At 36.0% G+C, this 72,089-nt stretch overlaps 1 protein-coding gene across 2 annotated transcripts; it reads left to right on the forward strand.

Moving 5' to 3' along the window:
- Positions 1-43,267: 43,267 nt before the first annotated feature.
- Positions 43,268-48,416, forward strand: LOC145623807 (GATA transcription factor 8-like). Of its 2 annotated transcripts, XM_081676675.1 has the most exons (5): positions 43,268-43,479; positions 43,761-43,825; positions 43,952-44,079; positions 44,827-45,129; positions 47,296-48,416. In XM_081676675.1, the coding sequence occupies exons 4-5, from the start codon at positions 44,899-44,901 to the stop codon at positions 48,031-48,033; spliced, it is 969 nt and encodes a 322-aa protein (XP_081532801.1). In that variant the 5' UTR covers positions 43,268-43,479; positions 43,761-43,825; positions 43,952-44,079; positions 44,827-44,898; the 3' UTR covers positions 48,034-48,416. The 2 variants fall into 2 exon arrangements, with proteins under 2 accessions (XP_081532801.1, XP_081532800.1); XM_081676674.1 differs by lacking the exon at positions 43,952-44,079.
- The last annotated feature ends 23,673 nt before the right edge of the window (positions 48,417-72,089 follow it).

A 72,089-nucleotide genomic window follows, 5' to 3' on the forward strand; every position in this document is an offset into this window, starting at 1 on the left:
AGACAGCTGAGGAAGGTTCTGACTTCGAGGAGGAGATCAACCCAGAGGATGAAGAAGAGGATGAAGATGATGATAAATGATCACTTCAGTCTCCCCCTCCCCTTCCATTAACTGCCATAATATTTGCTGTTCCCCCACACTGCTAGACTGTTTTTCATGCAGTGTGGTTTCTATTATGTTTCTACCCTTCTGGTGTGTAATCCTGAACAGTTTTAAGCTTTTTCTGTTTCATGTGATTGAATAACCTGTTTGTGCTAACCTGCAGCATTGAGTTTGATCAGTGGTTGAAACTACTGATTTTTGGCTTACTTGCGATATTTTGGTGTGCAATTCTATTTTTTGAATGCTTTTTAATGATGCCAAAAGGGGGAAAAGCAGGTTGAAGTTTCTGAAAAGGCCTTGTTAGACAATTAGATTGAGTCTTTTATTTCCTTGAGTCAGATAATCACAAAAACAAGTTAAAATAGAGAGAACAGTTAGATTAACTAACTGTTTCAGTGTCTTTTTCCAAAAATCCAAAAACAAGTTGTTTCTTTTAAATAAAGATGGCTATCCTGGTCAGTCATCAGTGTCATAAGTCTTTTATACAAGATATCCCTTGTGTAGAAAGTCTAGTAGAAAGTCTTGTCTTCTTAAGTGTAGATTAGAACTTTCTTTACTTTGCTGTTTCTCACTAACGTGCAGGTGCAGGAAACTTCAAAGTGTTTGTCATCATCAAAAAGGGGGAATTTGTTGAGTCACTTAAGGTTTTGAGTGATGACAAACAGCTGACTAGCTGGTTCTTGTTGGTTTTATATCATATCAACTGACATTTTGAACAGGAACAGCTATCCCAAGTACTTGAAGCAATATGAAGTCCTTTTGAATCAAAGCATTCAAGAAATATGTATCAGAATGTTCTATCAAGGAAGGCCGTCAAGACTTGAAGATTATGAAGTCTCTCAGATTAGGATAGTTAATCTTTGTAGTCTTTATAATGTTAAGTGTGCATGGATGTTTGTACGTAAGCTATCTGTATCCCTTACTTAGAATATTTAGTGTTGTAGAGATCAGGAAAAGTTGACCTGATCTCTAGGACACTAACAGGTTAGGAAACAGCTGCTTCGTAGCTTGTTTCATGAACCTGGACATTAGTTCAGTAAATATTTTCTGGAATATATATTTCCTATCCTTAGAGAATATTTACTAAACTAATTGATTCAGTTTATGCAGAGTTGGAGATGAACTATTTCGCATATAACTTAGAATATATTATTCTACCCATTTATGGAAAGTAGAATAATATCTTAGAATATCTCTTATTTACAAAATAAAAGATATTCTATTTACCTAAGTTATGATCTGAAAAGATCACGAAAGAATTCATCTCCCAACCTTATAAAAGCATAAACTCGATCAGAATTTCGAGTGAGCTTTTCTGAAAAACTTCTCTATCTTTGAAAGCTCGAAATACACTCTAAGGGAAATAGTTAGTTCATCTCTTACAAACTATTTATGCACACAGTAAGGATTGTTTTGTAATTATCTCTTGTAAGCTTTGAGTGGAAGCATTTAAAGGGAAACAAAGGGTTTGTATTGAATCACTAAGAGGTTAGTGATTGGGTAGCATTTACGAGTGTGAGTGCAAGTGCTTGTGAGTTCAAGTGCGAAGTGACACCTAGAGTTAGGTGTGGGGATCACGAGTGTGATCATTTGTAATTGCTTTTGTTTTTCAGAGTTGATTAATAAAAGTAATTAGGGTAGTGGAGGACGTAGGCTCAGAGTTGAGCTGAACCTCGTTAAATCTTTGTGTTGATTATTTATTGAATTTTCTGTTTCCGCTGCAGGACCAGTTCATCACCTGGTCCCCCTACATAAATAGAGAAGAAAATCCAATAATTATTAACACTGCCCTGTACTCAATTCAACCCCCCCCCCTTCTTGAGTACCAGCTGCACTTTCACTTCATTGATTCAAATCTCCTTCATGTTCCTCCGCGCGACAAGAAGGCCAAGATTAGTAACGATAGTAACAGTGGCTGTAAAGGGAAGAAGAACGACTATCCTTCTTCTTCCGAAAACACCTACTCTAGTGACAGTGTTGGTACTTTCGACCTTAATGAGATCTTAGCCATGGATAATCAAGGATTTAGAAAGCAAAAAAAAAGGATTTTACCCCTATTGGAATTACCTACGATGATGCTTTCAATCGACTCCATGCCAAGGGAATCATTACTCCTATTGGACCTCTTCAAGATCCCCCACTTGAGAAGAGAGTGCCTAGTTGGAATCCAAATGTGCGCTGCAAGTACCATCAAAGTAGGGGTCATGCTACTGAGAGCTGTTGGAAGCTAAAGGAGGCTATCCAACATTTGATTGATAATAACAAGCTTCCCATACCTCCAGTTAACAAGAAGAGCGAGTGAGGATAAAGCAAACAACATAAGACAAGAGGCGAGCTTCAACGACGAGATTTCATGACATCTTTTTTCTTTTTCTTTATTTACCCTTTCCCTAATAAGTCAAGCATAGGCACCTTTCTTTTCTCTTAGATTAATTTTGTAGATTCTTTCTTTTCCTTAAATAAAATGAGCATTTATTTTCTTGCATATGATCATTGCATAAAAAATAAAAAATAAAAAAAAAAAAAAATTCATGTCAATTTAAGCACAAGGTATACCCATGATTTGAGGCACCCCTTGTAGCCACATCATATTACCTTTCACCTTTCTAATTTACAATCCTTTCTTCATAAACCACTTTGAGCCTTGTCTAATGATAGACCTTTCATTTTTTCAACCCATATCTACCTAACTTTGGGATGGGATGGTGTGCAACTTATGCAATTCTAAAAAGCTTGAGTGATTTCAAAAGATCAAAATAAATAGAAAGCAATAGCAAAAAATAAATAAATAAAAGTGTACAAAAAGGGCAAGTGTTCCAATGTCTTTGATACGAAAGTATCTTTGATAAGAACACGTCTCAGATAGCGTCTCTTATCGAGTGCTCGGTACCGTGCTTGAGAAACATGAATGCCAAGTGAGTGATAGACCGCATGATCGGGATTGCCCACACTTATAAAAATGAAATAAATGCTAAAGCAAAAGAAAATGCTCAAAAGAGTAGAAACTCAAGCATAAAAATATAAAGATTTCAAAAGCAAGGTTTCACACCTTGGGGGCTTATCTAGGGTCTTGAGCCTTTATCCCCTTCTTCTTCAAGCCTTTATCCTAACCACGTTACAACCCTTAAAAGACCTTTTTGAGTTATACATACACTTGTGCGAGATTCGCCTAGAGCTACGTTCGGCCTGATTCCTAACGGATACGTAGGCAACCTCACATCGAGGTGCGGTCGTAATAAAAATGCATTCATATTCACATTCACACACTTACACTATGAACATATCTAGCTTATAGGAAATGGAGTAAATTTTCTCTCTTTTGTCCATCTTTTTCTAGGATCATCATATCGATTTGTGTTATTGTATTGCGTGGAAGTCGCAAATACGTCAATAAAGGATGATGCATTATCATTCCCCTTCTTGTAGTTATTCTTAGGTTGATGATGATAATGAGGTTTGTTTGCTTTTTCTTTAGCAAGATCATCTTCAATCCTAGTAGCCACATAATAGACCTTTTGAAAAGTGTCTAGACCAAGGTAACTGTAGACACCCATTTGTGTATCCCCAAAACCAAACCCAGTGATGAGTACCTTTCACGTCGAATCATAATCGAATGAAGTGAAAGTATGGAAAGTTTAGTGTTGCGGATAGTTTTAATTTCTTTTCTCTTCTCTCTGTTTTTGAAAACTTATTTTAAGAAAACAGTCAATCCAGTTTGGTTGGTCCATGATATGGATCCAATAGTAGTGTAGTTGGATGGGGCTTGACAAGATCTTTCCAACAATATATTATAAGCCCAATTCCGATGAATATTGAGGAAGTTATGGCCAATTTACTGAACTGGGCCCGGTTTGAGCCTTATATGCGGCCCAATGATCTAGAGGAGGGCATAATATAGATTTATCATCCTAATGCAATTAGGAATGGTTTTAGTCTTCTAGATTCTTCTAGAAGGTTCTTTTCATTCCTAATTCAATTAGCATTGATAAATTGACTTTTGTTGACTTTTCAGAGTTTTAATTAAAATCAAAGAGCATTTTTGAGAAAAAATACGATTTTATCCTCCTGTACGGCAATTTTTATCTGATTTTAAGAAAACGCGTGAATTTCTGAATCAGCGCCAAACGCCAGCTGTAGCGCCTGGCGCTAATGTTGGCGTCTGGCGCCAATAGCCAACGTTGGCGCTAATCCAATTTTATTTGCGTCAGAACTTTTTTTTGATATTTTATCTTTTTGGCTGATTTTCTTTATAAATAACGTCGTAAAAACTCCGTTTTCATCATCAACAATCATCTACAATCAATCAATTCTCATCAATTCTTATTCTTACCAATTTTCACCAACTCTCATCAAGATTTTCTTGATTACTTTCTCTCTCTCTCTTTTCTAAACTAGCCTTCTCTCAAATACAAAATTCCGCATTCATTAGATTTAGATACACCTAGCCATATTCGAAGTTGCCTTCGCCCTAGACGTGAAAGGTTTTAATTTCTGAGGGTTTGGCCCCAAATCTTTATTTCAATTATTTAATTTAATTGTTTTGCTTATTATTTTCCTTGAAGTTATTAACGCGTGTATTTTGTTATTATAAAGAGGTACGAGGCATCAAAGTAAGTAATTTAATGATTTTTATTGATATTATGATATAGATATCATGTTTAGGTTGTTATTATGATATTCCTAGTATCATGTCTAGGATAACTTTAATACTAAGTATGATTGTTAGGATGCTTCTTATGTTCTTCCTAATATTTATGATTGTTAGTATCATGTTAGGGCTATATATTTGATTTTTATTGCTTAGTGACATGCTAGGGTTTGTTATTAATCTTGTTAGTATCCTACCTAGGATCTTGCTATTATGCTTTTACATGATTATTTTAATTATAATGTGTTATTATAATTTTATGATTTGTTATTATTATTATTGTTGCTTGATATTTATTATTTATTGCTTGATCACACCTTTTATGCATGTTTAAAGGGAATTGGTACTTGTAATAACGCTTAATAAGATAATTTATAATCTTGTTTAGGGTTAATTTGATTATAATTCAAGTGATCGCCAATAATAGTTTATTTGTGCATTAATATTCAACCAACATAGATTAAACAGGTTTAGGGTAATCCTATTGATTGCATGTTAGTCAGAAAGCGCACATGAATACGGTCAGAATAAAGTAGAGGCCTATTATTAGGGCAAGTTCAATCTCTTTTAGGTTGGATTTGTACCTTCATCCCCGAACCCTATTTGGTTCAAGACCTTATGGAGTTGACGATCTCTTGGATCGTTAAGGCCGGGGTGTAACCTTCACCTCGTGAACGGTTTACAATTTCCTTAAAAAACTTGTTGGTGACTCTTTTGCTCTATCTTCTTTCCCTTTGGACGCCACCGTACTTTAGTGTATGATCACAGTGGGGTTCAAGCTAGGGGATTAACGCTTGAAATATTCCCTACAGTAACGTAGATGTTTTTTGTACTTTTCATGACGGTAGTCAATGAATTGTTGTATTAACTCGAGTTCAGGAGGCCTTTGGGCAAGGTGGGCCGCCTTTTCTCGCCATCTACCATAGAAAGCAAGGAAACCTTCATCGTCACCTTGCTTAAGAATCTCGAGTTCACGTAAATGACTTGAATTCTACGTTACTCTCGTATTGGGTGATGAAAGCCAAAACTACATCTTTCGATGTTGCTTTAAATTTTGGATCTAGCCCATAGTACCACTCTCTCGCGGTTGGGTCTAATGATAAAGGGAAAGTCAAAGCATAAAGCTTAGGATCAACTCCCTTTAGTGCCAGTAAAACACATTAAATGATTTTGTGGATTATTGGTCACCTTAAATATTGGCAAGTTCGTGACTATGAACTTTTCTGGTAAAGCAAGTCCTAGGGGAGGAGCAAACTTTTCTGCGTCAAAGTACTTGTTCCACATTGTAGAACGAAGAACTAGCTTCTCTAATGACTTTTCTTTGATGGATAATTGCTCCATCTATTCTTTTAAGGCTAACGCTTCAACTTTTTTCTTTTCAGCATTTTCCATCTTCTTAATTCTTCTCTCCTCGGCCTCTTGAGCCTTTTCCTCTCTCAAACGAAGAATCTCTTGTTGAAGTTCTTCGGCGGTTGTCATTGTTGTTGGACTAGGATTAGTTGCCGAAGGAAAGTGGTTTGAAAGGGGTTGATCTTTGGGTGGTAAACGTAGAATGTGAGTGCCCAGGGGTCCTCTTTCCCAAGCTTGAAAACCGGCCCTAAAGGAGTACGAAAGGATAAGTAAATCGATACGCTTGTTTAAAAAGGAAAAAAGAAAGAAAAAGACGCAAAATATATTCAAACGGATAACATCGCCCTTAACAATTCTTCAATGAAGATATTGTTCGGACGAGTCAATTTGTTTTTTGAAAAATCAAAACTGACTCGTCCAGTGGGCACGCGCAAGTGACTTAGTTGCGCGCGGCTGTCGCACGCAACAAAATCACTTGCACTGGGAGGGGTCGCACAACTTCTTGAGTTGCGCGCGCCACCTACCCGTAATATTTCTTTTAAATTCAAGCGTTTTTTTTTTATTCAATTTTTTTTACTTAACCCTTTTTTTATGTTATCCTTTGAATATGGCGCTAAATCACGAAGAGACAACTTCGTAATTGGGAACCTAGACCAAACTAAAAAATAAAAAAGAAAAAGAAGATTATCCTAATACGTTGCACATAGTCACATAATCACATAAGCATGTCATAAGTCAAGATTCACGCAATGCCGTTCTAAGGTCAAAAAAGGCTTGGGTGTCTAAAGGTACCATACCTTAAGAAACGACGCATAAATCAATCACTCAACGTGTTGACCCATGACATCGCCCTCCCAATATTTTGTTGGTGATATGGGTGGGATGATTGTTATTGATTTCAGGATAGACGCCTAGTGTTGGCGACCCCTAGTCAATGAGCCAATCCCCAATGGTTTAAGTGTGCTATGCTTATGCATGATGCAATGTTGCTTGTTTGGTTTTTACTTTTGTGCAAAAGGAAGATGTTATGCGTTCGAGTCTCGCTCTCTAACTAGAGATTATCCAAGTTAATTCTCGTTACAACCCATAGGCAACCTAGTGTTGGATACCTTGGACCATAACTACGAATTAATCATGTAACCTCTAAGTCCCCAGTGGAGTCGCCACTGTAAGGAGGGTGATCCCATCGTAAGGGGTACTCTCCTTAAATGCCCTTGGCCACTTAAAAGCCTAGGACTTTACACTTGTTAGGGTGTATTAAGATTTGAATTCCTGACTGTTTGGGGACCTTGAATTAGAATTGATTCTATCATTATGCTTTTTTGTAAGAAACAAGTAGGATTCGCCAATGAGTTTTAGGAAAAACTCATAAACCTCGTTCGTGCCTTTCTTCCATGTGGAGTTCATGGTATTAGCACGAATCATAAGTTTACCCATGCCCAAATTGGTCTATAAACAAGAAATGAGTTCGGGAGCGAGGGTACTAAGATAACGTTCCTTTTAGAGAGGAATCGTCATCCTAGCCCTAATACGGCGTCTACTAGCTCTTCCTTTTTTACAATTTCATCACCAAACAATATATGCAACGCGATACCTAAAACTATGTTAGTTGATTTTATTTACAAACATTAGTTCACGTAGGAATTACATTGCAAAAGTCGTTATTCTTATTTAATAATATTCGTGAAAGAACAATAAATAAATAAGATTCTCCTTGGCTTAAGTGATCAACCAACAATTATTTAATTCAATTCTAATCTTTATTTAACGCAAGATACTGTGTGGAATTGATTAATTAATTATTTTAAAGGTGATCAAACAACACTAATTAATTAATTAAAGTCCTTTTAAACAAGAAAATAAAGGTGATTTAACTAAGTGCTCGGGAATTTACCACTTCTCTTTGCTAGATCTCCGTTTAGAACAATTATGGACACCTTCTTGCTGGGGAACCTCCACCGTAGTAACAAAGTATCGAAAGGGTGAGTGTTTAGGACAAGAGGGCTAGGTTGCACAAGTTCACAAGTTATTTCGCCAGAGTTTTAGGTTAATTTATGTCTGTTTAAGCCTCGGTTTAAGCTCGTATTTATAGGGAATGATTAGGTTTAGGATTTTGAGCATTCTGCCGCAGCAGGTGTCGCGCGCAACAGATGAAGTAGCGCGCGGCATCCCAGCGCAAGTTATAGAGTTGCGCTGCTATGTGCAGCGCAACTATCTATCTTGCGCGCGGCTTTATGGTAAGATTCGATTTTATATTTTCCGTATAATTCCGAATAATTTTGAATCTTCCACAGCACAACTCTGAAAGTTGTGTTGGGTGTCGCGCGCAACTAAATTAGTTGAGCGCGGCAGCCTAGCGCGACTTTGTGAGATGTGCGCGGCTTTTTTTGCGGCAGCACGAAGTTTTAACCTAGGCGCTCCTAAATCCGTCATTTTTAGGGTTTAAGCACGGGCTTAAGCCTAATTATGATTGGGTTTAGTTAATTGGACCTTTGTTTTGGCTTTTTCTTCAATTTGGGCTAGTCTTTTGTGTTTTGTGGCTTAATCAGTTATCCATAAGCATTCTTCACTTCGATCCAACACGAAGATGGTTTTATTTATCGTCATTGCACTTCCTGTCGGGACAGGAGGCCAAAAGTAGATGTCTACACTCTCATAACCATATTGATGTGAAAGTGAATTCTAGTCAGTATGGTAGATGGAGGTTCTCTGGTATTTATGGGTACCCTGAAGAAGAAAACAAACTAAAAACCGGGCTGCTCTTATAAAGCTTATGGGATCCTTGTGAAGGGCCATGGATGTGTGGTGGTAATCTCATGATGCAATCTAACGAGAAGTTTGGGGGTCAGGATTTTTGTGTTGAGGAAGCTGACATCCTAAGGGAGGCTGCCACCCATTGTAATTTTGAGGACCTTGGATATATTGGGCATGACTACACTTGGTCGAATAATAGAGGGAGAACGGAGAATATCCAAGAACGTCTTGACCGTTTTCTTGCAAATAGGGGGTGGGGAGAGGCTTTCCCGGGCTCTTTTGTTTTGCACCTCTTGAAGAGAAAATCCGATCATCTTCCAATACTCTTATGCATAAAGGAGGCCTTGAATACTCCGAAAAAAAGAAGTAAAAAAAGCTTTATCGGTTTGAAGAAATGTGGCTCCGTGATGAGAATTGCACTTACATTGTTTCGGATGCATGGGAAAGAGGAGGTGATCTGTGTTCCAAAATTGCTTTTACCTCGACCAGGTTGAGTGCATGGAGTAGAGAAAATTTTGGGATTTCATCAAAGAATAATAGGCGTGTAGGGGGAAAATGGAGAGGCTTATGGAAGAATCTCAAACTGAAGAGGTTATAGCCCAAATGAAAGCCATCGATGAAAAAATGGACGAACTTAAGAGAAGGGAGGAGATGTACTGGAAGCAGAGGAGCAGGAAAGATTGGTTTAAACATGGAGATAAAAAAAATCACTTTCTTTCATACAAAGACCAAGCAACGAGCTGAAAGGAATAATATAAAAAAAAAAAATAAAGATGATGCAGGGAACGAATTTACAGATGAAGAGCAAATCACGGAAGTTTTTGTGAACTATTTTAGCAACCTTTTTGCTGGGAATAGTCACATTGAGCCAGAACTTGTTATTAAGAAGGTGGAGAAAATAGTCTCTGATCGACATTACAACAACTTGGCCGCCCCTTTTACTGCCGAGGAAGTGCGAACCGCTCTCTTTCAGATGCATCCGACGAAGGCTCCTGACCCTGGTGGTATGTCTGCAATTTTTTTTTCAGAAATTTTGGGATATTGTAGGCTCTGATGTTGTGGAAAAAGTGTTGCATATTTTGACTAATGACGGTGATATAGGTTCTATTAATCAGACTCATATTGTATTATCTCGAAAAAAAAAAAAGAGTGTGAGTCTCCTATTGATTATAGGCCTATTAGTTTGTGTAATGTGCTGTACAAAATTGTCACCAAAGTACTAGCTAATTGTCTTAATTTATTACTAGCTTTCATTATTCATGAGTCGCAAAGTGGTTTTGTTCCTGGGAGATTGATCACAGACAATGTTTTGGTTGCGTATGAGTGTTTTCACTATCTCGGGAAAAAGAAAAAAGGGAAGAAGGGTTTTCTCGGCCTCAAACTTGATATGAGCAAAGCTTATGACAGAGTAGAATGGGCTTTTCTTGAAAAAATGATGATAAAATTGGGTCTACCAATTTCTCTTGTTTCGTTGATTATGAGATGTGCTGATTTTGATGTACTAGTCAATGGGCAACCGTCGAGGAGTTTTAAGCCAAGTAGAAGGATAAGGCAAGGTGACCCTCTTTCACCTTTCCTTTTTATCATGTGTGCAGAGGGCCTCTCGACACTTCTCAAAGATGCGGAAAGGAGAAATGTTATTCATGGGGTGAAAATAGGAAGACATGTTAATCCTATTTCTCACTTATTTTTTGAAGATGACAGTCTCCTGTTTGTTAGAGAGACAGAGGAAGAGGTTGATAGTGTGTTAGGGATTCTTTCCACTTATGAGGTGGCTTCTGGTCAAAAACTGAATATGGACAAATCGGAAGTGTCCTTTAGCCGAAACATTGAGCAAGAACGGAAGAACCTGCTTCAGATGAAGTTATCTTTTAAGGTTGTCGAACAACATGATAAATACTTGGGGTTACCGACTTACATTGGTAGCTTTAAGAAATAGGTGTTCCATAACATTCAAGATCATATCTAGAAGAAACTAAAGGGGTGGAAAGGTAATTTTCTATCACAAGCTGGTCGGGAGGTGTAACTGAAGTCTATTGCTCAGGAAATTCCTACATAAAAAATGCAATGTTTCTCAATTCCGATGAGTATACTTAATGGGATTGAAAAATTGTGTCGTCGGTTTTTTTGGGGCCAGAAAGGGGAAGAAAAGAAGCTGTGTTGGATCGCTTGGCACAAGCTTTATTTGCCTAAGAAGGAAAGGGGTCTCGGCTTTCGTAACATGAGAAATTTCAATAGAGCTCTACTTGGTAAGCAAGCATGGCGCATCATGACAAACGAGGATTCTCTTGTGGCTCATGTTCTTAAGGGGAAATATTTTCCCAACTCTTCTTTTTTGGAGGCAAAAGTGTACTCGAATTCAAGTTACACTTGGAGGTCGATCATGGGAGCCAGAGATGTTCTCTGGAAGGGGGCTAGGAAGGCAGTGGGAAATGGTTCTACAATGCATATATGGAATGACCCATGGGTTACAACTTTTCCTAATTTTAAGGTGTCTTCAAGCCCGGGGGATAGTGATGGGGTGCCAATCTTTGTTCGTGATTTATGGGTCAATGATGCGTGGGATCTCACAACCCTTAGTACGCACTTCTCCTCTATGGAGGTGAATGAGATTTGCAATATTCTCGTACCCTTATATAATAGAAATGACGCTTGGGTGTGCCATCATACAAAGGATGGCTGTTATTCGATGAAAAGTGCTTATAATTTGTTGACAATTGAGGAAAAAAATGCTACTGCTACTTCTTCAATTGTTGGTTGTAATTTTTGAGTGGCATGTTGTGTGGAACGCTGACATCCCTCCCAAGGTGAAAACTTTTGCTTGGAGAGCCATCAAGGAGTTGTGGCTGCTCGACAAAGCTTAGTTCAAAGAGGTATGACCCTTGACCCTATTTGTCCTATGTGTGGTGCTGAAATGAATCTGTTTTACACATGCTTGTGTCTTGCTCTGATGTAAAAAGAATTTGGTACCTTTCCCCTTTACGGTTGGAGGTGGATAAATTTGAAGGTCCGTCTTTCGGGGATTGGTGTGTTTATGTTCATGTGTATTACAAAGACTCTCATTGGTGGAATATCTTTTTTGCTATGTTATGGGGAATTTGGTTACGTAGAAACACGTGCAGTTTTGAGAAGCGTAGGAATAATATGGTTGTTGTTATCCACAATGCAGTGAGTTTGGTAGGTGATTATGAACAAGCTCAGGTGGCTGTGAGCTCGCCTACCTGTAACCCGCAGCATTTGGAGTCTATTTGGAAGCCTCCTGCCAATAGGGTGATAAAAATTAACTCTGATGCAGCGATCTTTAGTGATAACTCTGCGGGTTTGGGTGGAGTGTTGTGGGATTCAGCAGGGTATGTGGTGGTGCCTACTTGCCTTCATCTTTTAGGCAAGTATGATGTTGATGTGGCTTAGGCTCTCGCGCTGAGACATTTATTGAGTATATCTCTTGAATCAGGTTTGAGGAATGTTTTCTTGGAAACGGATTGACTCAAGGTGTTTAGCCATTTGTCGAAGGGATGTGCTCCCTCTACTGTCTTTGGCATGGTTATTAATGATTTTATTCAACTTGCACTTGGCTGCCAATCGTGCTCTTTCTCCTTTGTCAAGCGAAATGGTAATGGTGTTGCTCATGCTTTAGCCAAACTTAGTTTTTCTTTTTGGGATCTTAGAGTGTGGATGGAGGAAGTACCTTGTGATGTTTTGAGTTTTGTAATGGTTGATTTAGCCTTTGCTTTTGAGTAATAAAATTGGTGTGATCATTTCCTGTCAAAAAAAAAATCAATTCAGTTTAGTTCAGTTCAACTCCTAATTTCCTTCTCTCATAAAATATTCATTTCAACTCAGTTCAATTCAACTCAGTTCAATAAATGTGAACAAACCCTTAATTTTACGAGTCTAGACTTTTAATAGGGGTGTCTATATGGATTTTGGCCAAATCCATTCCGATTTGAAATAAAATTCAGTTTTTAATTTTCAAATTCAATCTGATTCGAATTTCTCATTAATCAAATTCGAATTACAATTTGGTTATTTGGATCCAATCCGAAAATCTGAATTAAAATACATCGTAAATTTTTAAGGGCTAAAGTGATTATAAAAATAAAAATTCAATTATAAAGTTGTACATTATTAATATGAGTATTGAAAACATAGTTTTACATAATTTATATTAGGAAAATTTGTCAGAAAAAATCTTTTAAAAGCATCATTTTACGAAAAGAAAAAAAATCACCACGTTCATTTTTTTTCGAATGGAAACCTATTTACTTAATTACCCTCTAATTTACTTAATTAAAATCTTTTATTTCCTCCCATTTCTTCTAACTAAGCTCTAACCCACCAAATTACTAAATAACTAAATTTAATTTATATATAAAACAAAACACCACCCCAGCCACCTTCTCCTTTTCCTCATCCTTTTCCCACTCCCTTGGTAGAAACCCCTTCCTCCACTGGACCCGCTGCCTAAATCCCCCACCTCCGGCGACCTACCTAAATTGAGCTCGAAACAAGCATAAAACAACGTACTTGATTCATTTGCGTGTTATTGTTTTTAAAGCCGAATTGACGCTATTTTTTTCCTTTTTCGAGCTTACTTTGGAATCTTAAGGGTTAAAATGATCTCCAAAACCTTTACGAGACATTTTTCGACATGCAAATCGAAAAAATTCACCGGCTCCGACAAGAATGATGGCCGGAAGACTCACTAAAGGTGCGCTTTGCACCCAAGTTATTAGTTTGTGATGTTTTGACTAATAAGCAAAGTACAGGCTACTAGGTGCACTCAAGCCATAGTTAAGAGTGTAGAGGCCAATTTTGCCAAATAAATATGGTTTATGACTTAATTTTATGAAGAAGTAACTTAACATTGTTGTAGCTAATTTCGTAAGTGTAAACTCATATTCCTCTATTTTTTCATTGGTAGATTCACCTGACTGTTGTAATTTGCCACTTGTTTTCCTCTATATCTGTTTGCAGACAGTTTTTTTGTTGTTATTTCTTAGGAGGTTGGTGTGTTGTTGGTTAACTTGACTCTCCAACTTGTGTGGACTTAGGTGTCCTTACTCTAGTAGTGAAAGTGTCTTGTAGTGGCAAAGGGCACTTCCTTTTGTTGTGACCAGGTTGTCCACAATTTGTGCATTTGTGCACTTCACCCTTCTTATACACCTTGCACCCTTCAACTAACCTCACCAAGAGAAGGCCTGGATTTCTCTTTGTAATTGGTTCGTTTCATAATTTTTCTAACCACTAGTGGTGTATTTGGGCAAAGGAGATTATGGCCACTCTTAGGGACCATTTAATGGCTCAAGACTCAATAGGATAGTCATATGCCTTTAAGTATGTTTTCTTATTAACCAGGAAGAAATATAATGTTCTGGGTGCTTAACAACCTTCTATGTTCGGGTTTTTAGTTTTTCGCATAATTTTGCACAGCTCTATTGAAAATCAGTATCTTATCCTGTTAATTTTACCTGTATTATTAGTGAATATACACTTAGAGCAAGAACCAAGAGATCTATATGAACAAACAAAAAAAAAAAACATTGAGCCATTACTCTTTATGGAAATAAAGTTAAAGCCCAATAACACTTACCCAATTGATTTAATTACTTTCGTCGTGTTGTATCAAATAAATTCGTGTAATAAAATGTGTCATAAACCTAGAGATATTAATGGGGTAGGGCATGGAGAATATTGGATTTTGTGTAAAAAGGTAAGGGCTCTACCACTAGACTGTTGAACATATACTGATACTTAGTACATTGTTTTATATTTAACCCATGTTTGTTTAAAGTTGTATATCAATCCGAGGTTATGTTTTTTATTCGATCAATGAACACTACAAGAAAATTGTCTTTTCGTAGCGATTATATTGTAGCAATTGTACATTCGCTACAATATGCAAGTATGTTTGTGAAATAATTAAGGAAATCATATCATTCCACAAATCGCCATGGTTTTCCCATATAAAATCGATACGGAAAACATAATAATACATATCCACACTATTTTTGCACATTTATAAAATTATGAGATTTCGTATCATTTACAATCGCCACTAAATCCCAAAAATCAATACGAAAAGCCTTTTCTACACTAGATATAAATATATTGTTTGACAAAGAATACATAAAATATGTCATAGCTTATTGGTGAAACAATTAATATAAGAGTTTGAGGTTGTATGTTTCAAATCTTGTAAAGATCATATGTATGATTTTTTTTTTTTTGAAGAAAATGAGTTCAGCATTTATAACAATTATAATCGCTACAACAATCACCACGATTGGAACATTTATAGCAATTATAATCGCTACAATAATCACCACGATTGGATGTAGTTTTTTGTATCGATTATTGAGATCAACCACAGCGATAATGAAAACCACTACTAAAGGCTAAGGTAACAGCAGATATTGTATCAAATGACCATTAATTGGGAAAGCCTTTTATTGCAATTAAAATCGATACTAAAGATTAAAATAATCGCTATGAAAAGGTTATTTTCTTGTAGTGGAACTAAGGTTATTTCAAAACTTATTCACATTAATGCTCTTGTTTAAAACTTACTCTCTCCATAAAGTATTGTTAGTAGGCTTGTCTCATAGTTTAAGAAAATTATAGAGTAGGCTTATAGGCTTATTAAATACTCCATAAAGTATTGTTAGTAAGATAGGGAAATAATAATAAAAAAAAAAAAAAAATTAAGTAGTGTGAGTGGGGTTGGTAGGAAAGAGAGATAATAAAATATTTGTGAAAGTGGAGTTAGTGGGAGAGAGAAATTATAAAATAAAAGGGGGTCCTTTTCAAATATAGTAGAGTTGCAACTAACATGAAACGACCAAAAATGGAAAGTTTTGCAATTAATGCGAAACAGAAGGAGTATTTATGGTCGTGTTTGGTGAATAGCTTAAGGCTGAAAGCTGATGCTAATTAGATTAGCTGATTTTGACTAGCTGATTGTATTAACTAATTTGACTAACTTATTTTATTAGCTGATTGTATAAAATTGTTTGGTAAAAAACTAATAGCTTAAAGTTGATTGAAGAAATGACCAATAAGCCAATTGTGGGGTAGGTAGTTTAGGTAGGATTTTAAATTAAATGGGGGTATAAATGTCATTTCACCATAAATTAATGAATAACCTAATTGAAAAGGCTCATAAAAGGAGCTTTTTCAAAAAGAGCTTATTTATTAGTAGAATAAGCTCTTCAAATAAGCTTCTCACCAAACACATTGAATTAACTTATTTAATAGTCACTAAGCTAATATTGGTCAAATAAGTTAATTTTGCTCAAATAAGTTGTTTACCTAACACAACCTACATAATCGTTGTCCATGTAGGTTCAGAGGTTTTTTTTTTTTTGGTAAAGTGAAAACGCTATCCTAAGAGTATGTTCACATTTATTGAGCTGAACTGAATTGAATTGTTTATGAGAGAAAGAAATTAGGAACTGAACTGAGCTGAACTGAACTGAGCTGAACTGAACTGAACTGAACTGAAATTAAACTGTACAGATCGAATAGACCCTAAGTTGTCTTCAGCTTATTTTTAGTTTAATGCAATTCAGTTCAATTTTTAATTTCCTTCTCTAATAAAATATTTAGTTCAGTTCAGTTCCAATAAGGCCCTGTTTGGTGATTAGTGGTTAGCTGATTGATAAGAGTTGGTTGCATTAGCTGTTTTACTAGTTGGTTGCATTAGCTGTTTTGACTAGTTGATTTATAACAGGTTTTTATGTAGAGTTGTTTGGTAAAATTAGCTTATTATTTGTAGTTGTTTGTTAGTTGAACATATGAAATGACAATTTAGGACATTGATAATTTTTTTTACTTTACTAGGGTAAGAAATTGGGAGGGCAAGAATGTGAATTAGAGTAACTTTTAGGATAAAATTGTCTTTTCACATTCATTACTCAATAAGATAGTTTAAAAAGCTCTATTTTTTTTAGCTTTTTACATATTAGCTTATTTGCCTCAATAAGCTCATTTAAAAAGCTCTTTTACCAAACAACCAAATTAGATGGGTCGTACGTGTTTGGTGAAAAGATGAAAGCTGAAAGCTGAATCTGATTGTGTTAGCTGATTTTGACTAGCTTATTGTATTAACTGATTTAACTAACTTATCATATTAGTTGATTGTATAAAAGTTTTTGGTAAATAGGTGATTTCCTGAAGCTAATTGAACATGCAAAATGACCAATAAGGACAATGACATATTCAATTTTGAAGGATTAATTATTGCACAAAAGATAGATATATTGTTAGATATATTTACATGCTATGTATATATTATTGGGCATATGATTTTCCTCACAAAATAAATATTAAGATAATTTTTTTTTGTTAACAAAAAACAAAATAATGAAAGAAAACTAAAAGACACAAAATCGAAACAAAGAATATTGAGGCAAAGATAATTGAGAAGACTAACCTTGAGATCCACTATGAAATAATATGGAGTGGCAGTGGCTTAGGAGTGAATAAAGGAAAGTGTGATTAAATTGCGGTAGTTGTAAATTTGTGATAAAGTTAGGTAATAAATAAGGGGCAAATTTATAATTTAACTCATCCTACCAAATCATCTCTTTGCAAAACGCTGCTCATACTAACTTTTTGTAAAAGAGCTTATTTAAGCAAATGATCTCTTCCAATAAGTTTATCACCAAACACTAGCATTAGCTTATTTGACTAGTCAATCAGCTAAAGTGGGTCAACTAAGCTAATTTACTCCCAATAAGTTGTTTGCGAAACACCATTATGATTTATGTAGTCAAACCTCTGATTTGGTCAAATAAGCTCATTTTTGCCAAAACTCTAATTACAAAACATGGCCTAATTCATCAAAACAGGCCCTAAATAGCGGTTTTACCTTACACTTGTACTCCGCATTTATTATCATGGCCTACTACGGCTACTAGCCTACGCTTTCACGGAGTACATACTACGTACTTATTTTACTGCTTCTCTTAAAAACACAAAGAAATAAAGCAAATAAGAAGCGAGCGACGACTGTTCTAGTGCTCTCCAAAGTATAAACCGACCGACCGAAGTAATTGTTGGTCGCCTTCTCGTCTCGTGCTTCTCCCTTCGAAGTCCTTCCGGCCACCCTACAGCTGAAGGTCTAACCACCGTTCAACCCATGTCTTGTAATTTAGTTTGAAATAAGCTTTTAAACTGCAATTTTTTATTTTCTAAATTTTAGTACTGAATGTAATTAATTAACTTGTTGGTTGAAATTGTGTAAATTAGTCTAGTTATAATCAAGCAGATGAATAAAGCTTGAAAAGCATTGCAATTTTGCAGTTAGAGTGCTGGATACTTGTATACAATTTGGTTTGTTTAACTTATTAATGACTATGAAATTATCACAAGTTTGGTGTTGAATTATCACAAATTATATGGTGTTGAATTATCACACATGTTTTATTGGTTGACACAGTGGAATTGCAGGGCTTTTGTGAGAAGTAAACCGAGTAAAACCACTACTCAGGCTCTCCATTGAAGCGCCTTCTGATACTTCTATCCGATTTTAGCAGCTTTTGAGGTAACTTGTTTCTTTTATAATCATCATATCGATTTCACATTCTAGGGTTTATCGTTGATCTAATCTAATTTACTTGTCAATGTATTTAGTTTAGGGTTCGAAAATTTGAATTACTAAGATTGTGAAGTATCCTAACAGAGCGTTGCTAGAAAAGAAAATTATGAGCCTAATTTGATAATTAAATCAAATATGCCTTTCTCCCTGAAATTATGTGATTTTTCAAACCTGAGTTAATAATTGAATCAAATTTGGTAGCTAATGTATTGCAGAACTCGTTAATGTTAGGATTGAACTATAAAATTAGACTTATGTATGTATGTGTGTATGTATGTATGTAGGTATGTTTCTTTATTTCTTTCGCTCCTCCTGCCACGGCTCAGGGACGTCCTGCTCATATATGTATATAGGTGTGTATGTATATGTGTAGGTGTAGACACCTACTTTTGGCCTCTTGTCCCGAAAGGAAGTGCGATGATGTTACAAAAATCCGTTCTTCATGTTAGATCAAAGTTAAAATGTTTATGGACTATAAAAAGAATTATGAAGTAATTTGAAACCCATATTTGAGACTAATTTATCTAAGAGCCTTGTCCGATTAATAATTAGGCCTAAAACGTGTTCATACATGTTTAAACTTGATTAATAACGGACCCAAATGCGGCAAATGTAATGATTGGATCCAATGGAACCTACATTGTTGAAAACCGAGCCAAACAGATAAACCAACCATCAAATTCCCATGCAAGTCCTATAAATAGCCCTTTCAAAGAGCTTTTTAACGGTATATTATAAGCCCAATTCCGAGCCAAAACGAAGAAGTTATGATCAAAACACTAAACCGGGCCCAAAACCAACACCCTTGCACTCCAACGGCCATAACTTTTGATCCATAACATATTTTCACCTAATTCCAACGGAATTGGAAAGTAGAAATTCATATCTTTCCAATTATATCTCACATGCCTTAATCCAATTCCGCAATCAAAAGTTATGGAAGTTTTAAAAACGTGGTTTTCGTATAAGGCAAACCGCAAACCAGCGCACTCGATAAGTAGCGCGCGCTTGGCACGCGCGACTCATTGAGATGCACGTGACACCCAGCGCGACTAAGAGAGTTGCGCACGCCACTTGACGGCGCGGATCTAAAACCCTAAACCTAGATCCATACGCCTATAAATATGGGTCTTCGTTCAGCATTACGGGGACAAAAAAAAAATCAAAATTAAAACCCTAGTAGTCTCAAAACCTTAATCTCTCAACTTCTCTTACTATCATACTACTTTTTCTTCTCTCTTCCCAAATACTTTCCAACCCTAATTGAATCCATTGAAGTCCTTGGAGGTACGAAGAAGAAAGAAAGTCCATAAACACATTAAACGGAGATTTAACATAAAAGAAGAACGATTAGTTTCCTAAGCACTTAGATAAATCACTTTTCCTTTATTGTTTAAATAACTTTAATTGAATAAGTAGTGTTGTTTGATCACTTTAAACAAACTTTTAATTAATTAATTCACATAGTACTCTTTCGTTAATCAAGACTAGAATTTGAATAATTAGTTGTTGCTTTATCACTTAAGACAAGGCGAATATTGTTTATTTATTGTTCTTTCACGAATATTGATTAAACAAAGAATAACAACTTTTGCAATGTAATTCCTACGTGATTAATTCTTGTAAATAAAATCAACTAACTTAGTTTTAGGTTTTGCGTCGTATATATTGTTTGGTGATGAAATTGTGAAAAAAGAAGAGCTCACTGGTAGAAAATATCAAAAAGGCACCCCCTAATTGGCACCGATTCAGTCCAAACCGGTGCCAAAAATGGCCTACAAAATTAGTGGGAAGCTGAACAAGAATAAAAGGTACCGGTTCACTTCAAACCGGTGGAAAAACAGAAAAGCCATCGGTTTGAACCGGTGCCTTTACGGATCGGACCTTTTAATTATTATAAAAAAAAAACCCGGCCCTAGCTTTCTCATATTTCTACTCAGCCCAACCCTAATTCATGCATTTCCTCCACGCCGATTCTTTCTCCTCTCCTCCTCTTTCTCTCTCCTCTTCTCCTCCTTCTCTAGCTCTTCTCTCCTCCTCCTTCCTTCTCCTGCTCCCTGATCTCTTCCTTCTCTTTCTTTTTCTTTCTCGATCTCCTTCTCCCTCCCCTCCTTCTCCCGATCGTCCTCCTTTCTTTCTATTGAAGACCATCACTTGCACCACCACGAAGACCACCACATGCAACACCAATTCGAGGTTATTCATTTTTCTTTTTTTTTTTCTGGGTTTTTGTTTTAATCGATTTTTTTTTCCGGGTTTTTTCCACCAATTCGAGGTTTAATCGAGGTTATTCGGTTTTCGTTTTTTTTTTTTGGGTTTTTGTTTTAATCGGTTTTTTAATCGATTTTTTTTTTTTATGTTAATCCATTTTAATTAGTTTTTTTTATTTTCTGGGTTTTTTTTAATCCAAGGTTTTTTTTTGTATGTTAATCGATTTTATTTTTTTTTTGTTTTTTATTTCTGGTTTTTTGTCTTAATCGATTTTTTAATCGATTTTTTTTTATTTTAATTGATTTTAATTCGTTTTTTTTTTCAAATTTTCTGGGTTTTTTTTAATCAATTTTTTTTTAATTTAAGCGATTTTCTTTCGTTTTTGATTTTTATTTTCTGGGTTTTGTTTTTATCGATTTTTATTTTTTATTTTCTGGGTTTTAATCGGTTTTTTTTTTTATTTTAATCGATTTTTGTTTTTTTTTTGGGTTTATTCGATTTGTTTTTTTTCTGGGTTTATTCAATTTTAATTTTTTTTTTCGTTTTCTGGGTTTATTCGAATACTTGGTTTTTTTCGATTTCAAGTTTTTTTTTCTGGGATTTTTCGATTTCAATTTTTTTCTAGGTTTGAATTTTTGGGATTAAATTTCTGGGTTTTTTTCGAAGCTTAATTATATTAATTGATTTTTTTTTGTTTTAATTGGTGCAGGTATGTTATTTAGATCTGAAATCGAAGAAGCAAGATACAAGAATATTGATTTAGATGTGAATGGGGTTTTTTTTATTTATATTGTAATTTATTTTAATATATATTATAATTTTTTTTTGTATTTATATGTTGTAATCGAACTATTTTATTGATCTATATTGTATTTTTTTTAATTATATATTGTAAATTTTCGATGATATTGATTGATATTTGCTTTATATTTTGATGTTGTTATTTATTTTAGTCTATTTAATTTTTAAGTGGAAAAAACAATATATATATATATATATATACACTTCCTCCGTTGTTTTATTATTGCACCACTTGCCTTTTTAGGAAGTTTCACAAATATTGCACCATTTCCTTTTTAGGAAAAAAATTATTTGTGTTCACACTACAAATACCCAACATACCCTTACTTTTTACACTTACTTTTTAGTTTATCAATATGTCACATGGGCAATTTTGTATTTTTACCTTTCTCTCTCTTTCTTTTTTCCACTATCAAAATATTTGCACCCAACCCCTATGGTGCAATAATAAAAAAAACGGAGGAAGTATATATTTTGGGCACTTTTGTCACCGGTGAACCAGTGCCAAAAACAAAGAAATAATTTTTTTTGGCCATTTTCGGCACCGGTTAACCGGTGCCAATTTTTGAGTTTTGGCACCGGTTTGAACCGGTGCCTTTTTAAACCACTTATTGGCACCCCCCACATTGGCACCGGTTCAAACCGGTGGCATTAAGGGGTTTTGAACCGGTGCCAATTTTGTTTTTTCACCTAGTGGCTAGTAGAGGCCGCACTAGGGCTAGAATAGCGATTCTCCTTTAAAGGGAACGTTATTTTAGTACCCTCGCTCTCGAACTCATTTCTGGTTTATGTAGACCAATTTGGGCATGGGTAAACTTACGATTCGTGCTAATTATCCCATGAACTCCACATGGGAGAAAAGCATGAACGAGGTTTATGAGTTTTCCTAAAACTCATTGGCGACTCTTACTTGTTTCTTACAAAAAAAGCGTGACGATAGAATTAATTTTAATTCAAGGTCCCCCAAACAGTCAGGAATTCAAATCCTAATACACCATAATAAGTGTAAAGTCCTAGGCTTTTAAATGGCCATGGTCATCTAAGGAAGGACCCCCTTACGATGGGATCACCCTCCTTACAGTGGCGACTCCACTGGGGACTTAGAGGTTACAAGATTAGTTCGTAGTTATGGTTCAAGGTTTCCAACACTAGGTTGCCTATGGATTGTAACGAGAGCTAACTTGGATAATCTCTAGTTAGAGAGCGAGACTCGAACACATAATATCTTCCTTTTTCACAAAAGTAAAAATCAAACAAGCAACATTGCATCATGCATAATCATAGCACAGTTTAACCATTGGGGATTGGCTCATTGACTAGGGGTTGCCAACATTAGGCTTCTATCCCAAAATCAATAACAATCATCCCACCCATATCGCCAACAAAATGTTGGGAGGGCTATGTCGTGGGTCAACACGTTGAATGATTGAATCGTGCATTGTCGTCCCTTAAGATATAGTACCTTTGGACACCCAAGCCTTGACCTTAGAATGACATTGTATGCTTTGACGGATCTTTTTATGTGCTTATGTGACTACATGAATATGTTCTTTGTGTCTAAACTAACTAATTCAAACTTGTTACCTAGAGATATAATAATAATAAAAAAAATCGCAAAAATTATGGTTCGCCAAAAAAAAAAAAAAAAAAATATTGTCGAACCTACCAAGTGGCACGCGCAACTGTCAAAGTTGCGCGCGCCCTCCTAGCGCAAGTTCAGAAGTTGCGCGCGGCACCTCCGCGCAACACTGTGTCTTACGCGCGCCCACTGTTCAACGTTGACTTTGACTCGTTATGAGAAATATCATACAGAGAAAACGATACTACCGCTTCAAGGTTAATCATTAAGTAGGTGCTAAAAATATCTCTTTGGTTAACAACGTTGTCTAACTTTTACTATGATCGTCTTTTTTTTGTTTTTTTTTTTTCAAAAAATCCAAAAACATGTTTTTATCGTTCCTTTTGCGTTTTCGCAAAAAAAAATTATTTTTTATCGTTCTTTTTTGCGTTATCGTTAAAAAATAAATAAAATAAAAATGTGGTAGATGCTACTCTTGATGATGCACTTTCCACCTTAGCGCAAGACGGAAAATTGCGCTCGATACTATTTTTTATTATGGTGATTCGTTTACGTACTTCATAATCAAACTAATGACATTACTTCTTATGAGGTTCGACATTAGAAGTTCGCATCCCTTAATAGGACGTCATCAATATGTTTATTCTTAAACGTGCCTATTTTCGTGTTCATCATGTTTTAGTTGTAATTGATCAACCTTGATTTAAGAGTATAATTTATTTACCTCTTCTATGGTTTAAAAAGAAAATCCCGAGAACCTTACTTGGGATGTTTGCCTCACACAACAAAAAGGGAAAAAATGATACAAAAAAAAAAAGAAAAAAAAATATATATTATAATTCTCAAAAAAAAAAAAAAAAAAAGAGAGAGAGAGAGAAGATAATGAATGATAAAACCGAGAAAATGATTTAATTATTTCTTGGATTTTACATTTGGAGGCCATCATTCTTTTTAAGCAAATAGTAAAATATTATCCTTTAAAGATGAGCAATATGAGAATCATAATTGAAAAAAATGATATAGAGCTCTATTGCAATCTAAGTGATCAACAAATACCATATTATATTTGATCATTTTAAGGAGTATGTTCGGGTTGATTAATATTTCTAAAATTTGATGAGCATTTTCAATCCAACTTTCTTGTATTTCTCTTCTACCTTTTTCGAAAACAATTCATTTAAAGTAAAATCCTTAGATGATTACCTTGTTGAAGTCAACACGAATCATGACATTCCATTAATGATTGTTCGTGAATTTTTTGACATTCTTCATCAACAAACTTGCTTAAAGTGAATTCGTATTACAAGGATTAAAAAAATAATAATAATAAAACAATCATTTTGACTTTGGTTCATTGTTTGAATGCTTGGTAGAAAAGGTTTAAGTGAACGCGCTCAATTTCTTGTGATACACATTACTAGATCATCTTCCATATTTGCATACTAGTCCAATCATGGGTGACAAAGCAACATTGGAGAAACTTAGAGAGGAACTCCAAAACCTAAAGGCCCTACGAGAAAAAGAAGCCCAAATGAAGGCTCATAAAAAAGCAGAAAAGGCTAAAATAAAAGCAGAAAAAGAAAAAGAAAACATTCTGGAAGAAAAAGCAAGAGCCGAAAGAGTAGAAGCCTTGGAGAAACTTGTCCTTCGAGCTAACTCAGGGAATAAGTACTTCAATTATGAGCTTGCACCACAACCTAGTGGCAAGACTCTCCCAGAAAAGTTCTTGACTACGGATTTGCCAACCTTTAAGGTCATAGACAATCCTAGGACTCACTTAATGAGCTTTATGGGAATTATGGCATTGAAAGGGGTTGAGTCAAGCTTATATGCATGTACTTTTCCTCTTTCATTGGACCCAACTGCTAGATCATGGTTTTATAACCTCGATGCAAAACAAACTTTCACTTGGAGTGACGTTGTTGTAGACACCCATTTGTGTCTCCCCAAAACCAAACCTAGTGATGAATACCTTTCACGTTGAATCATAATCGAATGAAGTGAAAGTGTGGAAAGTTTAGTGTTGCGGATAGTTTTAATTTCTTTTCTCTTTTCTCTGTTTTTGAAAACCTATTTTAAGAAAACAGCCAATCCAGTTTGTTTGGTCCATGATATGGGTCCAATAATGGTGTAGTTGGATAGGGCTTGAAAAGACCTTTCCAACGATATATTATGAGCCCAATTTCGATGAGTATTGAAGAAGTTATGGTCAATTTACCGAATTGGACCCGGTTTGAGCCTTATATGTGGCCCAATGATCTAGAGGAGGGCCTTATATAGATTTATCATTCCTAATGCAATTAGGAATGGTTTTAGTATTCTAGATTCTTCTAGAAGGTTCTTTTCATTCCTAATTCAATTAGCATTGATAAATTGACTTTTGTTGACTTTTAGAGTTTTAATCAGAATAAAAGAATGTTTTTGAGGAAAATACGATTTTATCCTCCTGTACGGCAATTTCTATCTGGTTTTAAGAAAACGCGTCAAAATCTTAGTCAGCGCCAAACGCTAGCATTAGCGCCTGACGCTAAGCTTGGCGCCTGGCGCTAGCGTTAGCGCCTGGCGCTAATCCCCGTTTTACGCGTCAGATCTCTGTTTTGATTTTTTTTTATCTTTTTGGCTGATTTTCTCTATAAATAGCTTCCTAAAAACCCCGTTTTCATTCACTAATTTTCACCAACTCTCATCAATATTCTCTTGATTACTCTCTCTCTCTCTCTTTTCTAAACTAGCCTTCTCTCAAATACAAAATTCCGCATTCATTAGATTTAGAAACACCTAGCCAAGTTTGAAGTTGCCTTCGCCCTAGGCGTGAAAGGTTTAATTTCTAAGGGTTTGGTCCCAAATCTTTATCTCTATTTTAATTATTTAATTGTTTTGTTTATCATTTTCCTTGAAGTTACTAACGCGTGTATTTTGTTATTAGAAAGAGATACGAGGCATCCAAGTAAGTACTTTAGTGGTTTAATTGATTTTATGATATAGAAATCATGCTTAGATTGTTATTTTAATTCCTAGTATCATTTCTAGGGTAACTTTAATATCAAGTATGATTAAAAGTATGATGCTTCCTATGTTCTTCCTAATATTTATGATTGTTAGTATCATGTTAGGATTAAAGATTTGATTTTTATTGCTTAGTGACATACTAGGGTTTGTTATTAATCTTGTTAGTATCATGCCTAGGATCTTGCTATTATTATGCTTTAACATATTCATGATTATTTTTATAATTGTTTTGATTATGATTATAACTTTATGATTATTATAATTATTATGATTATGTTGCTTGATGCTATTTTTATTGTTATTGCTTGATCACGCCTTTATGCATGTTTAAAGGGAATTGGTATTTGTAATCACGCCTAATAAGATAATTAATAATCTTGTTTAAGGTTAATTTGATTATAATTCAAGTGATCGCCAATAATAGTTTATTTGTGCATTAATATTCAACCAACATAGATAAACAGGTTTAGGGTTAAATCTATTGATTGCATGTTAGTCAAAAAACGCACATGAATACGATCAGAATAAAGTAGAGGCCTATTATTAGGGCAGATTCAATCTCTTTTAGGTTGGATTTGTACCTTCATCCCCGAACCCTATTTGGTTCAAGACCTTACGGAGTTGACGATCTCTTGGATCGTTAAGGGTGTAACCTTCACCTCGCGAACGGTTTACAAGTTCCTAAAACTTGTTGGCGACTCTTTTGCTCTATCTTCTTTCCCTTTGGACGCCACCGTAATTTAGTGTATGATCACAGTGGGGTTCAAGCTAGGGGATTAACGCTTGAAATATTCCCTACTGTTGTAAAAGCGTTTTTAACCCAAATTGAGATAACATTGAGCTCACAACTACCTTGCGCGATCTCGAATTGCTTAAGCAAGGGGAAGAAGGCTTCATTGACTTCTTTTCCAGGTGGCAAGCAAAGGTTTCTCTTATTCCACAAAGACCTCCGGATCATGAATTGTCCCAAAATTGTTAGACAATATGTCTCCACCATACAAGTGTCATTTACAATACCTTGGTTTAGATACATTTCAAAAAGTCTATACTGTGGGAATATAAATTGAAAGGGACTTGATAAACGAAACTATGAATAATATATATGGACTTGATTTTTAGAGAGGATTTCACCTACGTCGGAAACGGACAAAGCTTGAAGACGCAATCTTAAGAAGTTGTCAACAATTCAAAATGTACCACCCTAGGTCTTGTTTTGTTTCTTTCCTTTCCTTTGTTTTATTATGATAAACTAAGAGATTCATGTTGTCGAATCTACTTATTTTGTACTCTCATTAATTAATGAATACAAAAAATATTTTCAAGTACGTCGATCTTGTTCTCTTTTCAATCTCTTTATTGTTATTGAATTGAATTAAACAAAACGTATACATACAAACAGGCAATATCAAAAGGCATACATACTCAACACTTTAAGAATCTTGATGAGCTTTGGCTTACAAGATCGATCTATTGAATGAAAAGAGGCCCATCGTAGGCCCACAAAGAAAGGATATGATGATTTCACCAACACAGGAGGCAACTTGAAACTCCACAAATATAATCCCATGTTCTTAACCTTAGAGAAAATCCATCTTTTTGGCAGCCCTTTTGAGCCTCGTCAATTGAGCCTTAGTTATTCAACCTACACTATTCCATACCTTGGGATGGGAATGGTGCAAAGATACAAATAGGAAATTGGGGGAACAAAACATAAGAGGGGGACACAAAGTTAGTCTAAACCCAAAAAGGAAAGATCATATGCAAAAGAAAAAAAAAATCGTTCTAAACCCAAAACAAAACTAGTCAAAAAAAAGAGAGAGAAAAAGAGGGAAAAAAAAGAGAGAAGGCAAGGAAAAAACACCTATGTAGGAGTTATCACACAAAGAATAAAGGTTTTAATTTGAGAAGCACCAAAAGAAAGGGATTTTGGGAGTATACTCGAGCCTGTCCATTCTTCATAACCCCAAGCTTAGCCACGTTACAACCTTGGAAAGACCCTCCTTGAAGTAGACCCTAACCATTAACCAAAATCATCATACCATGAAAAAATGGCCAACCTTAGGCCTTTGCACATATGGATCTACTATTGAGTAGTCATGCCCATGTATAAAATGCATGAAGTGTTGAGTTATGGTTACAAAATCATATAAAAAAATCAAATTATATTGGATGATTTGATAGCCATTGGCTTGATGACACCAATTTAGTAAAGCAATCGAATCAAACTAAATTCTATGTTTTCCATATCTTTTTCCAAGAAAAATGAGATGACTATCACTTTAAAAAAAACAATCATCTTATTTTCTTTTAATAATAGGGCTATTTATTACCAGTGTAATTCAAGTTCTATATACATTGCCTAGAAAGAAAAAGAGTTAATACAATAAATTGATTTGATATATCGACAGCCTCGACGTCAACTTTAGATGTCTTTTACAACTCTTGAGCATTGGTCTTTTCACTTATCATGAGCAACTAATATGTCCGCCTGCGTGGGATATCTCCATCTTCTCTAAGCGAGGAACATTGATTGAACATGATCGCTACATGAAAAAAATGATCGTTATCGCTATCACACGTATACCTCACTGCCAAGTCATCACGATGATTCAAATATTAAGTCAATAATCCTTGATTTTCGAAAACATGTCTAATTTTCTTTCTTTATTCTTATATGGGAAAGTTGGATTCTCCTTCCTTTTTATACAAATCCGTCCTTTTTGTTCAATTCTTTTTTAGGGGGTAAGTTGGGATGATCCCTCCCATTTGGCAACTAAAATGCTCGAAAATAGTATAATTTTTTAGCTCTTTGCCTCAAATTGGGGGCTTAAAAAAGCCAGGAAATTCCCACTTCTCTTTATTTACAGATTTGAACATGCTATTTATGCTGCGAAATCAATGTCATGCAAAGCTTATTACGAACCATCTTAATAACTTTAAATGACAAAGGGAAGAATACCACTTCCTTTTATTTGAGCAAGATAATTAATTATGTTACTTGATCAAACAATTTATGATAAACATATGCAATATTCCGCAAATTGAAAATACAATTCTTCGGGCCTTAAATAAACATGAGAAAATCAAATGTCACTTGATCTTCTGTCTAATGTAACTTTACTTGTGGGTCGGTGTTTGGTCAGTGGGGTCAATTGGGGCGGATTGGTGCCTTTTTTCCATTTATTTTTTTTAAAACATATTTCACCTCACTGAATAATGTATGCTGCTAATTACTGTAATTATTTATCATCGAATTATCAGAATTCTTTTTGAAAACTAGTATCTTATCCTGTTAATTTTATCCTTACTATTCATGAATATACACTTAGTGCAGGATTCTGTAGATCTGGAGATCTATATGACACAAAAAATAAGTTAGTTATTAGAAGTAGCTAGCTCATTACTCTTCTATGGAAAGAGATAGTAGCTTCAACTATCTCCGTTTTCCGCCATTTAAATGACAAAAAAAATGTTAGGTCTAATTAGAAGAACCGCTAATGGTGTTTGCGGTTTTAATGTAGAGAACTGCTCTCACCGTCAGCGTTCTTTGTTGAACTAGATTTTTTTTAAAAAAAAAAAATAACGAAGCTTCCACCTATTCTGCGTGCACAACATGGCGGGAATAGTTTTTATACCAACACAAATAGGGAGTTAATGTGTATTTAAGCAACTTTTAAGGAAATCGTTCCTTTAATCTCTTCCTTAAATTGTGTGTCAAATGCTATGAGTCAAGTAAAAAAACAAGGAAGTACAAATATTATAGATCTAATCAAAATTGGAATGGTCTAATAAAATATCGGGTTTGTGTAAATTTTTTTGACAAAATTTTGAACCCAACTCGCTCCTCAGAAAAAAAAACCTGCCCTGATCTGATGATAGTGAGTTTGGACACATTTTTGGCCCATTGTCGGGCGTGGCCTGACCTAAGCACTGGCCTTAAATGGGTCATTTTTTTTTTTGAAGAAACGTTAGTCGGGTAATATATTAAATTAAATCAAGTTTTGCCAAAGTGAAAAACCTTGATGGAAATTATAAAGCCATACATAAGTTGATTCACTAACACTATATCTAGCCTCTTAATGTGCTAGAGTATTACCCACCCGATGAACATGACTACAATTAAAGCAACTAAAATTAGCTTTCATCTTCCTGATTTCAGCATAATATAGCATTAACGAAGAGTATCCCGGGAGCTCGTGGTTAATTTTGCACCACTAAATGGGTCTTTTTTTTTTTTTTTTTACCAAAACATTTCTTGTGTATTTATGATCACATCTAAATTCTAAATACTACCTCCGTTACATATTTTTTGCAACAATTTGACATAAAGTAGAGAGAAAAAATGTCTATCATTGCAAATAATATATAACGGAGGTAGTATTTGTTGGAAGTTCTTGATATAAAATAAGAGAATTGGGGAAAAAACAAGAGAGAGAGAGAAAACAAATGAAAGGGGAAAATCCCACATTGGATGGGGGGAAAGGTTTTTCCTTGTTTTTATATTGTAGTGTCTTAACACTACTTAGTTGAGTGAGTGGGAGGTAAGTGTTACTCCACACACGCGCGCGCGCGCCGAGTCGAGCCGGGCCGGGTCAGGTCGGGTCGGGCTCGGGCCTCGGGACTTGGGTCTTGGGGAATGCGCGGGCGTGGGTCCTTGTTATCTTTTTTGGAGAAATTTTATTTCCCTTTCTTTGTTAAACAGAATATTCTTTTTTGTCTGTTGGGATTATTCTTTTCTGACTATTGGAGTTACGGAATTAAATCAGTCATTAATCCCTTGATTGTAGCTGACTGATTAATTCCTTGTCTCATGCTTCTGTTGTTGACTGCTTGAATGAATCTGGTCGTTTTCTTAGCCAGATTCGTCCCTCATTTTACGTTTCATGTCTCCCTTCTACTGCCTATATATACTCATTACACAACACAATCAGTCATCTCTCTTCTCTAAAATTATCTAAACACGAGTTCTTTCTGTTCTGTTTTCTGGGCAAGTATTCTGAGTTCCAATCGAGTTTGTCAGTGCACATAAACTCCGGCGTCGTTCTTATCCTGGAGGGCGACCGCTTCTAGTCTACTGCACCGGGAGGTAGCGCGGAATCGCCTTTTAGGTTAGTGGTTCTCCACGACGCGGCTATTGTCACTTTGGTTCACGCAGCAAGAGATAAGTAATTTCTGTTTTATTGCTTAGTAGTATAACAATCTAAAAGACGATTATGGCTTCCAAGTTTCTGATTCCTGATATGTCTAAGTTAGAACCTCTTGATAGAAAGAATTATAAACGTTGGGCTGTTAGGATGCATTTTTATTTAGAGCAAATTGATGTTGCATATGTTCTTGATGATATTGTTGAACCTGATGATAAGGATAATTTGTCTGAAACTGATGTTAAGTTTGCTAAGGATGATAAAACCTGTAAGGGCATGTTGTTGCATTCTATATCAAATAGTCTGTTGGATATTTATATAGGTTTTTTTCATGCTAAGGATATTTGGGATGCTTTAGAGAAAAAATATGGGACTGATGATGCTGGTACTAAACGTTATTGTGTTAGTAAGTGGTTAAGTTTTCAAGTTGCTGATGATAAGCCTATTATTGATCAGATTCATGCTTATGAGAGTGTTTGTATTAATATGGCTGTTGAAGGTCTGTCTATTTGTGATACCACCCTTGCTATTGTTCTAATTGAGAAACTCCCTCCCTCTTGGAAGGATTTTCATAAACAACTCATGCACAAAAAGAAAGACCTAACCTTAGAGGAACTTGCTGCTCACCTCAAAATTGAGGAGGAAAACCGTATCAAAGACAAAACCCCTTCTATTTTTCCTTTCCCTTCCTCAGCCAAAGCCAATCTTGTTGAACCCAAACACAACAACCAGTCCAAAGCCAATAACAGTTCTCTTAAGCCAAAAGGGAAGGTTCAGAAGTACAAGTTTAAGGGTACTTGTTTTGAGTGTGGTTTGACTGGTCACAAGGCTAAGGATTGCAGGGTCAAGAAAAGGAACAATGGGAAAAGTCAAGCAAATCTTATTGAGGATTCTGACGTTATTGTTGTTGTTGTTTTAGAAGCTAACTTTACAGGTAATGCTGCTGAGTGGATTGTTGACACTGGAGCTAGCAGACACATCTGCGCCAACAAGGACATGTTCAGTAACTATGACAAGGTTGAAGGTGAAAATGTTTTCATGGGCAACTCAGCTTCTGCTTCTATCCAAGGCAAAGGGAAGATCGTTCTCACTCTCACTTCTGGAAAATTGCTTACTCTGACTAATGTTTTGCATGTTCCAGAAATGCGCAGGAATTTAATTTTTGGCAGTTTACTCATGAAAGCTGGACTGAATCTCTCTTTTGATTCTGATAGATTAGTTCTTACTCGCAATGGGGAATTTGTGGGAAAGGGCTTTTGTAATGGGGGGGGGGGGCTTTTTACTCTTGATGTTAAAATTGACACTATGAATATTAATGCTAGTACTTCTTCTGCTTATATTGCTGAGTCTATTGATTTATGGCATGCTAGATTAGGTCACGTTAATATTGATTCTATTAAAAGGCTTAAAAACTTAAATTTGATTCCAAGTTTTTCTAACACTGATTTTTCGAAATGTCAAATTTGTGTTGAAGCCAAATTTACAAAGAAGCCATTTAAATAAGTAGATAGATAGACTGAAGTACTAGAGCTTGAATTGTTCATAGTGACTTGGGTGATTTTAACAATCACGAAAGTAGAGGGGGTAAAAAGTATTACATTACTTTTGTTGACGATTGCTCACATTTTTGTATGGTTTATCTTCTCAGGTCTAAGGACGAAGCTGAGGAAATGTTCCTCTAATATAAAGCTGAGGTAGAAAACTAATTGGACAAAAAGATTAAGAGGGTTAGGAGTGACAGGGGTGGTGAGTACAGCCCTGACACTCTTAAGACATTTTGTGAGCAACTTGGCATTGTTCATGAGACAACAGCTCCCTATTCATCCAAACAAAACGGTATAGCTGAAAGGAAAAATAGAAATTTAAAGAATATGATGAATTATATGCTTATTAGTTCTGGGCTTCCTAATAACATGTGGGGGGAGGCTATTCTTTCTGCTTGTTATGTTTTGAACAGGGTTCCTCACAAGAAGCTTGACAAGACTCCATACGAAATATGGAAGGGTCGAACGCCAAATCTGAAATACTTGAAAGTGTGGGGGTGCCTAGCAAAAGTAGGCATACCTAGTTTCAAGAGGGATAAAATTGGTCCTAAAACTGTTGATGCTATTTTTATTGGCTATGCTCATCAAAGTGCAGCTTATTGTTTCTTTGTCAAAGGTACTAACAACACTTATGCAGGTGTCCATATCATTGAGGCTAGAGATGCTGAGTTCTTTGAGAACATTTTTCTTTGGAAAATATCTCCCTCTAATGATAGTGAATTAATTGATAGTAGTTCTGTTAGTTTACCTATTGCTAATTCTCCTATTATTAACAATGATTCTGTTTTGGAGCCAAGAAGAAGCAAAAGGGCAAGAAAGGAAAACAGTTTTGGTCCTGATTTTATTACTTCCTATTTATCTGAATCTTCCTTAATTGATGATGATTTTGTGCATATATTTGTTTTGGAAGATGATCCAAGAACCTATGATGAGGCAATGAGGTCAGTTGATGCTGTTTTTTGGAAAGAAGCAATTGATAGTGAATTACAATCAATTCTCAATAATAACACTTGTGAATTGGTTGAACTTCCTAGAGGTTGTAAGCCCATTACTTGTAAATGGATCTTTCGGAAAAAATTAAAGGCCGATGGATCCATAGACAAGTATAAGGCAAGGATAGTAGTAAGGGGTTTTACTCAAAAGTTTGGCATTGATTATTTTGATACTTACTCCCCTGTTACTAAAATTGCAACCATTAGGACTTTAATTGCTCTTGCTTGCATTTTTTATCTTGTTGTTCATCAAATGGATGTCAAAACTGCGTTTTTGAATGGTGACTTGGATGAGGAGATTTATATGGTCCAACCTGAAGGGTTTGTTGTTCCAGGCCAAGAGAACAAGGTTTGTAAGTTAGTCAAGTCATTGTATGGGCTTAAGCAAGCTCCAAATGGCATGACAAATTTGATAAGACTATGACTGGTAATGGTTTTCATGTTAATGAAGGTGACTCTTGTGTTTATTTTAAGCATGATAGTCATGGTTGTGTAATTATTTTTCTTTATGTGGATGATATGTTGATTTTTGGGACCGACTTGGATCGAGTAAATGAGACAAAATAGTTTTTGAGTTCGAATTTTGAAATGAAAGACATGGGTGAGGCAGATGTGATTTTGGGAGTAAAAATCAAAAGGACTCCAAAAGACATCTGTCTTAATCAGTCACACGATGTTGAAAAACTTCTTAAAAAGTTTGACTCATTTAATGTCGATCCAGTCAAGACTCCATATGACCCAAGTTTCCACCTAAAGAAAAATAATGGTGATCCAGTTAATCAGTCTAAGTATGCTAGAATTATTGGTAGTGTTATGTTTCTAATGAAATACACTAGACCTGACATTGCTTATTCTGTTAGTAGGTTGAGCAGGTACACTCATAACCCAAGAAGTGACCATTGGATTGCTCTTAGGAGGTTGCTTAGGTACCTTAAGGGTACTGCGGATTGGGGTTTGCACTACTCCAAATTTCCCGGAGTTTTGGAAGGTTTTTGTGATGCCAAGTGGGTATCCGATAATGATGAAGTGAACTCCACTAGTGGCTATGTCTTCACCCTTGGGGTGGAGCCGTATCTTGGAAATCTTGTAAGCAATCTTGTACTGCTATGTCTACTATGGAATTTGAGTTTATTGCTCTTAAATTGGCAGGTCATGAGGCAGAATGGTTGAGGAACATGCTTGCAGATATTCCACTGTGGGGGAAGCCAGCTCCTTCAGTTGCACTTCATTGTGATTCGCAAGCTGCTATTGTTGTTGCGCACAACCATGCCTATAATGGGAAGAAGAGACACATCCGTCTGAGGCATAAAGCCGACAGAAATTTGTTGTCTGAAGGGGTGATATCACTGGACTATGTTAAGTCCGAAAAGAACATTGCGGATCCGTTAACTAAAGGCCTATGTAAAAAACTAGTTTTGGAAACATCGGAAGAGATGGGGCTAAAGCCCGTTGTATGAATTGTGAAATAGAGAACTCCTACTCACCATGAGTTCAAAGGGGAACATTACATAATAATTCGGAAGCACATTTTTATTTTTATTGGACCATCTCTAGATGTTTGATGTGCTTAGCTACAAATGAGAAGGAGATTGAGCATATGGTTCTTAATGAACCCATATCCATATTTTTGGAGGTGTGTTGTAGCTCACACTTGATGGACTTCACCTACTTAGGTGTGGAAGTGTGGCCGCTTCCTATGAGTATTTCGTGGGCTTATACTCTAGAGCACCTATGAGCATCCAAGCTGGACGTATGGCCAGTATAATGCGTCACCTTTATTCGCGGAATTTCAGAATATTATACATGTTCAATTGTGTGGCTCAAAGTGACGGGTCCCTAACTCCCTATTGAGTTCAAGACGAAAGTCACTTGGTAGGTGAGGGATCATAGCTTGATGTCCACTATGTATTAATTCAAGTCGCGAGACATTGACACTTATGCAATTGTTTTGTTTTGCCCAGAATTCATCTTTTCCTTCCTTTCTTTTTCATATCTTCGAACCTGTGGGGGATTGTTGGAAGTTCTTGATATAAAATAAGAGAGTTGGGGAAAAAACAAGAGAGAGAGAGAAAACAAATGAAAGGGGAAAATCCCACATTGGTTGGGGGGAAAGGTTTTTCCTTGTTTTTATATTGTAGTGTCTTAACACTACTTAGTTGAGTGAGTGGGAGGTAAGTGTTACTCCACACACACGCACGCGCGCGCCGGGTTGGGTTGGGCTCGGGCCTTGGGACTTGGGTCTTGGGGAATGCGATGCGCGGGCGTGGGTCCTTGTTATCTTTTTGGAGAAATTTTATTTCCCTTTCTTTGTTAAACATAATATTCTTTTTTGTTTGTTGGGATTATTCTTTTCTGACTGTTGGAGTTACGGAATTAAATCAGTCATTAATCCCTTGATTGTAGCTGACTGATTAATTCCTTGTCTCATGCTTCTGTTGTTGACTGGTTGAATGAATCTGGTCGTTTTCTTAGCCAGATTCATCCCTTGTTTTACGTTTCATGTCTCCCTTCTACTGCCTATATATACTCATTGCTTTTCCCGGTCACAAACACACAACACAATTAGTCATTTCTCTTCTCTAAAATTATCTAAACACGAGTTCTTTCTGTTCTGTTTTCTGGGCAAGTATTTAGATGTAACACCCCCAAATCTCCCTCTACGTAAATACTATATTTTTACGTATAGAAATACCGTAGACATAGACTTGGGCGTATTACCGCCACGTGAAAACGTAAGGCTTAATTAATTACTCAAATTGCAGCGGAAAGATAACTAACTTTTATTAATAATATGAATAACCATAATTACTGTTTCAAAATAAACCAATAAAAACTTGTCCATATATAAATAAAACTAATTCCTATCTATGTGATCCCAATCCCGACTCTAGTATGTGCACGAACAACTTCACACCTGAAATCAAGACTGCTTACCAAAATGGTAAACAGAGCGAACCAAAACAAAAGGGAAGACAGATTAGCAAAAACGCTAAGTACGTATAAGTGCAAGGCATGTAAATACTTTTATTAGGCAAACATGCTTTCGAAATAACCATTTAAATTTAAACCTGTCACGAGTCATTTTCCAAAATTAAACTTTCCAAAAATAATTAAACCTTCCGAGGGTAGTAATATCCATCAATAAAAGCTTTCCAAACCAACAGATTTCCAATTTATAAACTTCTCAATTTTTGATATATTTCTAAACCAATTTTCACTAGTAGAAAAAACGCATTAGGAAGCGGTTCAAACCCGGTCTAAGGCACCGGTTTGAACCGCTGCCTATTTGAGGGGTGCCAAAAACCCCCTATTTGGCACCGGTTCAAAACCGGTGCCATAGGGTTTAATAGGCACCGGTTAACCGGTGCCATAGGGTAGAATAGGCACCGGTTAACCGGTGCCTAATACTGCTCTCTCGCCATTTTTTTTTGGGTGGTGGATAGTTTAGGCACCGGTTCCTGCCTAACCGGTGCCTTTTGTATAATTTTTTTTTTTTCGTTTTTTTTTTTTCAATCGTGCAATAATATTTAAAAAAAAAAACCTGCAATAATAATACCCTGTAATTCCAGCAATTATATTAAATATAATAATTAATAATTTTATTATTATAATAACTAATAATAATATTATTAATTATTATATACAAAAATAATATTAGATACAAGAATTCAATTATATATATATATAGATATAAATATTCCCAAACGCAATACAAAAAAAAAAAAAAAGTTGCTTACATATACAAATAATAGTAAGTACACATATATAATGAATAATAAGTTATATATAGTTCAAAAGTTAACATAAATAATTTACAATTACAATGCATGCCATTTACATGTTGAAGGTGATGAAAGACGCCAACATGTCACGAACTTCATTAAGCTCCTTGATTGTCAACAGACCATCCTTTTGGACCTTGCAAAACTTGAAATACAAAAACATTATTGTAAAAATAATTAATTAGGCAAAAAATATGTATTTTATCAAATATTACCTATACGACTTCTATATAGCCCATTTACTACATTACTTATCAAATGAACTATTTCTTTCTCATAACATTTCAATATTGGATAGTTGTATGTGTGTAAGCCCTAAAATTGTATAGGAGAGCATTTTATTAAGGTTTATGACGGTTTTTACCCAAAATGGCCCGAATATGGCCTATATGACCTTACTTTGCCCATTTCCTACATTTCTTATTAAATGAACTTTATTTATCTCATAACATGTCAATATTATCTAGTTATAGGTGTATAAGGAAAGAAATCACATTAAAAGAGCATATTAACACAAAATGGCCCTAATATGGCCCATATGACTTCTATTCAACCCATTTTCTACCTTTCTTGTGAAATAGCCTTTTTGTTTCTCATAACATGTCATTGTTGGATAATATTAGGTGTCTAAGGCTAGAAATCACATCAATATAGCATTTCAAGAAGTTTAACAACGCATTTTACTCAACATGGCCCAAATAGGGCTTATATGACTTCTATGTAGCCCATTTTCTACATTACTTATCAAATGAACTATTTATTTCTCATAACATGTCAATGTTGGGTAGGTGTATGTGTGTAAGCCCTAAAATTTTATAGGAGAGCATTTTATTAAGGTTTACGACGCTTTTTACTCAAAATGGCCCGAATATGGCCTATATGACCTTACTTTGCCCATTTCCTACATTTCTTATTAAATGAACTTTATTTATCTCATAACATGTCAATATTATCTAGTTATATGTGTATAAGGAAAGAAATCACATCAAAAGAGCATATTAACACAAAATGGCCCTAACATGGCCCATATGACTTCTATTCAGCCCATTTTCTACCTTTCTTGTGAAATAGCTTTTTTGTTTCTCATAACATGCCATTGTTGGGTAATATTAAGTGTCTAAGGCGTGAAATCACATCAATATAGCATTTCAAGAAGTTTTAGGACTTACCTCATCAAGCTGTTGAGTGTCCGTACAATGAGTCACAATGTCAAACATGAATCTCATCACATACAAAGCACAATCAAGTCCATTCTCTTGTTGTGCGCACTAGCATATGACAAACAAATCACATCAGTGAAACATGCAAAGGAAATGAGCAAATATTTACTACCATAGAACAAGTTTGATCAACTTAATATTCAATGCTGGTATTCAATCTCTTCTACATCACTACTCTACAAGACTCTCTATGACATTCATACAATCTCATCTCATCAATGCCAAATCCACACTACCATACACATATCAAACACAGAAGCCCTTGGGAGATTTTAGCATTGTACAAAAACAGAATCATTATCAGCTCAATATCACCCAAAAAAAAAAACTACCAAGGGTCTATTCCGATTTACTGAAAACAACTGAACTGATTGGGGCAGCAAATATAGGGGAAAAACTTGAACAAGGCAGGATACCCTCTAGCTTACTTTTCTCAAAATATGCAGTATTCATTAAGTCATCTTGATATTTCTCAATAGATATATACAAAAATTTTAGTTGAAAAAAAAAATATATGTATTTCCAATAGCATTCATATAGCATGCATTCAACTAGCAGTATGATTCACTAGTATTCCACCATCCTCATTCAGAAAATTCATCAAACAGTTGGTAGGCAATCTAATCCCAGCATAAAACTCAATAAATCTCTCAATTACAAATTGCATTAGCCCATCAATCCAACAAAGCATAAAATTTCTCCAAACAGCACAAAAATCCCAAAAAAAAAATGGAAAGAAAAAGAATTACCATAGTCAGTTAGCCGCCACCATAAGCTTTGGTATAAGAATAAATTTGGCTTCAATATTGAGCAAATTGAACTGAAACCCTAACACTTGAGCAAATAACAACGAAATTCAAACTCACACAAAAACAGCAAACCCTAAACTCTAAATTCAATTTAACATACGCCGATAATCAAACGAATTACAACCAAAACAGCACACATAACAACAATTCAAAAGAAATAACAACTAGATTTGAAATCTGAAACCCTAAATCTAACAAAAATCAATAATCAAACAAATTACTACCAAAATCAGCACAGGGATTAGCAATTCAAAGCGAGACTGTAATGTTCATAGATTCAGATCCAGAAATTACCGGCTTAACTATTGTTAACATCAACAGTACCGAGCTACCAAGCAACCTTCAGCAAGAATTCAGAAACATTGGAGGTCCAAGTAACGTCGGCGTGGAGGGGGTTGAGCTGAGGGGAGAAAGAGAATGGCAGGGGAGAAGAGAATGGCAGGGGAGAAAGAGAAGGCCAGGGGTGGCGGCGGTGATGGTGGCCGGCGACTGTTGCGGCGGTGAGGTGAGGGGTTTCGTAGGTGAGGTGAGGGGTTTAGAGAATGGAACAGTGAAGAAGATAATTTTGAACAGCGAAAATGAAAAGAAAGAGAAAGAGAAGGAAGAATAAGGAAGAAAGAAGACGCGGTTTTTTTTTTTCAAATGAGGCACCGGTTCATTTGGCACCGGTTCAAACCGGTGCCTTTTACATTTTTGGCACCGGTTTGAATTGAACCGGTGCCTTTTCCCTTTGTTTAAAATCCCGCCCAATTTTGGGCCGGTTTTTGGCACCGGTTTGGGCTGAACCGGTGCCATATGGGGGGTGCCAAATGCAATTTTTCTACTAGTGTTTCCTCACCTAAGTGTGCACACCCCCAAGCAAGTTATACTATACTCGAGGAAAGACCAGATCATACAAAGCTCATGGTCTTACTTAACCAGTCCCGGGTAGAGGGACAATTAAAATATCAAATACTCAGGCTCATAATGAGCTACAAATTAATTAAACCAAGTGATTTATAAATCAAACAACTTTTATTAAATCGATCAACACTTTTAGAGATCAAACCTTCAAATCATAAAATTATATACTTTAACTTGTCATGAAAATTGTTAACTTAAATATTCATACGCAACATTTATTCAAACAATCATTAAAACAAACATTATACAAAACACGCATTCAAAAATTGTATAAAGGACCTAGCCACCTATACGTACCTTGATCACGAGAACAAAAAGGTACGACTACTAAGCTTGACCACGATCAAGAGACTCCTCCTACACAAATAAAATAACCTTAATTAATATAGGGTTAACAAAATAACACAAAACCAAAAACATCATTCTATTGTGCATGAACTACCTAAATATTAACCTTTATCAAAATAGTGCTATTAGTATAGTTGGGTGGTCGTTGGTGGCGGAAGAGGTGGTTGTTCGGTGGCAACAACTTGGTTATGAGTTGCAGAGTTTATTTAAGCTAGATAGAGTAAGAAGAAGGGGTGATGAGATAGAGAGTAGAGAAGAGAATTTCTGATTTGGTGTGAATAAGTGGGAAGAATTAAGGGTCTATTTATAGTGTTTAAGGGGTAGTAAGATAGAGTTAAAGGAGGATTGAGATTAACATGGGAACATGATAAATGTAAGTTTGTTAAATGAATATGAGTGAAATTTAGTCTAGGTTAATTCATGTAAAAAAAATCCAACGGAAAAGATTAGAGATGAAATTAAGATAGATGCAAATTTGGTTAAGGAAGGTAGAAGGTAAAGTAAGATAAATTAAAAGATTAAATGCTTAAAGTTAAATTGGATAAAGCTAAGCCATGATAAAAACAACTAGGCCTCAACAAAACTCACGGCCATTTTGTGTTTTTTGTGTTTTTTTTTTTTTTTTAATAAAAAAAACAAAAATCATATATAATAAATATAATAATTGAATTTGATGATTAAATCAAGTTATTATATAAAATATAGATAATATCAAAACTAAGATTAGTTATAATTCATGAGATAATAATTAAGATAAGGTTGTTAAGTATTGTTAAGGTAAAATCCGGAAAAATAATATATTTTTTTAAATAAATAGTGTACAACGTTAACTAACAAATTATGGACCGACCAAGATCATAATTTATTTAATTATTCTAAATAATTAGAGAAATTACTAAAATAATTAAGAAAATCTTTCAAAAAAATTAGGGGTATTACATTTGAGTTCCAGTCGGGTTTGTGATTGCACATAAACTCCGGCGCCGTGTTTATCCTGGAGGGCGACCACTTCTAGTCTACTGCACCGGGAGGTAGCGCAAAATCGTCTTTTAGGTCAGTGGTTCTCCACGACGCGGCTATTGTCACTTTGGTTCACGCATCAAGAAATAAGTAATTTCTGTTTTATTGTTTAGTAGTATAACAGTATTATTACGAGTGACGGAGTGAGTATATCGAGAGATAACATGAAACATCTTTAATGTACAATATAGAACAATAGAAATGGTAAAACCCCTATCAAGGCTATCATCATAAACATAAATGTCGGTTCATCGAGTCTCTAAATGAGTTAAATACAATCTAAAATTTACTCAACCCAATATAGATAATTGGACCCTAATATTGACTTAAACGTAAGTTCAGACGTTAAGTTCCGGTATGGTAGCAGTAACACACGGTTTAACGTTTTAACTTAAAACTTGCAACAAATATAAAAACGCCATTTTCACAACCGTTGACGGTGACAATTATTTGTTTGAACCAAAATCAGAAGAGAAGTGCGGTGGGGTGAGGGTCGCATGGGCTGTGGGACCCCTACTGGATCTGCATCTGCCTTCTTTTCCCATGTTCATGTGATCCGGTTGGAACTAATTTATCAATAATTTCTTTTTTTAAAAAACAAAAACTATTTTAATTTTTGTTGAACTTTTAAGTGGAGTACTGCAAATCTACAATACTACATTCATTGACGGAGTACTTTTTGTATCTTATTTTACTATGTACTCCCTCCGTCTTATAATACGTGTGATATTGGACTATTTTTCATTATTCTTGTACTAATTTTAAATATAATTTTTTATTTACATAATAAAAATATATTTTATTATAAATATGTTGTTAAAATTGTTTTAATATAAAGTTTCATAATATAATTTAATAATTTTCATTAATATTTAACTGTATTAAAATAAAGTCAAATTAGTGCATTGATATGTGAATAATGTTTGACCGTGCCATGTATTATAAGACTAAGAAAGTATGACGATTCGACTTTTATGTGTGTTTCCCGTGAAGCTGGTTAGACCGTGTGACTGTTTATATAAAACAAATTAACCTCAACAACACTTTTAGAGTAGCCTAATTATATTGACATATTAACCCCTTATTATAATTATCTTAACACAAATCGAATTCTCTATGATGGCTGACCAAGCGTATAAAAGTTTGTGTTTATATATCATATTTCTATAGACATTTTAGTGATTGATATATAAGATAAAATACGAGTTATAAAAAATACTTGTATTTATGGCTGTATTAAACAACACAACTGTAAAAGTCAAACTGTTGCAAACAAAACATAGCAAGAAAAGTATATAAAATTAAGTTTATACTCCGTATTAATTTTAAAAAATAAAATAAAAAAAGAGACTTCAACATCAAGACAACTTAGAAGAGTGGTGAAGGCAAATTGGTACTAGTCCAAAAAAAAAAAAATACAGCTAGCAATTATATCAACTCACTCGTATTTTGAGTAGAAAGGAAGAAACACACCTACCTTCCCTTTTCCCCACTGCACTCCCTCTACCTCTACCTTACTTCCTTTCTTTTTATTTTCTTTCATCTATTTTACTTCAACTCCGTACCTTTTTCTTTACAATCCTCATTCTCTCTTTTCTCCATCTTCTCTAAACTATACACTACTACTAGTCTCTCATTACTACAACTCCACAACTTCATAAGGTCAGTAATTTTAATTTCATTTTTAATTCAAATTCATATTTTTGAGTTTAGAGTTTTGAATTTTTAATTTACATTTGCATACTGTCGGTGAATTTGTCACCCATTGTTTTCTATATTCAAATTTTCAAAATAATTGTCGACAATTTGCAAATTCATTGCCCAAAATTGGGGTATTTTTCCAATTTCTAGGACATTACTACATTGTTTGTTTTTTTTTTTTTTTTTTTTTAGTAATTCTAATTACTTAAATTAATTTGTTAATTCTTTTCTTATTTTTGCAGGAATTTTATTCAATTTGAGGTGCTTTAGCTGCAATTTTGCTAAGAAGACGAACAAATTCATAAAGGTTCGCAAAATTTTTCTTCTCTTTTTAATTTTTGGAATAAAATGCTACGAGTAGTGATTAATTTTTTATTTTTTATTTTAAATAAAACTGTTGAATTTCTGAATTTTGAATTTTTTTTGATAATAGAGGTTGGAATATTAAGAGACAGCGAAAAAGAAAATGTAGTCCGTAAAAAGATGTTAACGCTCGGGATAAAATCATGGGGACCAGCTTGCTCTTAGCGTGCATTTTCCCTCTTTTGTCTCACATTATATGTACTCTTCTTTTAAATTGTCGGTACTCCCTCGGTTTTTAATTGTTGTGTGGGTTTTTAAAGACTGAGAATCCATTAATTTTCTTCATTAAGAAGAAAAACACTGCATTTGAGTTTTGTTAAACGGTTCCATATATTATTTGAAAATGTATTATTGAGTGAATGAGCAAATAATTAGGAACTGAAGGAGTCATGTGACGGGTTTAAGAGTCAACATTGTCTAGACGAGTGTACATGTCTTAACGGGGAATTTTTTTTGTCTTTGTTTTTTTTTTTTTTTTTTTAATTACTTTTCCAATTAAAAATTGGAAAATGCTATACATAGCCCTAAGGGCTACATATAAGCATTTAATTTACTCTTGAAAATTGTTTAAATTTAGAAAATCATGACAAAAACACACTAATTACACCGATCTGCGCGTGTTTTTGTCGTGAATTCCTAACTTTATACATTTTTCAAGAGTAAATTCAATGCTTATATATAGCCCTTAGGGCTATGTATAGCATTACCCTTAAAAATTTAAAAGAAAAAAAAATCCAAAATGACTAACGTGCGCCACTAGTGGTGACACGCTAGACGAAATGATTAATTTCATTGGCTACTTATACGTCACTAACGCCAATCTCATTGGTTCAGTAAACGTATATGGCGCACTTTAGAATTTGCTTTATTTATGTTTTTTCGTGAACTTTAATAAAAATAAACTGCTACTAACATTAAATTTCACATTTATTTTGAATTTTACAGAAGAATAGCAAGAGAAACTAAAGACTAAAGACGAGGAGAAAAAGAATAGATAAATAATTAAATAAAAAGAAAATGAGCGGGATTACAATGATAGAGGAAATTGACAGTGGAAATTTCTTCGACCAAATTGATGACCTTCTTGAGTTCCCAAACGACGACGTTGAGAAAGGTTTGGGTGATAATGGTGTTGCAATTAACCAGTACAATAATTTTCCGCCGGTTTTTTGGTCGGACAATTCACCGGTTTTCTCCGCCTCCCACAGTAACACAGCGTCTGACCTCTCCGCTGAACTCTCTGTTCCTGTGAGTGTCCCTTCTCTCACAAATTTTTATATTTTTAATTTTTCATAAATTAACCTTTTTTATCACGGAGTATAATATTTTTTTAATTACTGTATTTCGTTACGTTCCGCGCTATAGTAAAATATATTGCACATATCGGGGATTTTCGTAGAATATTCATGGACTTGTACTCTGTATTATTTTGGAATAATTCACTTAATAAAAGTGTAAAACTAATTTTTAAATTTTACATAATATTACAGTACATACTAAACTTTATGTTGTGCATATATATACTACAGAATAATTTGCTGAAGTGCATATATTTTGCTGAAGTGCATCATGTACTACCTCCGTTACATATTATTTGCAACGATTAGACATTTTTCTTCTCTACTTTATGTCAAATCGTTGCAAATAATATGTATCTGAGGTAGTATTAATATTTATAGAATAATATATAATTTATATGAAATAACATTTAACCTGCAATCCCATCATCTAAATTATTTCATCCACAATCACATCATCTAAATTATTTAATGGATTTTTTTTGACACAAAATTATTTAATGGATTAATGGTAAAGGTTAGTAATGAAAAAAAAAACCTAATATTTATTTTTACAATCCCATAATCTTAAAATATATATATTTATTCTTTATTCTTTATGTGATTTTGTATGAATTACATTATTTTATAAATACTCGTATTAAGATTAATTATTGCACATTAACTTTGAATTATATAAAATATAATTAAAGTGACAATGGTTAGAGTATTTAGTATAATCACGTGGTAGGAGGATATTTTGAAATTATAATATTGTACATCATGTGAGGTGCTATTCCACCGACAGCATTATTTTCAATTTAGCTGTCATTTAGTGGTGTTTTGTTTTTGTTTACCACAGTATTTCACATCAAAGGGTTATGGTGCCAGCTGGCAATTTGTATTTTTTGATTCTTATTAAAATTTTAAATAATTATACTGTCAACTCTGCCACAACTTTGCCGCCACGAAATTACTTAAAGACGTGGGGAATATAACATGGTAACATGAACACATTTATCACTTAAACTCATCATTGAATTAGCGAATAAAGAAAAGGGATATGTTGTGTTTGTGCAGAAGAAAATAAATATATTGATAATTATTAAGTTAGTTGTGATCATGACCCGTTAATACTAGTCCACAAGTAAGTGCATAGTGTTTAAGTAAAGGTTACTACTTTCACGTTTGAATTTGACTATGATTATATGAAACTAAAGTTTAAAGTTTTAATGACTAAATATCAGCTGAGTAAAAAAAATCACATAAAATTGTAGTTTGCATTGTAGAATATACCACTATTGTATGGGATATCTTTTCTTTAGGTTCCATTCTTAATTTGAAAAGATGAAAGGAAAGTTGGAAACACAAAATTGATGATTGACAATGGACAGGAAAAAGAAATGTTTTCTTTTTAAGAAAGGTACTCTAGTTTTGTTTCTAGTTTGATGGTGGTTGTGTCACTAAATAGTCTAGAACAATATTTAGAGATGGAGGGAGTAGTTGAAGGTTGTTCTCAATTGAGAATCAAATAAATTGATTTATGTAAGGCATTGGTTTGAAGTGTTGGAACAAGGTTTGCTCCGAAGTATTGCCATTTGGAAAAAAGTTGTATGTAGTACGGAGTATAGTTTTATCGGCAGAGTAGATATTTGTTTTAAATTTTTAACACTTTCCTTTAGGGCTAACAACGAAAATTATTGGGTTGTAAGGGGCCTGGTCTTCACCAGCTCCCATGTGGATTCACCAAGGAAATCCAGCTAATTGTCTAAAAAGTTAAACAACCAATCTTTCAAAAAAAAAAAAGTTAACCAATATTCTTTTAAGTATTAACTAAATATTAATAAGATAACTAATTGAGGTAGGACATCAGAAATTTACACTGCTTGTTTGCTTGATTACATTACTGAGTTCTGTTTTGTATGTTGGTAAAGTTGTAATTCAGCGTTTGAATTCTACGGTATAATTTAAGCAATCATTGGCTTTGGGTTTCTGCTAACTCACTTGTTAAAGTTTGTCATATTTTTTTGTTGATGCATCATAGCTTCATGGGTTTAATCTGCAATTGCAGTTCTTGTCAATCTTTGTAGTGTTATCTCAAATTGTAAAACTAATGGTTCTCTTACTTATGATGCAGTATGAGGACATTGTTCAGCTTGAGTGGCTGTCGAACTTTGTTGAAGATTCCTTTGCTGGTTCAGGCCTGACAGTCGAAAAAAGTCAGTCAACTTCATATACTAAGGACTCCTCCCGTAATCAGTTCCAAACTTCCAGTCCTATTTCGGTCCTTGAGAGCAGCAGCACTTGCTCTAGAGGAAAAACTCTCCCTGTCAGTCATGAAAAACGTGCTCGCAGCAAGCGACCTCGTCCTGCTACTTTCAACCCTCGTGCTCACCTCATTTCACCGACACCCTCCATTTCCAAAACACCTCGGCTATTGTTTGCCCCCAGTGCGTCGTTGTCTAAGTCAGAGAATTTTGATGACTCTCGTCCCCTAAAGAAGAAAAAGAAGATCAAGATTCTACCTCCCTCAGGCAGAATAAGTCACAATCAAAATGATAATCCTAATGCTAACACCGCATCACAGGCATTAAGGAAGTGCATGCATTGCGAGATTACAAAAACACCACAATGGAGAGCTGGGCCAATGGGGCCAAAAACCCTTTGCAATGCATGTGGCGTCCGTTACAAGTCAGGTCGTCTCTACCCTGAGTATCGCCCTGCAGCAAGCCCAACTTTCGTCCCATCCTTGCACTCTAATTCTCACAAGAAAGTCCTTGAGATGAGGACCAAGACCCCTGATGAGAATCCTGCAAGAATCTCCCAGGAGCATGAGTTTATACCAAAAAGCGGTCTCCCCCCAGCATATATCTGATCAAGGAGGTAGAGATCACAGCGTTATTTGCTTGCTGGAATGGTTGCGTTCTCCTGCCAGCGTCGCATTTGAGTGTCATTTGTTATTGTTTCTCAATTATTATTGCTACATATATCTTGGTTCATTGGTTTTTTTGTGCAGAGGGGGGCGGTGTTATAAAAAATAGCAGCAATAGATGTGTAGGTGTAGCTAATTTTTAGCCTAAAATTAGTCGAGATTAAGATAAGGGGGGAAAGAGAAGCTGAGAGATCAGCAAATACAGAGTTTGTAGACCTAAGATGTTTAGATGTAGCTAATTTTTATTTAGTTTACAAGGTCATTAGGTAATACTTAGTATGAGTCTGTTTTACTTTCCCATTGTATTGATCCTCTTTTTTTTTTTTTTTTTTTTTACTTTCAAATTCTTTTTACAGTTAGTTTGTCAGGCAGGAAATTTCTGAAATGAAGTTCTTTTTTACCTATGAAGTTACCCTGATTAATTATTCTTTATTGCTGTTTGTTCTTTCATGATTACTGAGTTTTGACTTATATCTTCTTCAATAGCTGCATTCCTTCAAAGACAATTCACAATCTCTACTATATTATATCTCCCTTCTAATGTGGAATGTCGCGATAGCTAAGACATTTTAATTGTCTTATGCACGACGATTATCATTTTCGATCATTTGATAGGTGGTTCACCAGGACTATTCTGTCATGATGACTGAGTAATGATTTTCATCCTCTTTAGAAGTTACATTCCTTTAGAGGCAATTCACAATCTACACTATTGATAATGAGCAAACAAAATCATGATTAAGAAGGGTGGCTTGATAGATGCTAATATTTCACCATATAATAAAATTAGGAGAATTGTATAAATCATAATGAAGGGAAAATGAAAATTGGTCAGTGTCAGATAACCGACGGTGTTGAAAAGTCTTTATCACTCAACAATTATCAGAATTAATAGCACTGTCGGTGATACATGGGATAGTTTTGACTCACTTTAAATAGTAGTTGTTGTTGCTGTGTACTAGAAGAGATTATTCATCATTCCAATGACCACAATTTGAGTATTATGGCCCATTTTTTTTTATATGCCTTTTTTTAGAGGGCAAGGAATGGTCTGAAGTGAAGGGGGGTGAGAGTGGGGGTGGGGATAGGGGAGGAGATATGCTTAGCACTTAATTTCATGGGAGACTGTGTTGTTGCTCATCAATGGATGTGTGTGGCCACGGGCGCCCGGGAAACCATACATGATGTCATGTTTAATAACTTGAAAAGAACGTGCATGACATTTGTCGGTTTGTTAGCGATATCTTGATTAAACTTTGATATAGAGCGTGCATGACATTCGTCGGTTAGCTAACGATGAGTTATTGGGGTCAAGAAGTGATTGGATTGGAGGGGTGACATGACATGACAAGTTGAGTCGAATCCAAATGCGTGGATGGTAACTAAATTGTCACTAAGTTTTACCGTGTTATTTAATTTTAATTCGCCTTAAATTATTTATTTTTGAAAAAAATTATGCTACCTATGTTTCTTATTATTTGCAACAATAGGGTTATTTGTTAATACAAAAAACTCCTTTGTTGCAAATACCATAATAAGAATTGGAGGTAGTATTAAGATAATTTCTATTAGAGGAGATTTAATAATCAACTCCATATAAGTAAAAATAATTTATCTTAGTTTATCAGATACAAGTAACAATTATTTGGGCTTGCTTGATTGCTCAACATAACATATTTGATATGTAGTACATTGTATGATAAGGGGTAACAATGCAACGTACGTAGTTAATTCATGCCAATACTTTTGCAAAATAATTGTTATAATATATATATATATAATGTGTCTGCTAACTTATGAGCCATCTTGGTATACCAATGACGTGCATATTATTACAGGAGATCTTAGAAGTTATCTCAAAATTTAGAAATATTTGAAGGAAATCAATTCTGGTTTTTTTTTTTTTTTTTTTTTTTTTTTTTTTTTTTTTTGACAAAAGAACTTACAAACAAACAAACAACAAAAAACTAAAAATGGAAACAAAGTAAATCACGGCGACGCGCCTTTTCTGCCAAACAGTGAGTTTGAGCAACCGTAGACCTTGGAACCTTCTGAATATGACACACAACCAAAACACCAATAACTTCCAAAATTTCCTGTTGAATCCAACTTACAGAAATATCCTTGGGAAACTGAGACCGAAGCAGATCCACCACCGAAGAACAATCAGTAGGAATCTGTAAAGAGGAATACTCACACTGCCTGGCATGGCGTAAAGCAAATAGACAAGCCATCAGTTCAGAATGTAACGCAGAATTAGAGTTACAAGCCAGCGCCCCACCCCCGAGTTGAACATCAGAAGCCAGATCCCAGAATACCCATCCAGTACCCGCATTATGACTGCCAGAACTCCAGGCCCCGTCAAAAGTAAGGCTGACAGAGCAAGCATCCGACACATTCCCTCGAAGAACTGTAGAAGATACAGTACAAGAAAACCCAGGAGGAAAGGCAGGCATAATATCATATCTGAACGACCTAACCTTGGAACACTTGTCTACCCAGCTAGAAGCTAGATCCATAATAGATTCAGGAGAATAAATCGCAGAACGAAACCTCATAGAGTTCCAAGTAAGCCAGAGGGCCCATAACAAACTAAAAAAACGATCTAACATCAATCAGTCCGTATCATGAAGAAACCTAGAAAGAACCTCAGGAAACCACTCTTCAAAAGGCTGATCTTGGGCACTACAAGAAAATAACCTTTTCGTAGCGATTATTTTAACCTTTAGTATCGATTGTAATTGCAACAAAAAGCTTTCCCAACGAATAGTCATTCGATACAATATCCTCCGTTGCCTTAGCCTTTAGTAGTGGTTTTCAATATCGTTGGGGTTGGCCTCAATAATCGATACGAAAAACTACATCCAATTGTGGTGATTATTGTAGCGATTACAATCGGTATAAATGTTTAACTCATTTTCTTCAAAAAAAAAAAAAAAAAAAAACATGCGTATGATCTTTACAAGATTCGAACATGCAACCTCAAACTCTTATATTAAATGTTTCACCAATAAGCTATGACATATTTTATGTATTCTTTGTCAAACAATATTTATATATTCAGTGTTGAAAAGGCTTTTCGTATCGATTTTTAGGATTTCATGGCGATTGTAAATGATACGATTTCTCAAAATTGTATAAATGTGTAAAAATAGTGTGGATATGTATTATTATGTTTTCCGTATCGATTTTATATGGGAAAACCATGGCGATTGTAAAATGATACGACTTCCTTAATTATTTCACAAAAAGACTTGCATATTGTAGCGAATGTACAATCGCTACGAAAAGACATTTTTCTTGTAGTGGGGACATATTCAAGGCCGATCCACAAGGCCGATTCTCCCATAAACTCCAAATAAAAGGACAATCTCGGAAAAGATGAGAAAGACTCTCCACATCCTGAAGACAGAACCCACATCTGGAATCCACAGGCAAACCCTTCCGAGCAAGCAACAAAGCAGAAGGCAACGCATTATAAATAATCTTCCAAGCAAACATTTTCCACTTTGGAAGTAAAGGTGAAGCCCAAAAATGCCTCCACCAACTTGAGTCAAGAACTAAAGGTGATCTTTGATCACCATTCTCATAACACAAGGAGCACACATACGCAGTCTTCGTGGAGAACATCCCGTCCCTAGTAAATTTCCAATAAACAAAATCATCTATTTTCTCCTTAGGCCGTTCAAGGCCCAAAATTAGGCCAGTTGTACGAGGAGGAAACAACCGATGAATCACATTCATTTTCCATGTGTTCGAACGCACATTAATTAGATCAGAAACAAAGGATGGGACACTCATCCTGTTCACAGAATCCTTAAACTGAACCTGAACCCCAGGCACCCAACTATCATCAAGAATACTAATGTTGGTACCAGACCCCACCTTCCACACCAAACCATGACAAAGGGTTTGAAAACCCTGTAACACACTAAGACAACCCCAAGATGGTCTGACCGTCTTGCCAGTACCATGAGAAGCCAACAAAGACGGATACTTTGCTCGATACACCTTGGAAACAAGCAGTTGAGGATTATGCATAAGTCGCCAAGATTGCTTAGCAAGGAGAGCAGCATTAAAACAACTAAATTTCCGAATACCCAAACCTCCCAGTCCTCGAGGCAAATAAAGAGCAGAAGAAGGAGATAACGCTACCCCCTTAGAGGAAGGAGAAGAACTCCACCAAAAACGAGCTAGGAGATTATCAAGCCAATTACAAACCGTAGAAGGCACTTTAAACACTGAGAGGATATGGTTGAAGGAAGCGACACAAATAGATAACCAACTTTGCAGCCGCTGAAAGGTGCAAAGAAGCAAAGGATGAAAGGCGCTGAACAAGTTTATCAACCATAGGCTGGAAAACCAGACACTTCCCCCTGCCCATATCAATTGCCATACCCAGATAAGTACCTAAGGTGCTCCGAGAATCCATACGCAACACAAAAGCTATATAATCCCTATAATCTGACAGGGTATTAGAACTGAACTTTACAAACGATTTTTGGAGATTAACCATTTGGCCCGAGACAGAGCAGAATTTATTAATGATAGCCATCAAATTGTCGCAAGCAGAAGGCGAAACTCGGAAGAAAAGCAAGGCATCATCAGCAAAGAAGAGATGGGAGATGGGCGGGGCCTTACGAGATATCTGAAGTCCTCGAACTAAACCAGAAGCCTCAACACGACTAATCATTAAAGAAAAAATCTCCATACAAAGAACAAAAAGATACAGAGAAAGAGGGTCCCCCTTTCTGAGGCCGCAACGAGGAAATAAAGTCTTTGACGGAAAACCATTAACCAAGACCTGGTAGGAAACCATTGTAACGCGTTGCTGAATTATATGAACCCAATATGGAGGAAAACCAAAAGCTCGTAAAACTTGCCACAAGAATTCCCAATTAACCCTATCATAAGCCTTATTCATGTCTAACTTAAGGGCCGCTGAACAGAGTTTAGAAGCCGAGGAATTCATATAGGAATGAAGTTCATGAGCAAGCAGACTGTTGTCCGACATTAACCTACCAGTAACAAAGGCACTCTGAAATCCTGGAATCAAAGAAGACAAAAATCTCCGAAGGCGATTCATTAAACATTTAGCAATACATTTATTAAGAACATTGCAGAGACCAATAGGACGGAACTGAGAAGGCTCCTCTGGGTGATCCACCTTCGGCAGTAAAATAAAAAAGGTACAGTTCCATTCCTGAAGAAGATAACCATGGGAAAAAAAGAATTGAATGGCCTCCGTCACTGAGGCACCGACCACTGACCAATGGGTCTTTAAGAAGGCTGCAGTATACCCATTCGGACCTGGAGATTTGTCATCACCAATATCAAAAATAGCATCTTTGATATCCATATCTGAAAAAGGTAATTGTAGGCGTCGTTTGAAGTGTGCCTACGTTAAACATGTGTGAATAGGCTTGGCACTCTTAGGAAGTGGGAATTGACATATGCGATTAGGGACAAGGAAAGTAGGGAGACGCCAACAAGTTTTTAAGGAACTTTTAAACCGTTCACGGATCATAAAAGGCAACCACGAATAAAGGGACAACGATAGGCAACAAAGATTGACCTGTGAAGGTTACACCCCATTCATAATCCATGAGATTACTAACTCCATATGGTTCGGAACCACGAAAGGAGGATCGGGGATGATGGTACGAAGTGAGTCATGGAGTCACATTCGCCCGTATTGGCCCCTACTCGATTCTTATAGTGAAAAGTGATTCCTGCGATCTCAAAGGCATACAAACAAAGATTCAATTTGTTCCAAACTATTATTATGCTAAATTGGTTGAATATTAATGCAACACATAATTCTAAAATATTGTGATCACTTGATTAAATAACAAGATTAAAAAGGAACCTAAACCGGTCTTTCAAATTATCTTATTAAGCGTGATTTCCAATTACATATTCCCTTTAAACATGCAATATGGTGATCAATAAATAATAATAGAATAAACATTAATATTGGAAGCAATTTGACATTAATAATGCGAGTCAAATCAAATATAAAATAACCTAATAATGATACTAGCAATATTAAAATAAAATAAGAGTAATTAAATTAATTAATTACTCACATTCTGCGCGTTCCTTTAAATTGCTACATCATGAATAAACTGTTAGTAACTTCAATAAAAATATAAATCAAATTGAAACAATTGAACTAAATAAAAGTAGAGTTAATTTGGTCCAAACCCTCAGTTAATTATAACTTTCACGCCTTGGTTTAAGTATAGAACTTCGGGTATTGTATGGACTCCTTGGAGTGCTTAATTAGGGGAAGTATTTTGAGAGAATAGGGTGGCTAGTATTTAGGCTAAAGAGGGAGAAGAGAATTATTTTGTGATCAAGCTTGTTTATTATTGAAAAAAGGGAGATATGACCTCTATTTATAGAGAAAAAAAGAAGGGTCGAAGAATTAAGATAAGATCCGAAACAAATCGGAATAAAACTCGATAGACTGCAGTTTTTGCGGTTTTTGTTTTTATCATATCTTTTGATCCAGAAATCGAAATAAGATGAATAAGATATCGTTGGAAAGCTCTTGAAGTCTTATTTCTAACCCAATTAGAATCAGATTAAAATATTTTATATAATAAAATATATGGCTGAAATAGTGAGACGGTGTCAGTTTTGGATAGAGTTTGATATCTTATTCGTATCTTTTCCGTTATAGCTCGGAATTGATATTATAATATATCATTGGAAAGTTAATTTCAAGGGCTATCCAACCATATAAAATTTGGATAAAAAATATGAGGCACGAAAATAATATTTGTCTATCTTTGAATGTCTTTCAATTCGGATAAAATTAGGACTTACAAAAAAAAGGAGTTTTATTCAATTTCAAACTCTTTAATCCTATCTTTTCAAATAGGATAATTAAGATATTTTAGAAACTTATAGAAGCTTCTAATTAATCCTAATTGGTTAAGGAATTGGATTAAATCATTTGGACCCTCCACATGATCATTGGGTCGTAGGTAAGGTGGGCTTATGTTCGATTTGGGCCCCGTTTAATATTTTCGCCATAACTTATTCGTTATAACTCGGATTTGGGCTTATAATATATCGTTGGAAAGCTCTTTTCAAATCCCATCCAATTATTAAAATCATTGGACCAATAATAGCGGTGAAATGGGATAGAAGTTGGGTTGTTTATGAAATGGAAATATGGATTTAAGCACTCCAAGATTAAATACTCAACCCGACCAATAATGGCGGTGAAAGGTTGTTCATCGGGTTTGGTTTTGGGGAGACATTTTTAGGTGTCTACAGTAACATAAGCTCTTGACAAGCAGAGGAAGAAAGAGTGGGAAGCTTTAAATCTTCCCAATCCAGGACCGGAATTTCAGCGGAAGGGGCATGACATTGGTAAAGGTTTGAGAAATGATCAGTTAACCTCTGCGAGATTCCAGCCGGATCCGATACCCAATTACCCAAATCATCTTTCAAGCTGAATATTTTATTGCGTTGTTTACGAGCCTGCACCGAATCAAACAAAACCCGAGTCGGAGCCTCATCCAATGCATCCCATTTTACCTTGGCTCGCTGTTTCCAATAAAGAAATTCAACTTGGGATTGACCTTAAACCTCCTTCCTTGCTGAAATAAAACTCATACGATCTGATTCAGTAGTCAAAGTACCGGATAAAGAGCAAATGGAAGTCTCTATCTTCCTCCAGTCAATACCCCGCGATTTCTTATGAGCAGCACGCCATGCCAATAACAAACGATGAATATAATCCAATTGACGATAAATCGAAAACATCTTAGACCCTTGGGCATTAGCTTGCCAATTGGTACCAATCAACAAGGAAACTTCCCGAAATAACAAACACCAATTCTCAATCCTATAAGGACGCTTCCTAGTTGAAATAACTAGACTATCACGTAATATAATTGCCCCATGATCAGAGAATAACATAGGTTGATGGATAAGTTCAGTCTCAGGAAAAGACTCCAACCATTTCCTAGAAGCATAGGCCTTGTCAAGACGCTCGAAAATCGGGTTATCTAATTGGCCATTAGTCCAAGTATAAGGAGGACCCGAAAAAGGTACATCCATTAACTCCTCATTTAATTTCCAATCCACAAAGTCCTGACAACCATGAATATTAAATGACCCACCAACTTTGTGTGTCAAGTATTCAACTTGATTAAAGTCTCCTAGTAAAACAACATTGTCAACTGTCCTAAGAATAGTAGAAACCTCATCCAAAACAGAACTATGATTTGAAATGTGAGGCGATCCGTACACAAAAACTACTTTCTTTATTACATGACCAGGAACATGGATTTCACAAAAGATTACATTAGGTGAAACTGAAATAGGAACTACCTTAAGGGGAGCAAACCAAAAAACAACTAAACCCCCACTAAGCCCAGTAGCATCTATACCACAAAACCCACTAAAAGCTAAAGAGGACAACTTTTGTACAGCAACAGTAACACTAGTTATGGTTTCAACTAAAAACATAATATCAACACCATAAGAGCGGACTAACGAGGCAATATACGGAACTTTAGGGGAGTCCGCTGCTCCAAGACCCCTACAGTTCCAGGCTGCCACATTCATGAAAACCGTGGTGGCCCAGACCAGGAAGCCACCGAGCCCTCAGAAATTGAACTTAAAACACTACACAAATGGTGTTGATTGGAAGACCCTCTACGTTTTTTAAAAGGATTAAGACACTGCAAATAAGGAGAAATACTACCCTCACCACCTAAGTGTGCCGTTGAAATATTCTGCGCTGAAGCAAACTTTGTACAGGGCCAAAATTCCTTAACCCCAAACCTCATCTTATCAATTCTGGAGTTGTGTTGTACACTTGTACTGTATGAGTAGATTTAGGAGAACTTGTAAATTTTGGATGATTTAAAATAATATTGTTCCAAAATGATAGAGTAATATAAATCGATCCTGTGCTTTAACCATAAAATTAAACTTTTGGTTGATTTGATCCTTTAACATGGTATCACAGTTAACGTTTTGATCCAACCTAATTTCTGTAATTTTATTTTATTTTTTATTTTTTTCTATCCCTAAAACTAGCCACCACCCCCTCTTCATCGTCCATTCCATCTAGCCGACCACCATGACCAAAGATGGTGAAACCTCGTCGTCTTCCGATTTTCACCCTGCTTTTGGGGTAAACAATATAAAAAATGTCATCCCTCTCATTCTTGGCCGTGAGAAAGTACAATATTCGAATTGGGTCGAGTTGTTTGAGTGTCATGTTCATGCATTCAACGTTCTTGATCATATATATATATCCGAAAACAAAGCGACCGAAGGGTTTCTCCAATTCGCATAGGGTATGCGAGAGGCACATGTTGCATCCACATTACAAACCCAAAAGGGCTCTCATGTGAAGGGGCGTGATAGAGTATAAAACATATTCTCGGGTCTCAACCATCATCTTAAGCTTTTGGTTGAGTTGGTTTTTAAACATGGTATCAAGAGACAGCGACACAACAAGATCACGGGTTCAAGTCTCATCTACCCCTCCTTTCAAAGTGGAATATTAAAGGCTGGTCTTTTAACACAAAAGATAAAACGAAAAGGTTATTGCCAAGTGTTTCTATTATTATTATTATTTTTATTATTATTATTATTATTATTATTATTATTATTATTATTATTATTATTATTATTATTATTATTATTATTATTATTATTATTATTATTATTATTATTATTATTGCCAAGTGTTTCTATAGAAATCTTGCTATACACAATACCATATTTAAGTTATTGCACTTTGCAATAACAAGCATCCATTAACCCGGTGTGGCCTGCTGCACCAAAAAATTGTTGTTAGTCATATAGTTACTAGATTGTATAGTTCTGTTGGGAATAATAAGTGTTTAGGGTAAAAATACCCTAGAAACGTGGACCGATAAGAGAGGGACACGTGTCAAGTCTGGACAAGTCCAAGTGGGCCACTCTCCAGTTGACACGTGTCAGCGTCAGACATCAGCTGAAATTGTGGTCTTCAAGGCCCAATTCCCGAGAAAGCCGCAAAACGGCGCAACCCACCAAATCTAGGTTAGAGTGACCTAAGAGATGGCCCATTTCCCAATGACCCTATAAATAGAGAGATATCCCCCATTTTGAGGACACGTTAATTTATTACAATACCCTACATTCTCTCTCATCAGAGGAAACACCTGATCTCGAAATCCGAGAAGATCTCTCTTTACTTTCCGCACCTTTTCACATTCTCCAACACGTTCTAACTTGATCGTCGAAGGCGGAGCTCCAACCACTCGGAGTCTCCGTTGTTTTGCAGGTATAGACGCCACCGGACCAGTCTTTGAGCTGTAACTCTCCCATGGGACAAAAACACCCAAAACATTTGGTGCCGTTTGTGGAGAGAGTACCTCAAAGATGGTTCAAGAGTCTGTACCGCCTAGACCCCAGTCGTCCTACGGTTGATGGGGAGGTGGGAGGTCTTTACAGACCATGAAGACGACCACGATGTGGACGTCAAAACGTATGTGGCCACTAATGGATTACTCATTGCTAAACACATCCATTTCAGAGATAAGCTGAACCGGGTAAACAATGAAGCTGGTACCAGCAAGTATGCTGGACGACTGCCTGGAAATACCAAGGCTGTAGGAGGTCAGGCTCTAGTAACCCGAGACGAATTCATGAAATTCATGACAAGTTTCAAGGATATGATCAAGGACTCGATCAACTAGAGGATGACTGACTTTAGCAAGAGTTAGTCGGCTAAAATATCTCCTCAAGCTATGAAGAGGAAATCAGAGACAGGCAGCCTACTCCACATTCAAAGGAGAAGACTACGCCTGTCATTGACTGGACAAAGATCCTTCTGCCCCAGATGGGCACAAGGAAGGTCATCCATGTTGTTCAGCCGGATGGAAGCAAGAAAACTTTTACCGAGGCACGACATGTCATCGAGCAAAATCGGAATCAGCAATTGTCTAAGTCAGCCTCTACATCGAGCTTTCCAGACAGTTTCAAAAATACATCAGCAAGGGTGTAGACACCCATTTGTGTCTCCCCAAAACCAAACCAAGTGATGAGCACCTTTCACGTCGAATCATAATCGAATGAGGTGAAAGTGTGGAAAGTCTAGTGTTGCGGGTAGTTTTTAATTCTTTTCTTTCTCTCTGTTTTTGAAAACCTATTTTTAATAAAAACATCCAATTCAGTTTGTATTAGTCCATGGCAAGGGTCCAGTAATAGTGTAGTTGGATGGGGCTTGAAAAGAGCTTTCCAACGATATATTATAAGCCCAATTCCAATGAATAATGAGGAAGTTATGGCCAAATTACTAAACTAGGCCCAGTTTGATAATTATATGCGACCCAATGATCTAGAGGAGGGCCTAATATTGATTTATCATTCCTAATGCAATTAGGATTGATTTTAGTCTTCTAGATTCTTCTAGAAGATTCTTTTCATTCCTAACTTAATTAGCATTGATAAATTGACTTTGGTTGACTTTTTAGAGTTTTAGTCAGAATAAAAGAAGTGTTTTTAAGGAAAATACAATTTTGCCCTTTTGTATGGCTAAATTTTATCAAAATTAAGAAAACGCGTGAAACTAATTATTAGCGCCTGACGACAAGCATTACGCCTGGCGCTAAGGCTTGACGCCTGGCGCTAATGTCCAGCGTCTGGCGCTAATCGTGTTTTGTTCTCGTTGAAACTCTGATTTGTTTTTCTATCCGCCCGGCTGATTTTCTCTATAAATAGCCTCCTAAAACCTCCGTTTTCCATCATAAATTTCTATCAAAAATCATCAACTCTCTAGTTTTCTAATTCTCTTCTCTCTTTAAGCTAAAGCTTATTCTCTCTCTCTCCTAGCTTTTTGCATACAAAATTCCGCATTCACAAGACCTAGAAACACCTAGCGTTGTTCGAAGTTGCCTTCGCCCTAGACGTGAAAGGTTTGATTTCTGAGGGTTTGGTCCCAAATCTAGTCTAAACTTTCTTTAATCTCTATTTCAATTATTTAATTTTATTATTTTCCTTGAAGTTACTAATGCGTGTATTTTGTTATTAGAAAGAGATACAAGGCATCCAAGTAAGTGCTTTAATTGATTTATTAATATTATGATATAGAAATCATGTCTAGGTTGTTATTATGATTCCTAGTGCCATGTTAGGGCGTTTTGATCTTCCTAGTATCATGTTTAGGGTAACAACTATAATTTTTAATATCAAATATGACAATTATGATTCCTGCGATGCTTCCTTTCTTCCTCATATTCATGTTTGTATCATGTTAGGATTAAAGCTTTGATCTTTGATGTTTAGTGACATGCTAGGGTTTGTCATTAATCTTGTTAGTATCATGCCTAGAATCTTGCTATTATTATGCTTTAACATGATTAATTTAATAATAATTATGATTATTATTATGTTGCTTGATTATATTTATTGTTATTGCTTGATCACACCTTTTATGCATGTTTAAAAGGGAATTGGTACTTGTAATCACGCTTATATAAGATAATTAATAATCTTGTTTAGGGTTAATTTGATTATAATCCAAGTGATCGCCAATAATAGTTTTGTTTGTGCATTAATATTCAACCAACATAGATTAAACAGGTTTAGGGTTAAGCCTATTGATTGCATATTAGTCAGAAAGCGCACATGAATTTAATCAGAATAAAGTAGAGGCCTATTATTAGGGCAGGTTCAATCTCTTTTAGGTTGGATTTGTACCTTCATCCTCGAACTACTAGTCATGGCTCCAAACCTATTGGAGTTGACGATCTCCTGGATCGTTAAGGGGTGTAACCTTCACCTCGTGAACGGTTTACAAGTTCCTAAAACTTGTTGGCGACTCTTTTGCTCTAGCTTCCTTCCCTTTGGACGCTACCATGCTTTAGTGTATGATCACAGTAGGGTTCAAGTTTGGGATGATTCTTGAAATATTCCCTACAGTTTTTTGGTGACTCCACTGGGGAGGATTTCTATTTTAATTCTTGAAATTTATTTCGGCAATGATTTAGAATGAGTGGATGAGACTCAAAAAGTTCTAAGTATTTCATGTGCGTAATTTTGATTAACATTATTGTCATATGCATTAAAAAAAAGATCTCGTTAGAAAGACCATCCGTAAGGAGTTAAAACATAGGATTTTTACACGTAGGAAATTTGAGGAATATCTTTCACAATTAGGATCGAAATAATGCTGCGCGAAACTGGAAAATTTTATCGAGCACAGAAAGCTGCTGAGGCATGTAGGAACTAGCGTCAGAAAACAGAGTCTAGCACCATTAATTTGACTCTGGCGCCAGGCGCCAAAGCCAAATCATTGGCGCCGACCTTTATTTGCTGGCGCCAAGCTCTTCCAATACCGAGCCAGAAATATGCGCTCTAATTTTGACCAGTTTTTAGCACTGTTTGCTCGATCCCACTTCTTGATTGAGTTTTTTCTCACTTTTCTAAAACCCATATGTGTTCTATATATGGACATAACCCTCTGGGAATTCATGCTCCATCTACCTGATTGAACTCTCTGTGCAACAATGGGTACATCCGAGAATGTTGAATTCACCAAACCATGGAAGCGAGTTTTTCTAAACTCGCGGTGTCCCATCCACGTACTCGTGCCAACTCTTCACGGTTAGGCTTTCACGCGGTGCATCCGGAAAATTAACCATGGACCCTCTTTGACTAACCCATCATATCCCAAACTTTAGAGAACTAGAGCCATGGTTAGGTTTCAAACTCATTGCATCATATTGTGCCTACTTGACTAGTTGTGCATTATTTGTTGTGCATACTCTATGTGTTTTTTTTCCTAACCGTTTGTTTGACTTTTGTTAATTCTAAATAAACTGCTTAATGGCTAAAAGGACTTTTCTTAATTAATTAATTTTGAGCAATTAAAGCCTAATAATTTAATCAGAATTGATCTAATACGACTTTAGGCATACCCTGTAGAGTAATAATACCGAAAGCAGTTCTAGATCAACGTTCCAGCAATGGCGCCGAGATTTGGACTGCAGCGCCGCTCAGTGGAGTGTAGCGCCTGGCGACGGTTCTGTCTTCTAGCGCTACACTACATAGAGAGGCGTCAGTCCTGTCGTTTTGGCGACAGTTCGGTATGTTGCTCGAGTCATCACTTTGTGTCTAATTGAACAGTTTGCTAATCAATTCGATTATTTTTATTAATAATAATACCTCATTAAGTCCTTAATTAAGTCTAGTCACATAGTCTAGCCACATGGTCATGACACGAGTCTTAACATGTCACTTACACTCATTAATCTTAGCACACACTTTATGTATATGTCACCATGACCATGTCTTAGGCTCATACATGAGTCGGCCTTTTCCGTCATTTGAGTTGAAGGTACAATCTATTCCTAATTTTTTCACATCTCTCCACCTACATCACCGTTCCATTTTCTACATGATCCCTTCATATCACAACCTTCATTATTCCTACCTTCTTCCATCCATTGCATGTTGAATAGAGTTGGAGTCAAATAATTAACAGTGAATATCCCTAATTTCCCTTTCCGCGGTACTTGGTCAAGGAAAAAAGGGCGATTAATCAAAGACAACCTCTTTATTCAAGTCTTACTTTTTGATAAACCGATTCGTCAAAAGAGGAAAGCTAAAAAGATAATGGCAACTCAAGAAGAAGTCAACAAGCTTAGGAATCAATTGACTAACATGACTGAGGCGTTGAAAGCTTTAGCCCTCAAAATCAATGACCCTGTGAAACAACAACAAATGGACCTTATGCAAGAAAGCTTGAGCAAGCTGTCTAGTGATTACAAGTTTCAAGGCATTAGTTCACAAGGGGTCTTGGTGGACAAGGAGCTTCTTTCGCAGAAGTTCAATGCCACTGACATCCCTAAATTATAGGCAACAAATAATCCTTATCTTCACTTAAGAGCCTTTGAAACTATAATGGACATCAAGGGGATTGACAAGAAAGTCTTTCATTCCTTGTTTTCCTTATCTCTTAAAACCGTTTGCCAACAATAGTTATTCTCCCTTGACAAAGAGAAAACCTCTACATGGGAATCGATAGTAAGCGCTTTCATTGATAGATACAAGTGTAACATTCAAGTCTAAACCGATTATAGACAACTTGAAATGCTAAGACAAAAAGAGAATGAAGGCTTTACTTCTTTCTTCAATAAGTGGAGGGAAACTTCCACTAAGATGGTTGAGGTCCCCACCGAAAAAGAGTCTGTGATGATGTTTATCAAGAATCTCCAAGAAAAGTATTCAAAGCACTTAAAATATCAACACAACTTGAATACTTTCAAAGCCGTCTATGACATAGGTATCGAGATCGAAGACGACCTCATAAAGCAAAAAGCTACTAACAATAGTAACAACAGTGGCTGGAAAGGAAAGAAGAACGACAATCCTTCTTCTTTCGAAAACGCCCACTCTAGTAACAATGTTAGTACCTTTGATTTCAGTGAAGTTTTAGCCAGGGATAACCAAAGACCTAAGAAGCAACTAAGGAAAGACTTTACCCCCATTGGGATGAGTTACGATACTGCCTTCGATCGACTCCATGCTAAGGGACTCATTACTCCCATTGGACCTATTCAAGATCCCGCACCTGAAAAGAGATTGCCTAGTTGGAATCCAGATGCACATTGCAAATATCACCAAGGAAGGGGTCATACTACTGAGAGCTGTTGGACGCTAAAGGAGGCTATCCAACATTTGATCGACAATAATAAGCTTCCCATGCCTCCAGCTAGTAAGAAGAGCGAGTGATGATAAAGCAAACGACACAAGATAAGAGACGAGCTTCAACGAAGAGATTTCGTAACCTCCTCTTTTCCTGTTTCTTTTATTTACCCTTTCCCCAATAAGTCTAGCATAGACACCTTTCATCCTCCTTGAATTTATTTCTTAGAGTTTGATTTTTACCCTTCACTTTTTAAATAAAATGAGCATTTATTTCCTTACATATGATCATTGCATTGCATTGCATTAAAAAAAAATCCATGTCAAACTAAGCACAAGGTATACCAATGATTTGAGGCACCCCTTGTAGCCACATCATATCACTTTTCACCTTTCTAATTCACAATCCTTTATTGATAAACCGCTTTGAGCCTCGTCTAACGATAGACCTTTCTTTTTTCAACCCATATCTACCTAACTTTGGGATGGGATGGTGTGTAACATATGCAATTACAAAAAGCTTGAGTGATTTCAAAAAAATAACAAGCAATAGAAATAAAATAAATAAATAAAAGTGTACAAAAGGGCAAGTGTTCCAATGTCTTTGATAAGAACACGTCTCAGATTGCGTCTCTTATCGAGTGCTCGGTACCGTGCCTGAGAAACATGAATGCCAAGTGAGTGATAGATCGCATGATCAGGATTGCCCACACTTATAAAAATAAAATAAATGCTAAAGCTAAAAAAGATAAAAGAGAAATAAAAAAGAGTAGAAAGTCGCAAGCATAAAAGGGGCTTATCGAGGGTCTTGAGCCTTTTATCCCCTTCTTCTATAACCTTTAGCCTAACCACGTTACAACCCTTAAAAAGACCTTTTTGAGGTACACACACACTTGTGCAAGGTTCGGCTAGAGCTACGTTCGGCCTGATTCCTAACGGATACGTAGGCAACCTCACATCGAGGTGCGGCCGTAATAAACATGCATTCATATTCACATTCACACACTTACACCATGATCATATCAAGGGATCTCCTATACTCATCCCTATCTACTTAGAGCTAGACTTGGGGGCTTGATCCCTACATTGTTGGCCTACCTAGCCTAAGAGACACCATCATTTGACTCTTCTAAAAATAATATCTTTCCACACACTTACCCCTTGCAGCCTAACCTTAGTGTCATTTTCACACACTGCACAGATACATGACCAAATATACTTCCCGTAGGAACCCTATGTCATGGAATCTTAACACAACGTTGAGGCATGCCTCGTCAATCACTCATCATTGCATCACAAAGTACGAAGTGCTTAGCCTCCATGCCTAAGTTACCCAAATACTTTCACCATGGAGTCAACAATTGAGATAGCCTAGGATGAATTAATCCATTGCAAAACATTTGACTAAGCTCATTGAACATGCACCTTCAAAAACTTCGCTTCTTTCTTTTTTCGCGTCTTTCTTTTTCGGGAGAAAGTCGGTACCCTCCACAAAAATGACGGAAAATTTTTGCTTTTTTGCATTTTCGAGTCGCACGATCACATTACAATGCACACACGAATCATGCACATCGTGTCATATCACCTTGATTTGAGTCTAACACATGTGTCAAACGCTTTGAGTCGAGTCAACCTTGAGTCAATCACAGTGAGTCAAGTTTATACCTTGAGTCATGTCAAGTTAATGAGTCAAGCAACACTAAACATTAGGTCAACCCTAAGATAATTAAAGAGATAACCAAAGTCCTATAGTCAAAGATATAAATGCAGGTGTATCCCAGCAAGCGAGGACATTCCCGGATTTTTTCGAAAAAATCGCGAATATGACACAGGAGATTCCTCCAAGATAAGAGGAGTTACATTGATCGGTAAATTAGAGATGCAGAGCTTTAATTTACAAAAGATTTGAGCGGATTTGGTTGAAAAGAAACAACCAAGTTCAAAGTTCGAAGCGAAACCGAGCAATGAACACCGGCAGCAAGAGCAGAGTAGAGAAGACCCGACTCCAGCGCCAGACGACAAAATCCAGCGTCGGGCAATAGATTTCAGCGCCTGGCGCTAGATCCCAACGTCTGTCGACAACGCAAAATCGCGGCGCCAGAGATATTTTAGCAGCGATAGAACGCTCGAAGCCTCTCAGAACAGCAATTTTGGGTTCCTTGGTACGCCAGTTAGCCCATATAAGCAATTTGACATGATTGAGTAGTCGATTTGATTACAACCGCAAATAAGTGATCGACCTGACAAAAGATAGTCTCACTTAGCTTAAAGCGCCTAAACATTGGCTCATCGCAAAAGGCACATACATACAGGTCCACAACACTGACATACTTGTTTACAAGCAGCAGAAGTGCTAACGCACTGGTTAAAGCAAAGTTCAAGCGAGTTTTAAAGATCGACAAGTGTTGGTCTTCGGTAGTTTTCTTCGGAATATTATCGCAACAACTGAGGATGACTTCAAGTAAAGTTATTTTTGATGACATTCGCTGAGATTGTGGAGGTTGTCATTGAGATTTGAGAAGATAGCACGAGATGGGCAGTCTTCGACGACATTCGCTAAGATTGTGGAGGTTGTCACCAAAGATTTGAGAAGATAACACGAGATGGGCGGTCTTTGACGGCATTCGCTAAGATTGTGGAGGTTGTCACCAAAGATTTGAGAAGATAGCATGAGATGGGCGGTCTTCGACGGCATTCGCTAAGATTGTGGAGGTTGTCACCAAAGATTTGAGAAGATAGCACGAGATGGGCGGTCTTCGACGGCATTCGCTAAGATTGTGGAGGTTGTCACCAAAGATGTGAGAAGATAGCACGAGATGGGCGGTCTTTGACGGCATTCACTAAGATTGTGGAGGTTGTCACCAAGATGTGAGAAGAGCGGTTTGTGATGAGGCGGTCTTCGACGACTTTTGCTACGATTGGAAAGGTTGTCACTATGATTCAAGAAAAAAGGTTCAAGATGTAGCAACATTGATCGACGGCGTTCCCTAGCTTGTGGAAGGTTGTCACAACAGCAACAACAACAAATCGGTTACTCCTTCATAGACGTGTGCTCGACGGTGCAAGATATGCATTTCTTAACTCTTTTATCTGTTTTAACTAACGCTAGTTTTGCAGGTATCGGCGTTACAAGAATGATTTATGATTGCAGAACGTTCTGAATCATTCTCCGTCCCTATCGATACTTTGACTTTTGTTTTCGAAACTTGCGTTTCTCAAAACTCAGTCAAAGTGGGGGCTTATGTAGACACCCTTTTGTGTCTTCCCAAAACCAAACCCAGTGATGAGAACTTTTCACGTCAAATCATAATCGAATGAGGTGAAAGTGTGGAAAGTCTAGTGTTGCGGATAGTTTTTAATTCTTTTCTTTAATTTCTCTCTGTTTTTTAAAACCTATTTTTAAGAAAACAGCCAATCTAGTTTGGATTGGTCCATGGCAAGGGTCCAGTATTAGTGTAGTTGGATGGGGCTTGAAAATAGCTTTCGAACGATATATTATAAGCCCAATTCCGATGAATAATGAGGAAGTTATGGCCAAATTACTAAACTGGGCCCGGTTTGATAATTATATGCGGCCGGATGATCTAGAGGAGGGCCTAATATTGATTTATCATTCCAAATGCAATTAGGATTGATTTTAGTCTTCTATATTCTTCTAGAAAATTCTTTTCATTCCTAATTTAATTAGCATTGATAAATTGACTTTGGTTGACTTTTTAGAGTTTTAGACATAATAAAAGAAGTGTTTTTAAGGAAAATACGATTGTAGGCGTCGTTCGAAGTGCGCCTACGTTAAAGCATGTTGTGAATATGCTTGGCACTCATAGGAAGTGGGAATTGACATATACGATTAGGGACAAGGAAAGTAGGGAGCCGCCAACAAGTTTTTTAGGAACTTGTAAACCGTTCACGGATCATAAAAGGCAACCACGATTAAAGGGACAACGATAGGCAACAACGATTGACCCGTGAAGGTTACACCCCATTCATAATCCATGAGATTACTAACTCCATATGGTTCGGAACCACGAAAGGAGGATCGGGGATGATGGTACGAAGTGAGTCATGGAGTCACATTCGCCCGTATTGGCCTCTACTCGATTCTTATAATGAAAAGTGATTCCTGCGATCTCAAAGGTATACAAACAAAATATTCAATTTGCTCCAAACTATTATCAGGCTTAATTGGTTAAATATTAATGCAACACATAATTCTAAAATATTAGTGATCACTTCAATTAACAACAAGATTAAAAAGGAACCTATACCGGTCGTCCAAATTATCTTATTAGGCGTGATTTCCAATTACATATTCCCTTTAAACATGCAAAATGGTGATCAATAAATATAATAGAATAAACATTAATATTGGAAGAAATTTAACAATAATAATGTGAGTCAAATCAAATAATAATAAACCTAATCATGATACTAGCAATATAAAAATAAAATAAGAGTAATTAAATTAATTAATAACTCACATTCCGCGCGTTCCTTTAAATTGCTACCTCATGAATAAACTGTTAGTAACTTCAATAAAAATATAAATCAAATGGAAATCAAAATAAATAAATATAGATTTGATTTGGTCCAAACCCTTTGTTAATTCTACCTTTTCACACCTTGGTTTTAAGTATAAAACTTTGGGTATTGTATGAACTCCTTGGAGTGTTTAAAGGAAGGAATAGTAAAAGAATGGGGAGGCTAGTGTTTAGGCTAAAGAGGGAGAAGAGAATTATTTTGTGATCAAGCTTGTTGATCCTTGAAAAAGGGGTGATATGACCTCTATTTATAAGGAAACAAGAGGGGTCGAATCAAGAAAAGATAAGAATTCGAATCGGATAAAACTCTTGCGATAGACAGCAATTTTTACGGTTTTTGTTTTTATCATATCTTTTGATCCAGAAATCGGAATAAGATAAATAAGATATCGTTGGAAATATCTTGAAGTCTAATTTCTAACCCAATTAGAATCAGATTAAAATATTTTGTATAACAAAAGATATAGCCGAAATAGTGAGACGGTGTCAGTTTTGGATAGAGTTTGACATTTTATTCATATCCTTTCCGTTATAGCTCGGAATTGATATTATAATATATCATTGGTAAGATAATTTCAAGGTCTATCCAACCATATAAAATTTAAATAAAAAATATGAGGCAAGAAAATAATATCTGTCTATCTTTGAACGTCTTTCAATTCAGATAGAAATAGGATTTTCAAAAAGAAAAGTTTTATTCAATTTCTAACTCTTTAATCTTATCTTTTTAAAACGGATAATTAAGATCTTTTAGAAACTTATAGAATCTTCCAATTAATCCTAATTGGTTTAGGAATGGGATTAAATAATTTGGACCATCCACATGATCATTGGGTCGTAGGTAAGGTGGACTTAGGTTCGGTTTGGGCTCGGTTTAATATTTTGGCCATAACTTATTCGTTATAACTCGGATTTGGGCTTATAATATATCGTTGAAAATCTCTTTTCAAGCCCCATCCAACTATTCAATCATTGGTCCCAGATTATGGACCAAAATAAACTGTATCAAACGTTTTTATAAAAAGGACACGAAATGAATGATTTTAAAGGGCACGAAATGAATTATTTTGGGTTTAAAGGCACGAAAAGAGGAAAATAAGTTATGGCTAGGAATTGGGTTGGTTTACAAAATGGAAATATGGATTTAAGCACTCCAAAAATAAAATACTTAACCCGACCAATAATGGCGGTGAAAGGTTGTTCATCATCGGGTTTGGTTTTGGGGAGACATTTTAGGTGTCTACAGAAGCCTCTACTTTGACTGAGTCTGTAGAAACGTCAGTTTCGAAAATGATAGTCAAAGTAGTCGATAGGGACGGAGAATGATTTAAGACGTTCTGCGATCCTAAATCATTTTGTATACGCCGATACCTGCAGAAAAATGTTAGTTCTACAGATAAAAGAGTAAAGGGATAGAATGCGTATCTGACACCAGTGTATCGGTGACAAATGAGTTTGGTAGCTTCCTATGCTTGAAGGAATCCATCGAATGACGTTTGTTGAAATGCTTTCCATGCTTGAGGAAAGCCGACAGATGAGTTTGGTAGCTTTCTAAGCCTGAAGAAACCTACCGGATGACACTTTCCATGCTTGAGGAAAGTCGACATATGATTTTGGCGTTTTTCTATGCTTGAAGAAATCCACCGATAATGCTTTCCATGCTTGAGGAAAGCCGACAAAGGAATTTGGTGGTTTTCTATGCTTGAAGAAATCCACCGATAATGCTTTCCATGCTTGAGGAAAGCCGATAAAGGAATTTGGCGATTTTCTATGCTTGAAGAAATCCATCGGATAATACTTTCCATGCTTGAGGAAAGTCGAGAGATGATGAGATTGCAAGTCTCTGTGTATCGAGAACCTTGCGTCATGAAATGATGGTGGTTCGATTGTCCCCGAACGTGGGTTGTAGATGGTCCGCCTGTCCCCGGACATGGGCGTGGTTGGTTCGCTTGTCCCCGAACGTGGGCTGTAGATGGTCCGCTTGTCCCCGGACGTGGGCTGTAGATGGTCCGTTTATACTCGGACGTGGGCTGTAGATGGTCCGCTTGTCCCCGGACGTGGGCTGTAGATGGTCCGCTTGTCCCCGGACGTGGGCTGTAGATGGTCCGCTTGTCCCCGGACATGGGCTGTAAATGGTCCGCTTGTCCCCGGACGTGGGCTGTAGATAAGACCTGCAAAATAAAATTTGCCAAGGGACTCGTATATACTGTGATTGACTTGACCAACTGACTTGACCAAGTTTGACTTGACATGACATGACATGTGTATGACTTGTGATTGTGTGTGTCTTGAGTGAGTGTGTGCACTGACACAAGCAATTAAAAATACAAAAGCAAAATACTTGACCAAGTTTGACTTGACATGACATGACATGTGTATGACTTGTGATTGTGTGTGTCTTGAGTGAGTGTGTGCACTGACACAAGCAATTAAAAATGCAAAAGCAAAAATTTCCGTCATTTTTGTCATAAGTGGAGGGTACCGACTTTCTCCCGAGAAAGAAAGACGTGAAAAATGAAGTTTTGTTTTTGAACTTCCCCAAAATAAAAGTCATGATAAGAAAAGGGAAGAAGTTTTGAACTTCCTTGTTGAGCAAGACGAAATGAATCACATGGATTTTCTTCTTGTCATATTGAATTGCCCGTCTTGAGTATAATGTATGCATGATGTATGTTCTTAGGCTAGGAGGCTAAGGACAATTACGTCATGTAACACAATAGATGAATGAACTTAGGTCATGGAGCTAAGCATCACATATGGTTTAAAGAAACGATCTTGGACGTTACTTAGCTTTGGAAGCTAAGCACGTATGAAGTGGTCGATGAGTATCGCATAATGAATGTCACATAGGTCAAGGAGCTAAGCACAATATGCGATGTATGAAACAATGAACTTTGCTTAGGTCTAGAAGCTAGGCAAGTATACAATGTCTCTTTTGATGTTGTCTTGAAAGATGACGAAACATGCGCATCGTTGAAGTAAGATTTCATGATAGAAGGTTCCTAGAAGGAAAGGTGATATGGATATGTATGTGTGAGTGAAGTGTGCGAATGTGATACTAAGGCTGGCTGCAGGGTTATGGTGATGGAAATAGATGTGAGAAGAGTAAAAAATGATGACTCTTCAGGCTGGGTAGGCTAAATGATGTGGGTTCAAGCCCCCAAGTCTAGCTCTAAATGGGTAGGGGTAAGCATTGGATATTCTTTGACTCGATCATGCATGGATATGAATATGAATGTGGATATGAATGTGAATGTGGCCGCACCTCGATGTGAGGTTGCCTACGTATCCGTTAGGAATCAGGCCAACGTAGCTCTAACCGAACTTTGCACAAGTGTATGTACACCTCAAAGAGGTCTTTCAAGGGTTGTAATGTGGTTAAGCTGATGGTTTAAGGAAGAAAGGGGTAAAAGGCTCAAGACCCGAGAGAAACCCTAAGACGTGTAATTGTGAATTGGACTTTGCAAGTTTTATTTTCAACATTTTTTTTGTTTTGAATTTCTTTTTTTTTTCATTCTTTTGAATCAATGTAGGCAATCTCAGATCATGCGGTCCATCACTCACTTAGCATTCATGTTTCTCAGGCACGGTACCAAGCACTCGATGAGAGACGCAATTTGAGACATGTTCATATCAAAGACATTGGAACACTTGCCTTTAGACATTGTTTTATTGTTGTTTTGCTGCTTTTTTTTTACTTGCTTTTTGAATGTTACACAAATTTCACATCTTCCAATTCCAGGGTTGAGTGAATGTGGGTTGAAAAAATGAAGGCCAAACGTTAGA

Source organism: Chenopodium album, chromosome 3 (genome assembly GCF_948465745.1).
Source record: "Chenopodium album chromosome 3, dcCheAlbu1.1, whole genome shotgun sequence".
Classification (NCBI taxonomy): Eukaryota; Viridiplantae; Streptophyta; class Magnoliopsida; order Caryophyllales; family Amaranthaceae; genus Chenopodium; species Chenopodium album.

Excerpts from the sequence above, each read along its gene's own strand:
- LOC145623807 (XM_081676675.1), top strand. The coding sequence starts at position 44,899 with ATGAGCGGGATTACAATGATAGAGGAAATTGACAGTGGAAATTTCTTC. Across the intron at positions 45,130-47,295 it reads CCGCTGAACTCTCTGTTCCT|TATGAGGACATTGTTCAGCT; the intron begins GTGAGTGTCCCT and ends CTTATGATGCAG.